Genomic DNA, 72,089 nt, shown 5'->3' on the forward strand with positions numbered 1-72,089 from the left:
CCCAAAAAAAAAAAAAAAAAAAAGAAAAAAAGAAAAGAAAAGAAAAAGAAAAGAAAAGAGAGAGTGAAAAAAACAAGACATGTCTGCTAAAAACATAACTATTAACTATAAGTGTGTTTGTTAACAAATAATAGTAATTTAGTGCCTGCTTGAAAATTTGGCTATTTTAGTATTTTTTTTTTTTTTACTATTTTATAAGATGAAAAAAGTTGTATTTGAGATTATTTGTATTTGTATTTTTTATTTTTTTTTTTGTAGTTAAATACATGGTTGTCAAAGAAAAAATCAATAATTGATATGTACGATATGACATGTTATTTTATTGAATATATATATATATATATTTGTTTTTATTGACTATTTTAATCAAATAACACCTTAGTGTAAAAAAGAATAAGATTCTCTTGTGAATTTCAATCACCTCTTATTCTTTCTCACATCTCATTCTCTCCCCTTTTCTGTTTATATTTCGGTTTTGATTTTTTCATAGAGTGATTCTAAAAATTCTCTAGTATTACTATCAGTAGAATTTTAGGCTTTGTTGTATTTTGGAGATATTTGCTACAAACCTATTAACAAAGTCAGTGAGTAGCGACAAATATCATCTTAAAAAAAGTAATTTATCTCACCGCAAAGCTTTTTTTTTTTTTTCTTTCCTTCCATATAACCATTTTAAAGTGATGTAAGTGGTGTAAAGGTTAGGCCTCAGATTGTGCATATAAAGGGCCCTAAACCACGTGATAAGAACTTGTCAAAAGTAGCATATTGTTGATCCAACAGATCTGTTGCTCTCGACCCTCTATCTACCCCATCACATGGACCTCTTTCAGGCCCACCTTGTTCTTTAGGTACAATACCTAATTGACGGCTGTGATTCATTGTCTGCCACAACACAACTAGTAACAACCATGCACCATTCACATTCACTCCCATCATTGAAGCATGAAAGCTCTACACCGAATTGGTGCACAAAACCATGTACCCAACTAAGAAAAGAGGTGGGTCTTATTATTTTGTTGAGTCCAATTTCTTCTCTTTATTTAGTACTTGGTAGTGTATACATTTTTTCTTAAAGCATTGTTTGTCTTCTAACAAGTATCCCGAATGTTATTTCTTTCCAATTTCAATGTCTTTTTTTCTCATACGATGAGGTATTTTGTATAATCAGTATTTGAGTGACCTATTGATCTGACATGTATTTGAGAGGTCCAGTATATCATATCAGGTGTCATATGAAGAACTTTCTTCTTCGTCATGATATGAGCTAAAGGGAAGCTGAAAATTGACAAAGAAAAATGTAATATACATCACTAATTTTTTATCACCATTTTGTATTATCATTTATATAAATATTTATGATTATTCTATTTATTTAAAAATAAGTATTAAAAAATTAATGAACGTAAATGATATCTTACCTTATAAAAAGGATGAAATTTTTTTTATAGCAGTTGTTATTTAAAAAAAATAAAAAATAAAAAATTGGCAATGACAAACATTGCATGATTGGCATCTTTGATTGGTCTCAATGGGTTGATTGAAGAGCAATGACAGAATAAAAATACGTGGACAGCACCCATGTTGGCACCAAAACTCATATATGCATGATATAGGAATTGGATTTTGTTGAATGATTTTTTTTTTTTTTCTTGAATTTTGTTTTTTGTTTTTTTTTTTTTTTTTGGAGCCACAATTTTCTTTCTATATAATTTTTTATTTTAACTAACCTAAAAGGATATTTTCAAAAATCAAAATATGTGATATTTTGTGTCAACACCATTTCCTGACTTCACTTCATATATAATGGTTAGTTGAAAAATTGGTTAAAAATTGACTTTTCGACTTTTTTTTTTAAAAAAAACGTGTAAAAAAATAGAGAGACAATGTGACTCAAAATACATTAAAAAGCTAAAAAGTAACTTTTTATCCACTTGCCAAAATAAGCCATAGTATAGATAGATAGACATATAGATATAGTTACTGGGTTTTTTTCTTCTCACTGTGATGGAAGAAAATAGGAAAAACTACACATCAGCGCAGTTTTTCAAAACAAATTTCAAATTAATGAAAAACTATATAAGTAATCATAATTAAATTTATGAACTTTTTTCATTAATATGTAAATATTTTGTAAACTTTACATTGATATGTATTTCTTTCCAAGAAAATAAAGCACCTCAACAAAAGGAATAGGCTATATGAAAGTGCTGCATTGTCTGATAGTTGATATACCATTGGAGCAAAAGACCATTACTGAACCAGTAATTCTATGGATTCAGAAAAGTTTCTTAAATTCGTCGTGTAGATTGAATTGGTGTTAAGATCGCTATGAAATAAGATGAAATAAATGGGAACAAAGCTTTAAATGCAAGCAATTTTGCATGTCTCCTGATGTGGTTCAATAAAGGAACCAGTATAAAGAAATCAATGTCCAACTCTGAAAATCATGCATCCAGTGAAGAATGAGGTGTGATGCAATGTGATGTGCCAGCTTATAGAGTTCCATAAATGTAACTAATGCGTAGGTTGAGTTTTGGTACCTATCAAATAAGTTGTTTTTGTCACTTTACTTTTCTATTTTTTTATACGTCTTTTCGTAATAAATAAATAAATAAATTAAAAATAAGCCGTATGCTTTAGTACAATTGAAAATAAGAATACACTCAAAATGTTTTTCTTTGTAGTTGAGCTACTATTACTGTAGGACAATCTTCACCGTATTTAAAATGATTTAATTCTGTTGTGTACAAAACAACAACAAGAATAAAGGAAATAGAGAAAAGAGAGAATATGTTTGATTACAAAAATCAAACTCGAAATAAAAATAAATAAATAAATAACAGATTTTATTTTGTTACAAAAACAAAATTAAAATCCGAATAAAAACAAATAAAAACAACACTGAAAGTAATTAAATAACTTACTTGATTTAATTTCTTCGAATTATTTTTCCTGATCAAGTCCAGTGTTTAACACTGTGTCCTTAAGACAGATTCGTCCTCTCCACGGTGCTTTCAGAATTCGGACGTCTATCTCCCAGGATGAAATGATCTACCACAAACAATAGCAGCACTACTAACTGTTTGCCTTACGAACACACTAAGTGTTTACACTCTTTATTTAGAAAATAAAATGCAGCAAGATGAAGAATAGAAAACAGAAGTGAAATACGAAATTTCTGAATGCAAACATCAAATGAGGGTGGTCCTATTTATAGATGTGAAGGTGGCTCTTCATTTCGAATTAAACAGGTATGTAGCTCTTGGTTTTGAATTGAACAGGTATCATACCTGTTGGGTTTTGAATTCAAACAGATTTGAATCAATTCAAACAGATAGTAAAACGGGAAGGGCCCTGTTTGGGTGTGCATTAATTCCAAAACAGTTTATTTCTGTTTGAAACCGGGAAGGGCCCTGTTTGGGTGTGCACTAATTCCAAAACAGTTTATTTCTGTTTTGAAACCGGGAAGGGCTCTGTTTGGATGAACAAAAAATCCAAACCAATTTAATTTGAATTATGGATTTTATTTTAATAAAAAATAAAATTAAATTCAAATGTTTTTGGCCCAAAAAGATTAGAAGCCCAACCCAACCACACACCACGCACCCGCGCCCAAGCCCAGGCCCAGCCCAGCCCGCCCGACCGGACGGACGGCGGCGGCGGCGCGCGCGTGTGTGGTGATTTTTGGGTCCAATGGGTCTAGCCCATTTTGCCCATAACCTCTCCCTCTAAAACACTTGGGTACCCCTTGGGGCACACCCCAAGTATCTCACCCTAAGCCTTATAAACCCTTTCAAAACTTCCCACCAAATCAATGTGGGACAAGCCAATTTACAACCTTAAGGAATTTCCACCAAAACTCCATTTTCATGGAGCACACTTTGGCTTCAATTTCCCATTCACTCGGTAATGGTTTTGAGCAACCAAATATACCACGTGAATCACAACGCGGCATAGAACGCGTTACCACTTTAACCCGAGTTAATCGACACTCGGGGCCCACCTAAAAAATAGACCTAACTTAGGAAAAAATTAACCATTTCCAACAATCCCCCACATGAATGGAATTTGATGACAACGGAAATGCAACAATATGCAGACTTAACGAAAGAGTATAAGTCGAAAATATCTTGCATCAGGATAGGTAGTTTTCGGCTTTGAACCTTCCCTAGTGATAACCTATCGGACTTACTGGCTAACCAATGGACGCGATGCCTTGAATTGTTCAGCCGTTTGTGTAAGCCAAGACAATAGATTTCACACAAAATATCTTCTAACACATCGTGGTTCTCACTGTTGTGTTCATTTTGGCCTTGAACGCACCTGGTTTTCATAAGTGTTTCTAGAGAATTTAGCCTCTTCATTCTCATAGAACCGGCCCCAGTTCAACACTCATATAGGTGATTCTTATTGTGAGTATCTCTTTATACTCGTCTTGATTTTATGCCTTAATCAAGATATAAGTAATCATTAAAAGCAAAGCTTATCCTTATACCCCTGCAGACAACATATGTTGCAGATATCACTCTCACCATAGGAATGGGTAGGAATTTTAATCCCTTGGTGATTTCTGGCGAGCCATACATAACTTAGTTGTCCCTTTGAACTTAGTTCTTGGGATCTCCAGTCATATAAGTAGGGTTACCATTATGACGGCTCTTATGTAATAGGCTTTAATCCCATCCCCTTCGATGAACTATACACTAGCTCTTTTGTCAAACCTTTTGTTAACGGATCCGCAATATTCTCTTTAGATTTTATATAATCTATTGAGATTATTCCATTTGACAACAATTGCCTTACAGTATTATGTCGACGACGAATATGTCGTGACTTACCATTATACATATGATTCTGTGCCCTGCCTATTGCAGATTGACTATCACAATGAATGCAAATAGCTGGCACAGGTTTTGGCCATATTGGAATGTCTTCTAAGAAGTGACGAAGCCATTCTGCTTCTTCACCTGCTTTGTCTAAAGCAATGAACTCGGATTCCATTGTGGATCGTGCGATGCAAGTTTGTTTCGTGGACTTCCAAGAAACAGCAGCGCCTCCTAGAGTAAAGACATATCCACTAGTGGATTTTGAATCTTTAGTATCCGATATCCAATTGGCATCACAATAACCTTCGAGTACTGCTGGATATCGAGTAAAGTTCAAACCATGATCACGAGTAAATCTTAGATATCTAAGAACTCGAATGATCGCTTTCCAATGGTCTTCTCCAGGGTTACTAGTGTACCTACTCAATTTACTGATAGCATAAGCTATATCAGGACGAGTACAATTCATTAGGTACATTAGGCTTCCAATGATTTGGGAGTATTTTAACTGAGACACTGCATCACCTTTATTTTTCGATAAATAAAGACTGATGTCTACAGGTGTTCTAGCTAAATTCAAATCATCCTTGATAAATTTATCAAGTATTTTCTCAATATAATGAGATTGAGATAATGCATATCCGTCAGATGTTTTAGTAATTTTCATTCCTAATATAACATCTGCGACCCCCATATCTTTCATATCAAATCTTTTGTTAAGCATCTGCTTAGTTGATTTGATCATGTTTTGACTGCTTCCAATGATAAGCATGTCATCCACATAAAGACAAACTATGACATATCCTTGGTCAGTGTTCTTAACATAGACGCATTTGTCACATTCGTTTATCTTAAACCCATTAGTAAGCATTGCATGATCAAATTTTTCATGCCATTGCTTAGGTGCTTGTTTTAATCCATAAAGGGATTTTACAAGTCGACAAACTTTCTTTTCTTGCCCTGATACTACAAACCCTTCGGGTTGTTCCATATAGATCTCTTCATTTAGATCACCGTTTAAGAAAGCTGTCTTAACATCCATTTGATGTATTTCTAAATTAAACAACGCTGCTATAGCAATAAGCATGCGAATGGATGTTTATTCTTGTCACAGGGGAATATGTGTCAAAATAATCCAGACCTTCCTTTTGTCTGTAACCTTTAACAACAAGTCTTGCTTTATACTTGTCAATTGAACCATCTGCTTTCATTTTTCTCTTGAATATCCATTTATATCCAAGAGGTTTAGAACCTGGTGGAAGATCCACCAATTCCCAAGTATGATTTTGCATAATGGATTCAATTTCATTATTAACAGCCTCTTTCCACAAAGGTGCTTCAGGACCTGTCATTGCTGCCTTAAAGCTTTGAGGTTCATTTTCTAACAAGTATGTCAGAAAATCTGGACCAAAGGATTTTGATGTTTTTGCTCTCTTACCCCATCTTGGTTCATCATTAGTTAAATCCTGTTGGTCGAGACTATTACTAGTCTCTTGTGTTTGATTGTCATTAGTCTCTTGACTTTGTGTACAATCATAAGTTCTTTTCTGTGAACTTAATTCCTGTCCTTTTTTGTAAGGAAAGACATGTTCAAAAAACACAGCATTCCTTGACTCTATAATAGTGTTCACATTTATATCAGGTATATCTGATTTATAAGTCAGAAACCGATATGCACTACTATTCTGAGCATAACCAATAAACACACAGTCTATTGTTTTTGGTCCAATCTTAGTCTTTTTAGGAACAGGAACTTCAACTTTTGCCAAACACCCCCACACTTTTAAGTATTTGTAGGAAGGTGGTCGACCTTTCCATAATTCATAAGGAATGCTTTTGGTTTTCTTGTGGGGTATTCTATTAAGAACATAATTAGCAGTCAATATTGCTTCCCCCCACAAGTTCTGTGGTAAGCCTGAACTTAGTAACATGGCATTCATCATTTCTTTTAGGGTTCTATTCTTCCTTTCAGCAATTCCATTTTGCTGTGGAGAATAAGGGGCTGTAGTTTGGTGAATAATGCCATGTTGTGCACAAAATTCATTTAATGGTGCATCATATTCACCACCCCTATCACTTCTAATAAAAATCAATGAATTTTAAAATAAATTCAAGAAAAATCAAAATAATTATGACTACTCAAGTCAGAATTAATGTTTTGACAAAATCATATCCTCATAAAAAAATTTTGCCTAAGAATCAAACAATTCAAAAACCCATTTGATTGTATACATTCTTGCAACTTAATAACAAATAAATGTCACTGTCATAAAAATATTTGTGACAGAAGAAAATTAAATTATCTCAACTAATGCAAGAGATACACCCCCATATTAATAACATGGTTCATGGTTTAACAAATTTTACTACGCAAGTAAAATAATTATTAATGACATCTCATGTCACATAATTCAATAATCAACATAAAAGATTTCTTAAATTACTTCCCAATTAAACAGACCGATATAATTACATACATCTTCATGTTTAAATTTCTTTGGTGTTTAAACACCCATTCAAAATTGATTAGAAATATTCAAATTAACCTGCTTATGTCCTAAGTCGACATAACAATTTATCATTCCAAATCACTTGAAATTATTGTTAAGAAATAACTTGAGTTGATATCATACATGCATATCAAACGCATCAACTAAAAATAAAAATAAATTAATCATGCACGATCCTATCACTTGCACCATGAAATAAAAGAATTCTCAACTCATAAATAAAATCCAACGCATTTAAACATTAAACTTTAAAATGACAAAACATACCTTCATTTAATAAGTTTGATTTGTACATAAATAAACAAATTAAATATGCATTAAAATGTTCTTGTGAATATATATATATATATATATATATATTCCGACTCAAGTGCAGAAACAATCCAAGACTATGAATCCACATTGTAATAAAAATAAAATCATAAGTTACTTACAAAATTAACAGATTGTGACCGAGTCACAAAGGTTACATGATAGATTAACAAAATTAATTTTCTAGTTACTAAAACTAGAAAATAAATTACAATACAAAATAATTTTATTTTCCTTGTTACTAAAACTAGTAAAATAAAATACCGAAATAATATCTGATTACAAAAATCAGAAAACCAAACCATAAATTAATTTTCTAGTTACTTAAACCAGAAAATAAATTATAACACAAAATCATTTTATTTTTCTTGTTACTAAAACTAGAAAATAAAATACCACAAAACTTATCTGATTACAAAAATCAGAACAAACACAAAATAATTTTATTTTCCTTGTTACTCAAACTAGAAAAATAAAATATCATAAGAATTTTCTGTAATACCAAATAATATTCTGAATTGTTAATGACACCAGTATCGTACTACTAGTAGTTGTCAAAGAAAAGAGACAGTATATTACTACTATCTGTCAAATAGCATAAATCACTATTTGTTTTTCCAACCAGAATATTAATTTGAAAACACAGAAAATTAAATACAATGAAGATAGCCAAAAAGGAATCTGTCTTAAGATTGTAGGACAATCTTCACCGTATTTAAAATGATTTAATTCTGTTGTGTACAAAACAACAACAAGAATAAAGGAAATAGAGAAAAGAGAGAATATGTTTGATTACAAAAATCAAACTCGAAATAAAAATAAATAAATAAATAACAGATTTTATTTTGTTACAAAAACAAAATTAAAATCCGAATAAAAACAAATAAAAACAACACTGAAAGTAATTAAATAACTTACTTGATTTAATTTCTTCGAATTATTTTTCCTGATCAAGTCCAGTGTTTAACACTGTGTCCTTAAGACAGATTCGTCCTCTCCACGGTGCTTTCAGAATTCGGACGTCTATCTCCCAGGATGAAATGATCTACCACAAACAATAGCAGCACTACTAACTGTTTGCCTTACGAACACACTAAGTGTTTACACTCTTTCTTTAGAAAATAAAATGCAGCAAGATGAAGAATAGAAAACAGAAGTGAAATACGAAATTTCTGAATGCAAACATCAAATGAGGGTGGTCCTATTTATAGATGTGAAGGTGGCTCTTCATTTCGAATTAAACAGGTATGTAGCTCTTGGTTTTGAATTGAACAGGTATCATACCTGTTGGGTTTTGAATTCAAACAGATTTGAATCAATTCAAACAGATAGTAAAACGGGAAGGGCCCTGTTTGGGTGTGCATTAATTCCAAAACAGTTTATTTCTGTTTGAAACCGGGAAGGGCCCTGTTTGGGTGTGCACTAATTCCAAAACAGTTTATTTCTGTTTTGAAACCGGGAAGGGCTCTGTTTGGATGAACAAAAAATCCAAACCAATTTAATTTGAATTATGGATTTTATTTTAATAAAAAATAAAATTAAATTCAAATGTTTTTGGCCCAAAAAGATTAGAAGCCCAACCCAACCACACACCACGCACCCGCGCCCAGGCCCAGCCCAGCCCGCCCGACCGGACGGACGGCGGCGGCGGCGCGCGCGTGTGTGGTGATTTTTGGGTCCAATGGGTCTAGCCCATTTTGCCCATAACCTCTCCCTCTAAAACACACCCCAAGTATCTCACCCTAAGCCTTATAAACCCTTTCAAAACTTCCCACCAAATCAATGTGGGACAAGCCAATTTACAACCTTAAGGAATTTCCACCAAAACTCCATTTTCATGGAGCACACTTTGGCTTCAATTTCCCATTCACTCGGTAATGGTTTTGAGCAACCAAATATACCACGTGAATCACAACGCGGCATAGAACGCGTTACCACTTTAACCCGAGTTAATCGACACTCGGGGCCCACCTAAAAAATAGACCTAACTTAGGAAAAAATTAACCATTTCCAACAATTACTATCACCCAACTGTTGCCCATCACCACACCAATCTCATCACTAATATTCGTTCAAAAAAAAAAAAAAAACTCATCACGAATATAACCATTAGTATATTAATTTTGAAATTACAAATAAATGTAAAAAAAAAAAAAAAATCTCTACATAAAATATTCTAACAACATTTTTTTTGGGTGTAGAAATACAATTTCTACTAAAACAAATGGACATTAAGGGAGAAATGATGTATGTATATGGATTTATATTCTATTATATAAAGCACACACCTTTCTTAATCTAAATTGGACACGTAATATTTGTCCCCAAAAAACCACTGCAACATCATATTCAATACACTCTTTACTATCACCAATGATATAGACATGTAGTATGCTCTCAACCTTCTAATATACATACATATATATATATATATATATACATATGTGAACTAATTGATAATAAGAAATGCTACGAATACAAAAAACTTTAGAAATTAGGCATAGACACTCCCATAATAAAATGAGTTCACGAATGAATTTTGCATCTAAAAATCAAAACAGTGATACTATAGTAACCACATTTGTATATCATATTTGATTTTTATTTTTATTTTTTTTTTGATAATAAGATGTTCAGGTCATATATCATATTTGATTTACCATTTGAGTTTGTCACCATTACATTAATAGGTCCATCACTTATGTTTAGGTCTCATCATTAGAGCAATACTGAATGTGAAAACATTTATTAAAATAATTCTGCTATTTCATTAAAATTCTTGACAGTTCTAGGTCACTAAAACAGGTAATAGGAATGTGATCAATTTTGTGGTCATTTGTACTTTGTTATTAATTTAATTTTACATTGATTTTAAAGTAAAATTTCCAGATATTAGCAGGTGAGTGAGACTCGATGGGAGCAATGAAAGTAGTCTAGTTAAGCAATCAGAATGTCATTTCCTAGCAGTAATAATCATTTAAAGAAAAAAAGACAAAGAAAAGTGGTTGGGGTGGATTGTCATTTTGATTTTTATGTCTGAATCAAATGGTGATTTTTTTTTTTTTTTTTATTGAGCGGGTGTTCGGATTAGTTTATACGCACTTTGATTAATCATCGAATCTATACAAAGTGCCTCCTCCATGTGGATCAGGCACAAGCAAAACATACAATTATGCTACAAAGTCAAAATTTATTTGCAACTTAAAAAAACTAGCGAAATAAAAAGTTTCTTAAATTCAACTTTAAAAATATTATTTTTTTGGGTTTCTTTTAAATTTGTTTGAGTTGAAAAATTAAATTAGCAGAAAATTAAAAACAATATACCCAAGTGCCTTAAAATTCGAAGTACAGCTGTTTAAGTATAAAATTCCAAATTTTAAAATAAATGATAAATAAACTTTGTTAGACGAAATAAATTCTAGATTTTAGTAAAACAATACTAAGAAAGGAGTGTAAAATGATGCTCATGAATGTCTATACATGTTATCAACTGTAATAATGCAAACAAAGAACTCACAAGATTGAAGGTCTCATTATCATGTTAATTTACTGTCTTAAAAAATCTTAAATCACTTCTATACTAGTATCTTAGTTCTTGTAAAATGATTTTGAGAAAATCCAGAGGCATCAAAATTCTTCCTTTTTTTTATCTCATGCATGATATGACATCTTGCAAATTAAAAATTAATAAGTTCCCAAATTGTTTGGTGAGAAATGAGAACACGACTAGGGACATGGATTTGGGGATATTGATGATGGAATTGTCATCTTCTTGATCCACAAACTAGGAAGAAATTAGTGATGGATCAACTCTTCCAAGAGAGATTGAACCTATAACTTTAAGTATATAGTAAGGTTATATGGGGAGAGGCTTCTCTCCAGTTCATATAGTGCACTGGAGTATACTGTTGGGTTCGTGGGACTCATCACAGGTCCCGCTTCGATAATTCGAACAGTTCAATGTGTAAAGCTTATTGAGTACTTTATGCTTGCAAAAAATCACGTTGATCGGAAATCGGTAGTCCCTTAATCTGAACACATTTTTGTCAATGATAAGTATGATTTTAAAAATATTAACAAAAATGTGTTCCAATCAAAGGGCTACCGATATCTGATCAACGTGATACGTTATAGGCATAAATTACTTGACGAGCTCTATACATTGAACTGTTCGAATTATTGAAATATAACCTGTGATGAATCTCACGAGCCCAACAATACGCTCCAGTCTATTATGTGAACCAAAGAGAAGCTATCTCCGGTTATCTGTATTAAAATCAATTATGTGACAATCAAGGTTGCCAATTTCTATATATGGTAATTTTGGTTGTACAAATTTTCGCCCTTGAACTTGATTAAATGTATTTATGTGCCAATGCACATTCAAAGTATGTCATGATGTTATTCTTGACCCAACTAGCTCTTTAGGAGTTCTCTCTCTCTCTAGAAAAATAAAGGGTTTTTATTTTTATTATCAGGATAAAACATTATGCTTTAACCCATACGCATATCAAAGCACACACAAAGAAAACTTATGGTTGAAATTCACTGTTTCATTCAGATTCAATCGATCCCTTCCAGAGATCTGCATTATTTTTCTTGGGATTCAAGCTAAAATTTAGTGGTAGACCCTAATGCCACTTTATCATTGTAGAGAGAGAGAGAGAGAGGGCTCCTATCCATGCCAAAACCAAGGACAATGCTATACCAAGAAGTTGAACAGGTAAGCCCAAGTACTCTGCATTTCTTCTTTGAGCTTCTCTTTCATGGCTTGGCTTTTCAACAAAAGTGCCTTTTTTTCTTGGGACCGCTTACCAACTTAGGCAACCGAAAAAAAATAAAAAAATAAAAAAAAATTAGAACCATGTACACAAAAAGTTAATGTATGATTAGTAGATTCATTCCAAGTTTAATAGGAGTGGACCCTACCAAGAGATTTGTTTTTATAATCTCGATCGTTCATTTTTTAGAGTATTTTGTGTATATCCTCTTTAAAAAAATTAGATTGATTTGATATCTTATTTGCATAAAAAATTGAATGATAAATATGTTTTTAAAAATAACTAATCAAAAAAAAATATATGCTTTTAAAAATAGATCATTCATTTTTTTAATTTGATGTGTGACAAACACGACAAATAGAAGTTATAATTAGCAGATTGACCTAATTTTGTGTGTGAATGATATACATGAAAGATTTATAAAATGAATAATTCGGATCATCAAAACGGGACTTGTGGTGAGTCTTAAGATTAGGAACAAATCCAAGATTATCACTATGGAATAATTTTAAATTATTTTAAATTTTCTAATATAATATATAATATTTTAAATTTTTTTGAAAGTTTGACCGCTCACTTAGATCCATTCTTACTTGCAGCCTCATAATCTATGCCGGAAAGGAGCCCGATCCCAAAAACATAAATTTAGGTCATGCATGAGTTTTTCTGCACATTATTATTATTATTATTATTGAGCACATAGCAGTATGGGACGCCATTTTTCACATCCATGGTTGCAGACAACACTACAATAAAAGAGAATGGCCAGCCAGCCAGCCTTAGTGAATTCTACGCATATGTTATTAGATAAATGTGCAGAGGTGCCAGGTCCTTGCATAAATGCGCACATAGAAATTGAAATAAAGAGTGGAAATAAATTCGATAATAAATAGTGTTTCTCCTAGAACAATAATATTTGCCACAAAAAGCAAATTAGTATAACATGTTCATGGGTAAAACTTTTTTGTTTTTTTTTTTTTGGGGGGGGTGGTAATATACTAATATGGCATAAATAAAATTAAGAGTTTACAGAAGGAACCCAGGGGGTGTGGTGGAGTGGTAAGGACTCCTCCTCCCTTAACCAAGTGTCGGGGGTTCGATTCCCGCCTTGGGCATGGAGCAGCCTTAAATCTCTGGGCCAGCTGTTCCACCCTTCGAGGTGCCTACAATCAGCGAAGGGATTAGTCTCCGCAGTCGGCGGAGGATACCCTGGGAGACCAAAAAAAAAACAAGAGTTTACAGAAGGCAAGTAGCAAATACCTATAGCATCATCTAAAAGTTGTAAAGACATACAGTTTGGAATTGAAGATAAAAAGTAGTGAATTCTACAGTAATAAATAGTCCTTTGTTTACTAGAATGTCTACACATTTGTTGGCCTCATGGAATATGTGCTCAACTCTAGATGCTATCAATATGTTGAGAAGGAACTTTCAATAAGAAATGATGCTACTAAATGGATAGACTATTAATGAGTTTTGGAATATGTCTCAATGACTCTTGTGAATAAGTTGAGATTGTAGACTATTGTATAAAGCCCAAAATTCTGCCCTGATGCTAGTGGAGTTTTCTTCAAATATGACGTAGGCAATATATCTTCAAAATTCTCAACAAAGATACATATATATATATATATATATATATAGCTTGATTTGAGAGAGATATTTCATGGAGTGATGTGATACCATGAAGTCTGATTTCATAAAGTCCCCAAAATACTTCTATCAAAAAAAAAAAAAAAAGGGAATGAAACTTGTGTAGAATTAAGAAGAAAGAAAGATGGAAAAAGGAAAGGACTGAACCAAAAGTGCATAGTGTGGTAGAAAAGGGGCTAAATAATTCTAGCAGAGATGATGCTGCCAATGAAACTAATGCAACATCAAAACTCAAATTTTGTTTGATGTTATGTTAGGATTTTAAATTTGTGAATGAATTTATGAAAAAATTAAAGGAAAAAAAAAAAAAAGAGGTAGAAGCACGCCTATATTTTTTTTCCCTTTCTAATTTTTTTTGACAAATTTAAAATTTAAATACAATCTAAAAGCTTGTGTCTGTATAATGAGGATTTCAATTGATACGTCATTAACTAAATGAAGGCAAGATATAGTAAATGTTTAATTTTTTTTTTTTTTTTGCTATTAGTTGCCAAAAATCCCAAATATAATAAATGTTTTTTTTTTTTTTTAAATTTTCTATTTGTTGCTAAAAAAGGCCAAAACTAAATAAATAAATGAAAAACTGAGATAGTGGTCAAAGTGCAGCCTAATTGGCCCATTATTAGCCATCTAACCTCACGCACTCTCTCTCCAACGGCCCACATAAATGACTGGACCACATAACTTAATGCAAACTCAATCAATTCCATCAAAAAAAAATAACAATGACAGTTAACCAAGAATGAGAATCGTCGGCCGCTTTTTCCTGCGGCCTTTCCTGTCACACTCCCCAAAACGTTATCGTTTTGGAGAAAATAATGTCGTTTTATTTAGTTTTTTTTTTTATTTTTTTTTATTTTTGTTCCATCTTCGTCCCTGTCTCCTCTGTTTAGCCCTAACCACACAGTTGGATAGAGAGAGAGAGAGGTAAGAGAGGCGCAGCTGGACAAAACCAGACGATCGACGAACGGAGAGACGATCGGCGCCATTTGCGAAGACGGAGAGAGATGGTGGAAGGAGGCGACGGTGATAGAGAGAGGTTGGCGGAGGGATGCGAGTTTGACTGTGACGCGACGCGAGTCCGGCTGTGACCAAAGGAAGAGAAATGGACCTCGTCACCCTCTCTCTTCGTCTCTCGCCGACTCTGTCTGTCACCCTCTCCAGTCGCCTCACCGCCCCCTGTCCTCGCCTCTGTCGCCTCTCCGTTCGTCGCCTCGCCTCGCCTCGCCTCTGTCGCCTCTCCATTCGTCGGCTCAGACTCTCGTCCAGATCGTTGCCTCCATCGGTCTCTCGTCTAGATTCTTCGCCTCCATCGATCTATCTACGGTTCAAAAAATGAAAGGGGAAAGCAAATAAGAAACAGAGGAAAAAAAAAAAAACTACAAAATGGCATCATTTTATAGTGCGGCAGGGAGGGCCGCAGGATTGTGCGGCCGAGGATCCGGACTCCTCAAGGAAAAGGGGCAGAATTCTCTCATTTCAGACGATTGTATTTGGGTTATAAATTTAAATAAAAAATTTTAAAAAAATGGTGAGAGAACTGTGTATTAAATAGAAATGTACATGAAATAAAAGTTGAATTTTTTTCTCTCCTTTCTTTTTTAAATTTATAAATCAAACATAACATAAAAAAATTATTTGGCCATTATTTGAATGATCTGAATTGTTTATTTTTTAATTTTAATATATAAATTCTTTATAAAAAAATCAATATAATTTAATAACCACACCCCTTATTATTTTGATTTGATAATTATAACCAGCTTAATTACGGTGGTTTTAATTTTTAATTTTTAATTTTTAATTTTTTAATAAATTTTATTTGATAACAACTATTTAGATGCAACTATGAATTTACAATATAGATAAAGTACAATTAAAGTAAGCTTTGTCATTTATTTCTTTGTTTCTGCAGGGCCCCACTATCCCCGTGAATGTGAGTTTAGGTGCAGAAGATATGGACAGCTTTGGGGTTTGAGCATCTCCAATCCTGAGCCAAAGTTTTCATTAAATTTGAGTAGAAAAATGACTTTTTCCTCAATCTGATACCGAGTGCTCTAACAGTTAATTTTTATCAAATTTGTGCCGGGATAACCGGTTGATCGACCGGCCGGTCGATAGGGTGGTCGGACCGGTTAAGCCAAAATTTTTTTTTTCTTTTTTTTTTTTTAAACTTTTTGAACCTTTTAGTGATCGACCGGTTAGTCGACCGGCCGGTCAACCGGCTGGTCGACCGGTAAGGCAAAAAATAAATTTTTTTTTTTCAACTGTTTGATCTTTTTTTTGGAACTGTTTGAACCTTTTGGTGGTCGACCGGTTGGTCAACCGGCCGGTCAACCAGCTGGTCGACCGGTTGGTTTCCCCCAACGGTCATGTATAGTGCTTTGATGAAATGCGGAGCCTGTCTTCATTTTGGTGAAATGTTTGGTGAAATCTTGATTTGATATCAATTTGGTGAAATCGTTGGAGCATGAAAAAGAACTTTTTCACCAAATTTTAAATTTGATGCCAAATTTGGTTTAGGGTTGGAGATTGTCTTAGTGGTTTACCACTATTTTGAATTGGGTTGAAAATTATCTAATTAATTCTATAGTTATGTTAATAAGTTTTCAAGCTGTTTTATAGCTAGTTGTAGGGCTTCTTGTTTTACAGTTATTTGTCTATTTATTTGAGAAATTTTCAGACTATAATTTTTTAGAGATCTTCCAGAAACTAATGATAATAGAAATTGATATCACTGGTTCTGATTTTAATCCTAAGTTCTTCTTCTAAAGGCATAAAATTTTAATTTTTAAAATTCTTTTATGGACAATATTTCCTTAATATTTTTACTTGGATTGCTCTCCCTGTATTCTTAAATTCTTTTTCTTTAGCAAAACTATTTTTAGACAATGTTTGTTTTCATTACATGTACTCTCATCTTGAAGCTAAGCTTCATTCAACATAATATATTTTTATTTTCTATTTTTTACCTTTCCCCTTCTGCTTATAATTTGCCCTAAAACGCCTAACCACGGCTCACACGAGCTCTTCAGCTAAGGTTACTCAGTAATAAAATAGAAAACAATAGATACTATGAAGGTGCAAAGTATGTAATATTAATGAGCAAACAAGCATTCCATAAACTTAGTTTTTTCTAAAAAGAAAATAAATTTTTAGAATAGAAGAGTTACCCTTTTGAAATATTTAAGAAAAAATAGAGACTACTCACACATCATATTAATAAGTAGTATACTTACAAAGATTATGTTACAGACTTTGAAATTCTGAAAGATTTGGGACACTTAGGATTTTTTAGAAGGGTTAGAAATTTTTACAAATTAGAGTGAAGGGAAATTTTTCATTATGCTTTCTCCGTTGGCATGAATGCTAATTTATACACATGGTTGATAGATACATGCAAGACTAAAGATTACAAACAATCCTTAAAATCTATACGTCAAAAGTTTGGACTCAAAAGTCTAAAAGATTACTTAAGTCTAGGCCATAGTCTTACAGAAATTTCTATGCCATAAATGCATAGATTTTGACTCAAATTTCTATTCTAGATATGGATAATAACATTTTATCAATAAAAGATTAGGATATGATATCGGGTATTGCTTTGGGCCCCATCGGATATCATTCAATCCTTCTTTTTTTATAAAATTTTGACACTATAATTTATTACAGGACACGTGTAAGGATTTTCACAACTTTTCTTTAACGGAGCAGGGTAGGGGTTATCTGCTCTATTAAAGTAGTGAGTGAAGGAAAAGCCTTACTACTGACAGACAGACACAAATAATTAAAGACATAAATATCTACAATAACTTTTGTCATTTCTGGCGTGCTTTTCTCTGATTGTTGAAGAGATGCTTTATCTTCTACAAATTTTGTATTTTTCTTCTGAGATGCCAATAATTGATGTAGACGCACGGATACTTGGATGTCGGAGTGAATCTCCAAGGTAGACTACAAAATTTCAAATAATACTTCAAAAAGTAAATCTTCTACAAATTGTGTTTTTTTTTTTTTTTTTTTACCCATACATTCTATCCGAGAGATTATCAAGATCTGCAACTGAAGGTTGGTTGTAAAAATCATCCCCCATGGCTGGTTCATTTCCCCATTGGTTATCTTGGTCATCTTCTCCCATTAGTGGTGACTCATGAGAGACGCTATGCTGATAGTTGGGATATCGACTTTCATCGACGAATGTTTCTTTGCTGAAGGGATATCCTGGGATAGCTAGGTTACAATATATCTTCTGATTTCTATTTTCGCAAACTAGATGTCCATAGTTTCCATTATATGCTAATAGGGGATTATTAGCAAATTTCCTCCATTTATTGAGCTGATCTCTGAGTGAAAATTTTCTACATGGCCAGGGTCTCCGATTGAGAAGTCTTGGGTATCCTGAAAATGTTGAGGTTCCTCTGAGGTATATTTTATGTTTAGCTGGAATGCACCTTATTTCTTTCCACTCTGGTAGCTTGCTGTCAATTAACGCTTCTACATATGGATGATGCTCTTCAATTACATAAAATACTGAATGAGCAAGTTTATTCCCAAAACTGTCTATTTGATCTGGATCTAAAAAAATTATTCTAGAGACAAAGCTATAATCTAACAATTGTGACGTTGTTAGATAACGCGGTTTGCCCTTAATCTCTATCTCTATTGGCTCGAACGTTGCTAGATTTATCTGGCAAAGGGAAATGTTGAAATCTAAATTACACTGACATCTACCAAAACATTCTGGCATGTCCATACATCTTTTCTCGTCTAAGTAGGGCTGCTTTTCATCTTTGTAGAGATAAGTCCATTGATAAGTTACACTAAGACAGTGAACTCTTGCTATGGAGAGGTTCTGAAGAAACTGTTGTATTGTGACTAGCTCATCATTTCTGCTATCTTTGGCTAAAGTGTAAATATATGGTTTAAGGCCTTCTATTTCTTGGCTTTTCTCGCAAAAAGATCGAATGATAGAATGCCTGAAGAAATACATTTTAGCACTCAATTGTTCAAATTCCTCACTGGTGAGTTGTCTGATTTCTTAGTCAAAAAATTGAGTGGGTGCTTTTTCTGGAGCTAATTTTTTAAGCTGATTGGTTAGGATTCGAATGGTGGCTCTTAATTGTTTTTCTTCGTCTTGGAGCTGGTTTAGCTCTTCACTTATATGTTTCGTTTGATAGATGTAGCTTTTAAAGAATTTTTTTTTTTAAGATAGTTTTTAAAGTAAGAATTTGAAATTGAGAGTTCCTTTGGTAACAACTTTTTTGGGGTTAAAAAGTTTTTTAAAATAATAATAATTTAAAATATCACATCATACATATCAATTAATTATATTCACTCTCATAAATATTTATTCAATTAAAAAATAAATGAATTACGCTAACTTCTCTTGAGATTTCTGACAATTATAAGGGCCTCCCCTATAATTCTGATAATTACACTAACCTCCTTACTTTTGAAATTATTATCAAAATTCTCTAACTGTTAGGCTATTTAATAGAGTCTATTGATGGCATGCTAAAAATGACGAAATTGCTCATTAATTACTTTATTTATTCAAATGAGAAATTTTACTCATTTTTCCTGAGGTTTTGCATATATATTATAAAATATCCATGCATATTTTACCATTATTTAATAAAATTCTTAAATTTCATGTAATATTAAATAAAATGTTTAAATTGTTAAGATATTATTAAATCATGTTATGGGGAAAAAAAACCTTAATTTTTATTGATAGAATACTAAAAAATAAATAATATCTATAAAATTAATGTTAATAATTTAATATAAGACTTATGTCACATCACATAAATAATCTAAAATTTATTATTTTAAGCAATATATTTATTATTTGAATTTTTTTAAAGTTAAAATAAATAGATTTATTTTTTTCCCCACAATTTGCATTGCTTATTTATTCGTATGTAAAGAAATTATTATTTTATCTTTTCTCAATCATATATTATTCTTGAATTTTAATTTTTATCTTTTAGTCATTAAACTTTTAGTTGATGCATATCTAAGAAGACGCGGGTTAATATTCTTATATGATTAAAAAAAATTAAAAAAATAAAAATAGATGTAAAAAATTTTTATCGCCTCACAATAAATTAAAATTAGTTAATAGGGAATGAAAGATCAAGAAATCATTTGAAAATAATAAACAATTCAAACAATTTGTCATTTCTTATACCTAAAAATTAATCTTTACTTGAATTGAGAAATTATTTGAGAATAATAAAATGCTCAATTAATGTGTTATGTATGATACTTATAATCTATTTCTCCATCTTTATTTATCTCATTTAAACTATTTCTGTTAAATTAAATTTTAAAATTTATTTCTCAGCTTCATTAATATTTGATTTTTTATTTATAAAAGTTCAAAAACTTGTTGTGGAAAATAGAGTCAAAAATTACATTTATATTTTAAAAAAATTACAAAAAATAAATAATAATTTCATATATATTTAATAGGGTAAATTAAATTAAATTACATATATATATATATATATATATATTTAGTTTAGTAAGTGTTTTATTTCATTGTGTATTCAAATTAGTATTAGAGTCTGATTTCTCAGTCTTGTCAATAAAATTATATGGGTATTAGATATACGAAAGAAATAAAATTAGATAATTTAAATAATAATAGAACAAAATAAAGGTAAGAAATTAAAAAATATAGTAAAAATTTAATCATGAAGGTGAGAAATTAATTTTAAAATTTAATTTAATAAAAATAGTTTAAATGAGAAAAATAAAGATGGAGAAATATATTTTAAGTATCATACAACAAATTAATTGAGTATTTTAATATTCTAAAATAATTTCTCCATTCAACTAAAGATTAATTTTATTTTTAGGTGTAAGAAATGAGAAATTGTTTGAATTGTTTATTATTCTCAAATGATTTCTTGATCTTTCGTTCCCTATTAATTAATTTTAATTTATTGTGAAGCGATTAGATTTTTTTTATTTTAATATTTATTTTTCAATTTTTTAATTTTTTAAGAATAACTTGCGTTTTTTTAAATATGTATCGATTATAAATTTAATGACTTAAAGATAAAAATTAAAATTTGTTAATAATATCTTAACAATTTAGGGATAAATAATTTTCTTACATATGAATAAATAATAGGACAATTTGCTTGAAAAAAAAATCCATTTGTTTCAACTTAAAAAAAGAAAATAAAAGAAAATATAAATAATAAATGCATTAATTAAAATTGATAAATATTTCGTTGTTCATATAGTGTGAAATAAGTCTTATAAGTATTGTATTAATTATTAAGATCTTACAATAAGTGAAAATTTCAGGAGAAGTAAGTGAAAATTTTCTTTTAAATAGCTTATTAGTTCAAAAGGGCAATATGATCATTTTGGATAAAAAAGTAACGGCGCTTGTGCTAAATTAACGGATTGGCAAAAAATTGATATTGTTAGTAAAAGTAAGAGAAATTTCTGTAATTATTGAAACTAGAGAGAAGATCTCTATATTTATCAGAAATTTCATGGAAGGTAAGTGTAATTTAAACTTAAAAAAATCATTCCAAACCTTGTTTAGTTTTGATTGATTTTATGAAAATTGAGTTTTTTCTTTTCTATGTTTTTTTTTAATATAGTAATTTTTTAATATTTTAAATATATATATATATATATATTACTTTTTAGATATAGGTTTTTAGTTTAAGCTTTCTGATATTAAGACTATATAAAATAAAAAATATTTAATATTTTCATTATAGTTGGGATCCCTTAACATTTTCGCATAGAAATTTTAGCTTGTCATAGAGAAAATATGAACGAGCTAAAATATTTAGGAACCTTAATTAATAAAAAAAATATATTAAATCTCTCCTATTATTAAAAATTAAAGAGAAGTGTTTCAATAATTTTCCTTTTCAATAACTTCTATGATATTTGGTGTTGTCATAACTAATATTCAAGATGGCGTAAAATATTAAACACACGCAACAAAACTAATCGTTGTGTTTGCTTTTAATTTTTTAGAAATTGAATTTGTTATTTTTCATTTTTTTTTTATTTTTAATGAATATTTTAAAAAATTTAAGTAATATTTTTACTTTTTTTGATACAATTTATTTAGATATATTTAAATAGAAAAATATTTGTGAAAAATTAATAAATATACAAAAATATAAAAAATGTACTAAAATTTTGTTTTATTTATTTTCTTACATTTTTGGTTTCTAGTGAATTTTTTAAATATTATTTTTTTTTTCATAGATATTACACTTTTTAAATATATTTATGTTAAGTGTGTCTAGAAATTAAAAAAAAAATGCTTAAAATATTAAAAAAATTATTAAAAATAAAAATAATAAAATTTTCTAAAAACTAAAATTAAACAAGTTGAATATTTTTATCTAATGAAAATACAATAATGATAAATTATGTACCCTTAAATTTTTGAATAAACAAAAAATGCCGCAATATAATAATAATAATAATAATAATAATTGGGGGGTAAGTAAAGGTGGGCATACGTCACGTCAGGCCAAGTTCAGGTTAGGTCGGGAATTACATAGAATCCGTTTGGGAAGTGGGTTGGTTTTTTAACTTTTTTTAACTTTTTGGTTATTTTAGTCTGGAGTTAAAAAGTCTGGTTTGGGAAGGATTTTTTGACTTTTTGACTTTTTTGATTTTTTTTGTGAGAGATGAGTGTAATGATTATGGGTTAGATTTGATGTTTTGTTTTTTGTGGCTAAAATAGCCTATTTTATTTTTTGTGACTATTTTAGCCCCTAACCCACCAAAACCAACTTCCCAAACTATGCCATAATATGAGATTTTATGTATGTTCAAGTCTGGTTGGATCTTAATGTCATTGGGTCTTTACATTTGCTCATGCTCGATCTAAAAAAAAATTTAAATTCTAAGTTTATTCATCGGATTATATATTAAAAAAAATTAAAATATTTCATAATTATATTCAATCATACATTATATTTCTTAAATAAATATATTGATATCATTATAAATTATTTTATATTAAAAAAATTCAATCATACATTGCTATAAATGTAAGTTTTAATAAAATTAATAAAGATAAATTTTAAATCCCAATAAAAAAATATATATTTTAATATATTATAATTAATTAATTAATTTAATGGCTGATAGGGTCGAGTTGGATTAGGTTGAATGTATAAATTCTAAGTTTAGCCCATTAATATATCGGGATAAAAATATTAATTCAATTAAAACAACCTTTTCAAGCCTTAAAAAAATAGGATTGAACTAGAGGAATTAGGCAGGTCAATGAGCTGGCTGATATCCAACCCAAGGGACAAGTGACAAAATAAGAATATATATATATATATATATATATATTTTAAGTGCATATCATTTACTTAAAGATTGATTTTTTCTCATACTCACATCTTATATTGGGATAATTTAAGGACCCGCAAGGCTTACGAGTTTTGTTTTATTTATCCAAACTGTTTATTTTGTAAGTCTCTTTATGTATACCATCTATGAAAAAAAATTAATTTAATCCAATAATTGTAATAGTTTCATTTTATCGCATTTTTCTTCCAAAAAATAGACGACAAATATATTTGTAAAAATAAAATCATTCATTTTTCTAGAGACAAATAAGATAAAATGATAAGGTTATAATTATTAGACCAACTTAAAATTTTTCAAGACTATATATATTAAGAGCCTTACAAAATAAATTATTAAAATCATTAAAATGATATTTGTAGTCAACTTCACAGACTCTTTCAATTCGAAAGTACTAGAGATTTAAAAGTTCTATTAAAATTTTTACCAAATGTCTTACATGGGTGTGAGACCCATATGAGACTCACATGATATGAGTCTCACACTAATGTGAGACATTTGGTAAAAACTTTGATAGAACTTTTGGGATCTCTAATATTACTCTCTTTCAATTTTCTCATATTAAGATGTCAACATCAATAAAAAGAAGTCATATGGGGCAATTTGGTAACACAGTTAAAAATTAACTTTTAACTCGTTTTGTGTCGCACAATTTCTTATATTTTTTACACATAAAAGAATAAAAAAATTAAAAAAAAAATCAAAGAATTAATTTTTAACTAACTTTTTAAATCACCCCTATATAATATATATATATATATATATATATTTCACTTATCTTATTTTTATAGACATTATTAAGAATTTTGAGTTTTAACATTTTTCTTGTGAAACACTCACCCCCTCCTGCCTTGCTCTACCGCACTCCCAAAAAGTAACCCAAAAAAGCGACTCGAATCCACGAGCTCCATTGTGCTCTCTCCCTCTCGTCTCATATAAAATTTTGTTACAACAAGCAGAATTGTGAATATTTTTTAAAGATTTCAAATATTACAAATTCACGTATAATGATGTGATATAAGAGTTTGATTCATTATCATTAAAGTCTTGTTTGAGGTGTACTAATAAGTATATATTTTTTATCTTTTTATCTTTTTTTCATCATATCATATCTCTATTTTTTTATACATTTTTTCGTAAAAATTTAAAAAATACACTTTTTAATAAATTAAAAATTAACACATATCTTGACGCAACATTATAGGTAGTATTGAAAGTATTTTTTGAACTTCTCAAACATTTTTTTACATATAATATAATAAAGTAATGCTATAGACTCATAATTTTAATCCATAAGCTCATCCACAATGATATGATAAAAGAGTGAAACTTATATTAGTAGATGTATAATTAATCAAAAATTCACACATATAGGCCTGATTTGTCGTTCTTTAAAAAAGTTAAAAAGTCATTATCCTATTTAAGTCACATCATTTTATTTAAGTCACATCACCTCTCTACCACATCACTTCAAATCCAACCCATACCCAGTCCATGTTTTATAAAAAGTAAAAAAGTGCACTTATTTAGAACATCCCAAACAATTATATAATATCATTTACGAATACGATTCAGTGTGTTTGGTTTGAGTTTTCTAGGTTAAGTTTTTTGAAAATTGACTTTTTTGGTTTTCGTATTTTTTTATTTTTAGTGAATATTTTTAAAATTTTAAACATTTTTTTTACTTTTTTAGATGCACCTTACTTAGATGTATCTAAAGGTGCATCTAAAAAGTAAAAAATTTATGAAAAAATATTTTAAAAAATTAATAAATACATAAAAATAAAAAAATATACTGAATTCTTATATTTTTTTGTATTTTTGGTATTTAGTGAATTTTTAAAAGATTTTTTTTACAATTTTTTTTATTTTTTAGGTGTATTTATGTTAGGTGTGTTTAAAAAGTAAAAAAATTGCTTAAAATATTTAAAAAATTCAGTAAAAACAAAAAAACACGTAAAATAAGAAAATAGAATTTTTTGAAAAATATTTTTTAAAAAGTGAAAGGTGATTGTAATTATTTATTCATTTATTTTATTGTTGTTTTTTTTTTTTTTAGGTGTTAAATATTTTCCTATATAATATGCTCATCTAATCCCATTCAATCACCGTTTTTTCACTCAAATGGATCTCGTCACTCTCTTACATCTCTCCCTCCATTGAATTCCTCACTTCATCTTAGGAAGCTTCGTCTTCCTCATGGAGGACAAACCATGGGAATTCAGTTCCATTTCCGTCAAGCTCTTGGCCGATACCATGGACTTTCTCGAGAAAACACTTTCCTATCTCTCCTCTCTCTCCTCTGACCCTCTTTTCTCAACCATTATCACTCTATACACTATACTTCTCCTCTACTTCCCTAAAATTTTCCTGGGAATCGTTTTCTCACCAGTGCTGATCTCAACTGGAATTCTACTACTCACACTTCTCAGATTAGGAGCGATTCAAAGGGTCGAAAAGGAATTCAATTCCACCGAACTAGAACAAACCCATCATCATCATGATTCGACAGTCGAAGATCGCAAATGGGTCTCGATCGAATCAAATTCCGAGTCCAAAACGGAAATGGGTTTGGATCCGAACCCGTTTTACGCCGTATCGTTCGTCGAATGGGACGTGAGAGCACCATTAGAGGTGATATACGAAGTATACGAAGGCGAAGAAGACGAACAAAACGACGACGTCTTAGAGGATAAAGAAGAGAGATACCCATCGCTGTCGCTGTACTACCCGGAGTCCGACTCGGATAGCTCGTCGGACTTCGATTTTCCGGTGATCGGAGAGTGGGAGTCGCCGGAGAGACTGTGCTTCAGGTGGGACGAAGAGGACAGAGATGGGTTGATTGAGATTGAACTGGACGATGGGAAGAGAACAAGTGAATTGTTTCATTTCGAAGAAGACAATCTGATTGAGATTGATATATCTCCGGCGAGAATGATGCGTTTTCCGGCCAAAAATGGTAAATTTTCCGGCGACAATTATAGTAATACTAGGAACACAGAATCAAACACGAATGGGACACAACTCTTTTAGAAGGATAGATCCTACATGAAGTTTTCATAGGACTTATCCTTTGTAAAAATATTATGCGATTTCTGTGCATATAATTTAACTCATTAATTAAAAATGAGATAGGGAATTAATGTCTTTGGAGGATGAGGGGAAAAAAAGACGAGATTTTTAGGGTCTTGGGTGTTTTTTTTTTTTTCGGATTTGGATAAACAGACAAAGAGGGATTACTGTTGTATTACATCGTGGGCATGTACATTAGTCACTAAATCCAAGGATTTGAAGTGGATGAGGGGTGGAGAATGACTACACTTTTATCTTTTGTGAAAGAATTAAACAACTTTTTGGATGTGCCCTTATTGGGAGAAGAGAGTTAAGTAATTATTCAATTCAATTGTATTGGTGAAGAGCTCGATTTTAAGGAAAAGCTGTCACTGTTGTGCTCAAAGTATAGCATGTGTTTTTATTTGAGGTATATTATGATATTATTTTTATGATCTAAATTGTTCATATTGTAGGGTTTGTTGAGTGCTTCATGCATATCAAAAATCATATTAATCAGATATCAACAACTATATGATCGATAACCAAAAAAATAAATAATAAGTTTTTCTTTTGAGAAATAGCATAAACAATATGCGATTCGATCATATAGTTATTGATATCCGATTAATATGATTTTTGGTAGGCATGAAGTACTTAACAAACCCTACAATATTAACGGTTTAGATCATAAAAATAAGACCATAATACACCTCAAACGGAGGCACCACAATCACTGCTGTGCTTTGGGCACAACAGGAACCCTTGTTCCCGATTTTAATAGGAAAACGTTATAGGCGAGTATAAAGGCAAGTCTAATGTTGTGTTTCGTTAGAAAATTTAAGAACAAATTTAAAAAAAAAAGAAGAAATGATAAGAAAAATATGAATAAAATATATTTACATTTCATATAATTTTACATATATATATATATATTTTTTTTCTAAATCTCTTTCCAAATCCATTAATTAAACACAGCGTAAATTATCAGTGGTAGAATAAAATATAAAATAATATAATTACATTAGTTAAGTTATAATAAAGAATTTATATGTAAAATTTGAAAAAATCTAACAGACTTGGTTGTCATATATTTTTAAGTGTGAAATTGAAAAAAAAAACACACATTTTCAAATTGGTTTGAAATAAAGAGGTTTATAAATTTGGATGAGACTAATATACTTTTACCGCCGAGAGACTACTAGTTTAGAGAAATTTTGTAACTCTTGATTGCTGGGGGTTGGTCTTAGAATTTTGTATTGTTAGATTTTTTTTTTGAGTAGTTATTTGCTAAGTTTGATATACTAATTGTATTGATATTTGTAAAAATTGAAAATATTTTTTTAACGATTGACAGAAAAATTAAATTAATATTAACTTAATTCATATCAATTTAATTTTGCGTGGAAATCTGGATATTTGTTTTTATTTTTAATAATATTGTAAAAGAGGTGCATGACACTCGTTATCATTTTCTATTTGAAAGCTGCTGTGCTATTATTAATGGTCAATTTTCAATCAAGGATGAGGCCAGGCCTTTACCAAATGGCTAATTAATTAGATGGTGACTATGAACATTTTCATTTATTCATTTATTATTATTATTATTTTTTTAAGGATAGAAATGTTCTTAATGCACTGCTACCAGTGGCACCAAATATTAGTTTACATCCTAACACCAGGGTTTAGGTTTGGGTTAACTATGGGGAGCCCAATCTACTATTTTCTTATTAAAAAAAATACCATGGATTTTTTATTTCATTTTATTTTATTTTTTTGGGGTGAAGCAAATGGATAATCATTTGTTACAATAATAAAAGGTAGACCTTGAAAGAATGCGAGTTCGAGTATATTGACAATGATTTTATTCAAATAAAAGTAGGTCCAAAATGTTTCACAAATGAAGTTTTATACAGAAAATCATTCAAAATCATAATATTGAAATGAAAAAGATTAAAAAAAGATACATAATTGTAAATAGAAGTTCTTTAAGAAAATCCTGTTTATATAAATTGGTCGCTCTTTATTAAGCCTCCGTTTGGGAAGTGGGTTGGCTTTTTGGCTTTTTTGGCTATTTTAGCCTGAGCTAAAAAGCTTGGTTTGGGAAGGGCTTTTTGGCTTTTTGACTTTTTTGACTTTTTTTGTGAGAGAAGAAAGTAATGATTATAGGTTGGATGTGATGTTTTGTTTGTTATGGCTAAAATAGCCTATTTTGTTTTTTGTGGCTAAAATAGCCAAAAAAGCCTGAAAAAGCCCTTGCCAAACACAGGCTAAGTGTATATCTAATTTGTCATCCAAAATTATCCTTCATTGAACTCCCTCAAAACACTTTAGAGTTTGCAAAGGCACTTGAATTTGCATAAACAATATGAGATTTAGAGTGCGTGCATACCTCTTTAATCACATATTCACCCAATTTGTGACCTTAAAATTAAGTGCTAACACTCGATATTTTCTTTTTGGGTATGGCTTATGTCCAGTCCGGATCGGACCGTGCTGTTAGGCCCGTAGGGGCCCATCACGGGTCCCGTTTTGATAATCTGAACCGTTTAATATGTAGAAATCGTCGAGTACTATATGCCTGTAAAAAATCACGTTGATCGGATATCGATAGCTATGTAATCAAAACAGTTTTTTTGTCAACTGTTAATTTGTTCACCGTCTAATTTTTTTAATACGAAACTGATTTGATCATATAGCTATCGATATCCGATCAACTTGATTTTTTACAGGCATATAGTACTCGACGATTTCTACACATTGACGGTTCAGATTATCAAAACGAGACCCACGGTGGACCCCCACAGGCTCAACAGCACGGTCCAGTCCGATCCCCGACGGGACAGAAGCCATACCCTTTTTTTTTTCCCCTAAAACAAGTTGTCTATCCATTCATCTTTGTGAAGTTATTGGTCTTCTAATATATCATCCAGTCATGTGGTTACATAATAATAAGAGAATTTGACCATTTTTTTAACGAAAAAAAGAAAAGAAAAGAAAATAATAAAGATGGCATACGGCCAAGCTAAAAATCATTACTCAATAATTTTAATTTTTGGTTTGATGAGGGATGAAAAAAAATTGAGATAATAATGACCACATTTATGTGTAAAAAATTACTTGTTATCTCAATTGTCATCACTTTGTTAGTATAATAAGTTTTACCACTTATGACTTATTATTTGACAACCACACTTTCTCTCCCCCCTCCCCCACCCCTCCCAAAAAAAAGGAGAAAAAAGTAGTAACTTCTTTTAAACAATAAATTATGTAAAAGATAACTATAAAAGCAAAATAAATAAATAAAATAATTTTTTTTCGAAATAATGTATTGAAAAACCATTTTACCCTCATTTGTTGCATATTACCACAAAAGAAGTGAAAAAATAATATAGTCATTTTATCTAAAACTCTAAACAATTAAAAAACAAAACCACATTTTCAGAATTAAATAAACATTAAAAAAATAATTAAAGAGTATTTTCCAAACATAATAAGCTTTTCGGAAAGCATCAAAAAAATGAGAAGTATAAAAAATAATTACAAATTCATTAAAGTATAACACTCATTTACACAATCTAGTGCATAAATAACTTGTACTTTCATGATTTTATAATTATTTTTTCAACTTCTCATTTTTTTGATATTTCCTCTGACTGTTTTATTAGCAAATATTTTTTTAAAAAAAGTAAAAAATCAAAGAAAAAACTGTAAAAAAAATATTTTCCATACCAAACCTATGTATATTTTTAAGGGGAAATTACCCGCAAGAGGGAATTTGAAAATTTTATTAGATTTGTATAGAAAAGTATATAATTTTAGTTATTAATAATGATAAATTTATAATTATTTTTTAAGTTTTATATTGATTTGAAATTTTCTCTATTTTTAATTCAATACTTCAACATCACATGATAAATGAAATATAATTATTATAGCACTATTGTTAGGGGTAGTTACGAACTTATTTGTCAAAATGTCCTAAAATAAAATTAACACTATCAAAATATTTTTTTAAAAAATAAAATTTAACTACTTACACTTTGAACATCATATTTCAATGCAAATTAACATAAATAAACTAAAAATTAATCAAAACTCACAAACAAAAGTCAAAATGTCCAAACCATTTATCACTTTGATAAATTTATCAATATCATTACTAGTACTAAATAATCATTCCACAAATACAAAATATATCAAAAAAATTCATTATTAAAACAAGGGGCAAATAGATATAAATAAATAAAAACAAAATTATATAGACTGTGTTTGGTTTATAGATTTGGGAAAAGATTTAAAAATGAAAAGAAAAAACATATATACAAATAAATAAAATATAATTATATTTTATTTATATTTCACATATATTTTACATTTTTTTTTTCTCTTTACAAATATCTCTCTATATCTATAAACCAAATATAACTTTAACACTTATGAGTAAATAAAGTCAAATCAACAGGATATGGTCCCGCTGGTAATTATCCATATTTATATCCCTTTCCTACAGAGTGGACATCCCAGATGATGGGCTACATTAGCCCGATAAGCTCTAGGTTAGTCCAAAGTTTCCAAACTCAGTGCCAATTGATGGGCTAATTTGGGGAGGTTCTATTTACCCCCCAAAAAATCGTTAAATACTCCATATTTCTAAGTACATTTTTTCAATTATTTAAAATTTTATAGAGTACTACTATTAACACTTGTCAAAATTCTTTGGACCCCCTATTTTATAATTTTTTTTATTACAATTATACCTTAAAGTAAAATTACATTAAAAGACATTATTAAATGGAACACCCACCTATCAATAAGAACTAATACTCTATAATATTGGACCCCCACCCCCACCCCCACCCCCACCTCAAACTCCAACTATACGTATTCCATGTTTGTAAATCTTAAACCTATTACTTTTCACAACCAACTCATATAAACCCTAAATTTATTATTTTTCATAATCATCTTAAATCCTGAATGTGTCATCTTCATCACCATCATCAACGCTATTGAACTTGAAAGTCTTGCTTGAAGTATAATGTATACTTCATTACTTATTTCACTGTGTAGAGCAATGGAGGACGATGACAACAATTCTAGTGAGATCGGCGTTCCATTAATAAGTTTATCTGTCTTGTATTAACATTCTCGGTCGTTTTCGGTCGTTATTGTTTCGTTCGAGCTGTTCGGTACTAGTTTGCTAACTGTTAGAATTATGTTCAGTAATACAGTACTGAACATAATCCTTTCGTTCAATGTATAGGTTCCGAACATTAATGCAGATAGTCAGTTATGTAATTTTCTTTGTTAAACTAACATAGAATGAAAAATAGTGAATTGGAATGGATTTAAGTTATGTATTTTGAATGTATTTAATTCATGTTATTTTAAGTTGTGAATTGGAATGGATTCAAGTTACACAGTGATGAACAAATTTTGTTCGAACATACAGTGCTGATAGGATCATTATTGTTCGACAAAACAGTTCTGAACAAAATATATTTTTTCGGCTACACAGTGGTGAACAAATTGTTTTGGGCTACATTCAGAATTCTGATGGTGGTTCAGACGATGATTCTGATGGCGATTCAGACAATGATTCTGTTTTTCCTTATCTCGCAAACAGTTATGCAAATCTCGTAGAAATTAGAGTATCTTCGATCGATCTTAGCGATGACGAAGATACAAAAAGCAACGAAGAAGATGATGATGAGAGGATGAGAGAGGTTACTGATTCAGCGATACGAAGAGTGTTCAGAGAAGATGAGAGTCGTCGGAATGCTCCGTTGACAGCCGAGACGGCGACGAGAGTGATGGAGGGTTGGGGTCCAAGAATTCTATACTGGACCAAAGTTCCAAACTCTGAAGATTGAGTGAGTCAGGGAAGGAAAGGGATGAAAAATTAGGTGTGTGTGCATTTCATTGTGAAAATATTATGAATATGGGTAGATTTGGTAATAAGTGGGGTGTCCAAAAAAATATTATTAAAATTTAGGATTTAGAGTTGGGGTTCAAAGAAATGGGAGGTCCAAAGAATTTTGGTAGGTGCTAATAGCAGCACTCATTTTATATTACTCTGAGTGCACCATATAACTTTTCCGAAGTTACCCTTAATAAACCCAAATAATAAATAATAATCAAATTAAAAAAGAAAAAGTACTTGCAAACCTTTCAAACTGATACACAGGAGGCACCGACAAAAGACTCTATAGTCACAGTCACCATTGACAAACTTCATCTCACTGGCTCTGTTTTTTTGTATCTCTTTCTTCTCTTGCTATTTTGCTATAACAATTTGTTGATTACAGTGTTTGACAATTCTATTGCTAGTTTGCTATTCTAATTTGTTGATTACTGTGTGTTTGGCAAAATGCTTGAATTGGAAAACACTCTGCTACCTTGCTTGGCTTATCTCTTTTATTGAATTTGTTTCTATATTTTTTCACAATTTAAGTGTACGTGCATATAAAGGAGTTTTAAAAATATATATATATATATATATATATATTAAAATATTAAAAAAAAAGGAAAATAAAATTCAATTTTCAAAAGTAATTTAAACTATACTGATGGTGTAATGAGTTTTCTTTTATATTACTATGTATGAGTTTTCTTTGATATTTCTACTTTTCTGAATTTGTTATTTCACTGTTAAAAGTTTGAAACTCTTCCATTTTTTGCCTCGGCTAGATTACAGAGAATAGTTATGTTTGCAATGCTATACTGCTAAGGACAACTCAAATTAGGAAAATTTGTAACTAGAAGTGAGAAAAACTTGGGAATAAAATTAGATTGTACACAGTCTTACTTTCTGTTGACATTGTTTTGAACCTTATTCTTCTCTATTACCTATATATTTTTCTCTTTTTCTTTTCTCAGCTTTCATTCTTGAAAGTTGTTTTGACATCATAGAATACCTTCAGGAAAATACATCATGTATTTCAAGTTCTGAAAAAAAGTATTAATGGAGAGTAAGTATCTCAAATCTCAAATGCCAAATACATTGGTATATAGGAGTTAGAGTGACGGTTATTTGATTCAGTAATTATTGTATGATATACACTTATCTGCAATTAGATGTTTGTTGGCCGTGACTAGGTACATGAAGTCTCTAAAATGAGAAGTATAAAAAATAATTACAAATTCATAAAAGTATAACACTCATTTACACAATCTAGTGCATAAATAACTTGTACTTTCATGATTTTATAATTATTTTTTCAACTTCTCATTTTTTTGATATTTCCTCTAACTTTTTTATTAGCACATATTTTTTAAAAAAAAGTAAAAAATCAAAGAAAAAACTGTAAAAAAAATATTTTCCATACCAAACCTATGTATATTTTTAAGGGGAAATTACCCGCAAGAGGGAATTTGAAAATTTTATTAGATTTGTATAGAAAAGTTTATAATTTTAGTTATTAATAATGATAAATTTATAATTATTTTTTAAGTTTTATAATGATTTGAAATTTCCTCTATTTTTAATTCAATACTTCAACATCACATGATAAATGAAATATAATTATTATAGCACTATTGTTAGGGGTAGTTACGAACTTATTTATCAAAATGTCCTACAATAAAATTAACACTATAAAAATATTTTTTTAAAAAATACAATTTAACTACTTACACTTTGAACATTATATTTCAATGCAAATTAACATAAATAAACTAAGAATTAATCAAAACTCACAAACAAAAGTCAAAATGTCCAAACCATTTATCACTTTGATAAATTTATCAATATCATTACTAGTACCAAATAATCATTTCACAAATACAAAACATATTTAAAATGTATCAAAAAAATTCATTATTAAAACAAGGGGCAAATAGATATAAATAAATAAAAACAAAATCATATAGACTATTTTTGGTTTATAAATTTTGAGAGAGATTTAAAAATGAAAAGAAAAAACATATATAAAAATAAATAAAATATAATTATATTTTATTCATATTTTACATATATTTTACATTTTTTTTTTCTCTTTACAAAAATCTCTCTATATCAATAAACCAAACATAACTTTAACACTTATGAGTGTATAAGTCAAATCAATAGGATATGGTCCCGCTGGTAATTATCCATACAGCAATGATAGAGAGCCCAAATTTTCCAGGTTCGAATGGCTCGAATTGTCCAAAACGACGTCGTTTTGGACACAAAACAACGCAAAACGACGTCGTTTTGGTCAATTCGAACCATTTGAACCGCGAATATTGTGGCACCAAACATTTTTCTTATCCATATTTATATCCCTTTCCTACAGAGTGGACATCCCAGATGATGGGCTGCATTAGCCCAATAATCTCTAGGTTGGTCCAATTTCCAAACTCAGTTCCAATTGATGGGCTAATTTGGGGAGATTCTATTTACCCCCAAAAAAATCGTTAAATACTCCATATTTCTAAGTACATTTTTTCAATTATTTAAAATTTTATGTTACACTAAGTGTACCATATAATTTTTCCAAAGTTACCCTTAATAAACCCAAATAATAAATAATAATCAAATTAAAAAAGAAAAAGTACTAGCAAACCTTTCAAATTGATTTACAGGAGACACCGACAAAAGACTCTATAGTCATAGTCACCATTGACAAGCTTCATCTCACTGGTTTTATTTTTTTGTATTTCTTTCTTCTCTTGCTATTTTGCTATAACAATTTGTTGATTACAGTGTTTGACAATTCTATTGCTAGTTTGCAATTCTAATTTGTTGATTACTATTTGGTAAAATGCTTGAATGGGAAAACACTCTACTACCTTGCTTGGCTTACCTCTTTTATTGAATTTATTTCTATATTTTTTCACAATTTAAGTGTACGTGCATATAAAAGTGTTTTTTTTTTTAAAAAAAAAATTAAAATATTAAAAAGAAAGGGAAAACAAAAAATTTAATTTTCAAAAATAGTTTAAACTACATTGATGGTGTAATGAGTTTTCTTTTATATTACTATGTATGAGTTTTCTTTGATATTTCTACTTTTCTGAATTTGTAATTTCACTGTTAGAAGTTTGAAACTCTTCCATTTTTTGCCACGGCTAGATTACAGAGAATAGTTATGTTTGCAATGCTATACTGCTAAGGACAACTCAAATTAGGAAAATTTGTAACTTGAAGTGAGAATAACTTGGGAATAAAATTGGATTGTACACAGCCTTACTTTCTGTTGACATTGTTTTGAACCTTATTCTTCTCTATTACCTATATATTTTTCTCTTTTTTTTTTCTCTCCTTTCATTCTTGAAAGTTGTTTTGACATCATAGAATACCTTGAGGAAAATGCATCATATATTTCAAGTTCTGAAAAGAAGTATTAATGGAGAGTAAGTATCTCAAATCTCAATTGCCAAATACATTGGAATATAGGAGTTAGAGTGACGGTTACTTGATTCGGTAATTATTGTTTGATATATACTTATATGCAATTAGATGTTTGTTGGCCGTGACTAGGTACATGAAGTCTCTAAAAAACATTTGAGTATTACTCGTGTTCTTAAAGTGGCTCAAGTCTTTTTTATTCAAGTATTAAGAACTGAAAATAGTGTAATTCCACCTATTCAATTGAAAAGAATATATCATTGCATTGCAAAGAATTTGATGTAGTTGATTTATTTTACTTACTGTTTTCATGTTTTTTTTTTTTTTCCTTTTAAATTATATATATGATATATCAATTGTTAATTATTATATAGTTAAAGACCTTTAACTTGTTCCTGATTCATCTAGAACTGATTTTAGTCCTCAATCTGTCTTTACTGCCATGGCAAGTGGGTCAACTCTATACTCTGCTCGCTCAATAAAAATTAAAGAAGACAAAGGTTTCAGGTAAGTTGACATTCAGGTTAACATTGTGGATTGGTATTATGAATGGCCATGTGCCTCAATTTATTTTGGGTGTTGGTGGGTTTGTAAGCGAGAGAGAACATCATAGAGATAAAAAAGATAGAGCTGAAATTAACCATGTTTACAACCAACTTTTGTCATTAGCAATTAATACAATCTATCTTGTCTTAAGGAACTTCAGGGTGCTACCAAATATGCTTGTTTAGAGGTCATTGAGTAAAATCGTCACTTGTCTTGGCAAGCTAAAAGCAACTATCTTGTTTTAAGTAGTTACGAATTGTTTTAATACCATGTTACATTGACTTAGGTTGGGTGTCTGGTGTAGATATGATATTTGTCTAAATATCAAATTTATTTAATTTTCATGTTCAAGGACGCTAGGACATGGCTAGAGTTCATATTCATTAAAAAACTTGCTTTGTTTTTATAGGATAAAATGGTGTTAAAAAAGAATGTATATGTAGAGGCATTTTATGTTTATGTATATATATATATATATATATATATTTTATGACAAACTAGTAATTATCCTTGGTTTGGCTTGCCAAGAGAATACTAATCAATTGTCTAAAACTCACATTTAACAAATTATGACTAGTGAAAAGAAGCGTGCAAATTATATATTGGTGCTGTTTGGGAAGCCGGAAATGAGGCTATTATAGCCTCGTTTGAGAAAAAAGCCCAAAAGCAACACTGTTCACAGGTTTTTAAAAATAAAATAAAATAATAATAATAATAATAGGCTGCAGCCCGGACAGCGTAGGCACAGCCTACATTGTCACAACCTCACATGTCATCATCAACAGCTAAATTACCATTTTACCCCTTCACATCATTTTAAAAAATTATAATTCAGGGACAAATTTGTCATTTTAAATTCAAACATCATTTCAACACACTTTTCAATACAACAACTCAACTAAAAATTCATCTCATCTTCCCAAACACAAAAACTAAAATAGCCTACTAAAATAGTCAAAAAGCCAAATAGCCTACTAAAATAGTCACTTCCCAAACGAGGCCATTACAAATTACTTCTTGATACAACACAATTAGTTGATATCGTCTCTTTTTTAATTTGCTATTTGCTAGTTGCTAGATTACATTTTACAAGTTCAAAGGCAATTTGCTATTTGCTAGACTACATTGTTCTCTTTCGTTGAGAGTAAATTTGAAACAATGTTGTGCAAGTGGAATTATATATAGAATATAGCCTTTGAGTTAATGATAGTATAACCTTCAAGCTGTTTGCCTTCGAGTTAATGATAGTATACCCTTCTAGCCGTTTGCCTTTGAGTTAATGGTAGCACACCCTTCAAACTGTTTGCCTTTGCAAAGATCAAGTAATGCCTAGCTTTCTTTTTAGTCCTTTAGAGTAAGTACCATCGCTTTTGTAATTTGTTTTTTATTACTGGTTTAATTATTGTTGCCTCTATCCTTTGAAGTAGATATATTTTAGCCCTGAAGTGCATCAGAAGGTTTATGGGAAAGCAACTCTAGTTCCAAATAGGGAATCAAGAAGGTGGATCTCTGTCGAAAACAAAATAAGCTTCTTTTAAAAATGGGAGCCCTATTAAGAAGCACAAACAGAAGTCTCCCATTGAACTAGTAAATCTCAATTCATTTTTCTTTCATTTTGGTCTCACTTTTTTTTTTTTTTTTTGACATGACATAGTTGATTTATCATTGTGAAAACTCCATGGATACTTCAAACGGTATATATCTTGTTTTCCATGTTTAAACTAAGATGGTTGATAGGTATCTTAGCAATTATCTCTCCTCTCGTAGGAGTCCTCTCTTGTCACATACAAGGATAGCTTTCCTGGCGTAGGTGGTGTTTCTCTGGTTTCGATTGTAGGCCGGAATCTCTAGTGAGTGCTAATGGCGGATTCTCTTAATGATCTGGCAAGGTGGCACATCTTGACAGATGAGGAGGAAGCAGAGGTGGTGGTGGATGAGGTTCATATTCAATCTATGGAGGCGAAGGCGGGGCTTTGTCTGGTGGGTAAACTTCTCACTACGTGGCCATTCAATTTAGAGGCTTTGCAGTCTACTTTGACTGTGGTTTGGAGAGCCTCAAAAGGGGTCGTGTTCAAGACATTGGGTGATAACTTGTTTTTGATCCAATTTGGCCATATTGTTGATAAGAAAAGGGTGATGCTAAATAGCCCTTGGAATTTTGACAAACAGTTGGTGATGTTGAGAGAGTTTGATGAGGACTTACAGCCGTTGGAGATCACCTTCTCCACTATGGAGTTCTGGGTCCATGCATCAAATCTCCCTCTTATTAGTATGACACGGGCTGTGGGGGTTTTGCTGGGTAATAAACTTGGGAGGTTTGTTGACATGGAATATGGAGATTGTGGTTTTGCTTGGGGACGGACTCTACATATTCGGGTTGAGATCAATATTGACAAACCACTTCAGCGTGGTCTGAAATTGGCATTAAGTGGGCGGGAGTTGGTGTGGATTACGCTCACGTATGAGAAGCTCCCAAACTTCTGTTTTCATTGTGGTCTGCTTGGCCATAGTGTTCGTGATTGTGAGAATAAGATTTTGGGTGACAGTGATGGGGAGGGGGCAAGGTTGCAGTATGGGACCTGGCTCCGGGCTGAGCCAACAAGGGGACGGTATCAAAGGGACCACCAATATACCCAGGGGAGGGAGGTGGGATCTGAGGGAAACTCAAAAGTGAGGCCGGAGGATTTAGATGTGCCATAGGGTGGTCAAGGGGATGGTTCTAATCATTGTTTTGTTTCAGCGACGGCAGAAAAACGGAGAACAGAGAACGGAGAAGGAATCTTTGGGTAAGTACAAATCAAGTAAGGATAACTTTGATCTCCCAAACACCGGGATTGCATGTAACAGGGCGGATTTGGTGGGCTCAATTGTGGGTATAGGGGAGGAGATCTCTCTTTGGCGCCAGGGTCAGATATTCAAATCAAGGAAGGCTAGGTTGGGCTGGACCATGCTCTTGATGGGCCTAATGGGAGGCAGGATATGGAGGTGGGGGCTAATGGGAGGTCGGTGGAAAGGATTCATGGGCAGACGACTTTGGGCTTGGGGGGTCACGGTGGGCCCAAGATTGGTGGGTTCTTAAGTCAAGGGATGGACTTTTCCGTGAGCCCTATGCTTAATATGGTTACACTTTCTATTGGCCCAATAAAGGTGGGGAAAAGTGGAAGAAGTTGGCTCGAAATTTCGCACAACCGGTGGAGCAGAGGAAGCTAACTGCTGGCAGTATGAAGAAGTCTGTTGGCAAGCGGGGGCAGGGGCTCCGTGATGAGTCCTCTGTTTCTTTAGACGAAAATAAAAGGGTTAAGATTTCTGAGGGTGTAATTAATCATGTTTCACCTCTCCAACTAGCGGTAGAGGCTATTGGGCAACCCCGCCGATCACAATGAAATGCCTCAGTTGGAATTGTCGTGGGCTTGGGAACCTGTGCACAGTTCGAAATCTTCAGCTTTTGCTGAAAAAACAAGCGCTTGATGTAGTTTTTCTTATGGAAACAAAGCGTGTATCGATCAAGATGGAGTGGCTTCGCTGTAAACTTGGTTTGGTTAAGGGTTTGTTTGTGGATAGGATTAGCTTGTCTGGGGGGTTAGCACTGTTATGGAGGACTGGAGTGACGGTGTCTGTTCGTAGCTATTCACGTGGGTATGTAGATGTTGTTGTGGAGTCGGCTGTGGGGAATGGGCGATGACAATTTACCGGGTTCTATGGCCATCCGAAAGTAGCAAAAAGACGGGACTCGTGGGAGTTGCTTCGTCGTTTGGCAGGTTTATATGATCTATCTTAGATGGTTGTGGGAGACTTCAATGAAATTTTGTTGCTTTCGGAGAAATTGGGTTTGTGCGACCGAAGTAGAGTCTAGCTTGAAGCCTTCCAACAAGTTCTTTCGGATTGTTCGTTAGCTGACTTGGGATTTTCGGGGCCTCGATTTACTTGGTGTAATAATCGACCATCTGGGTTGGAACGTGAACGGTTAGATCGTGGTGTGGCTAAAGCCGCTTGGTTAGGCATTTTTTCGAAGGCTAGTGTGGTCCATCTCACATGTACGATGTCGGATCACATGCCTATTTTGGTTGATTTGTTGGAGCTGAAACAATGCCAAAGTGGTCAACGGTGGAGACCACGTATTTACTGCTTTAAAGTGATGTGGCTCCATGATGGTAAATGTGAGGAAGTGGTCAAAGCTAATTGGGCCCGTGATCAAAAGGGTAGTATGGATAGATTATGGCACACTGTAGAGAAAATGGGCTCTTGCTTATCCCAGTGGGGTAGAACCATTTTTGGTCATGTTCAACAATTACTTCGTTCTAACCTAAATGAGGTGCGACATTTGGAGGGCCAAACCATGCTCTCTAGTGATGACTACGGAGTACGTATGCAATTATGTCGCGAGATTGATAAACTCCTTGAGAGAGAGGAGACTTTGTGATGCCAACTGAGAGGGTAATTTTTGGTAAAAATTGGGCCGAGCTATGTGATAGGCTTCGTGGCCCAAAGTGCCAAGGACTTGGTGAAAAGGCCGCAAGGTTACTCTGGCCCAGGAGAGACAGGGTTACTCCGGCCGAGGAGAGGCAAAGCTATTCCGGCATAAGAGGGACAAAGTTACTTCGGCACAGTGACTATAAAAGGTACTTCGGTCCGAAAGCAACTTGGAGATGTGCTGGTCTTGGGGTTATACCGGTCGAAAGTCGTTGGTTCGGTCTAAAACCGTACTATGGGTTCTACATGGAAAGCCGAGATAAGAAAGGGAAGACAAAAGAACCGAACTATGAATGAGTTCGGTCCACTCGGTGGCTCAGTATAGCCAAGTTTTATTTCGGTCGAATGGTAGTTCGGCCATGGAGGAAACCATCCCACTTGGTTTAAGCAGTGGGGGAGGGTGTAAAAGGATAAGCATTATCCTTAGGAGAATGAATCTTAGGAGGACTCTGCATGGAGAAATACAAGTCCTACTAGGATTGTGCCACGGGAAACTTATAAAAGCCCATAAACATCACCTTGGAGGAGGTAATTGAACACAATTCTTTCTGAGAGCATAAAACTTTGTCTATTTGTCAAGCTTACTGACTTAGGCATCGGAGAGGTTTCCGGCACACACCCGCCGGCTAGCTCACGTTTGTGTTTTCAGGTGACAAAGCGACGCCGTACGGAGGAGCGTGGACTTGGTCAACAGGATTATACGAGGAGAATTATTTCCTCCCCGTACAATTGGCGCTGTCTGTGGGAAGAACAGACAAGAACAAAAACCTCTTGACTAAGCTTCTCCTTTTTTTCAAATCAATGGCACACATTGAAGAACTACCGCAGTCCGCCGTCGACGGGCTAACTCCAGACGGAGGCGCAAGGCGAGAAGGATTACCCTCTGTCCCTCCTATGGCAGATCTAGAGCCCCAACAACATAATTCCAGGAGGAGTGGCAGGGGAAGGCGGAATAGCAGCCCTCGTCGCTCTCAAAGTCCTGACAGGCAAAGGAGGAGGATTGATCCTCAAGCCCTGGAAGATCCCGTGAAGGAACAAGATGAACTAATTCGAAAGATGGCGGCGGACATGGAGGCTTTGAAACGCCAGATGAAGACTAAAGATGTGGCGACAGGAGAGGGGCGCAAGCACAAGACGCCCCCTCGCCACTCAGAGAATCATAGTAGGAATACTACACCCTCCCAAGGAAGGAGCAGAAGCCTCAGGACAGGCGACACTCATTCCTTATCTTCCAGAACTCGTCACTCCAGGTCTGAGAGGACGAGATCCGAAAGATCATACACTGAAGGAAGCACGTATTGGCCTTCACATTCACACCAAACCAGATCTAGACAAACAGAGCTGCCCAGGTCATCCGACTTACGAACCGTGCTCGAAGAAAAAGCACGATGCAAGGAGGATGCCAGGGCAAGGGATCCACACCGAGTTTCGGCCTTACAACGGTTGGCTCCTCGGACGCATGGAAGCGTCGAGGTTGGAATGCCAATACCGCGACCGGCCTACGAACCAACGGACAAGGCATTGACAAGACTACAGACTTCGCCGTTTGTCCCAGCAATCGAAAACGCGCCCCTACCATCAGGCTTCCTTCAGCCGAAATTCAATACATATGAAGGGAAGACGGACCCGTATTCACACCTGAGCCACTTTCGCCAAGTCATGGCTGTGTACAGGCGAAACGAGGCCTTAATGTGCATACTCTTCCCGTCAAGTCTTGGCGACCTAGGCTTGACTTGGTTCGAAAAGCTCCCAGAGGGCAGCATAGCCTCCTGGGCCCAATTGGCAGAAGCGTTCGTAACGAGGTTTCGGACAAATACTAAAACACCGGTGGAGATAGACCAGTTACTTTCCATCGACATGGGAGAAAAAGAGACCCTCAGATCTTACAACAGTCGCTACTGGGAGACATTCAACCAGATTGGAGACTGCCCCACCAATCTAGCCATTGCGCAATATAAAAGAGGCCTACCAGTAGGGAACAGACTAAGGGATTTGATTACCATGACGCCACCCCTCACCATGGAGGCCCTGATGGAAAGAGTGCATCAGCACATCAGGGTAGAAGAGGATGGCGCACGTGCAAAAGCAAAATCTAGTACAACCACAGTACCAGAAAAGAAGACCTCAGCAAAGGTCAATGCAGTAGATCGGCAAAATAGAAACGGGCTTGGCAGACGAGATAACGGAGAAGACCCAGACAAAAGATGGTTGAGAATCCGCACTGCCATAACAACGGTGTTCAAAAAACCAATATATCGGATTCTGAGAGAAATAAAAGATGAGCCTTTTGTCAAGTGGCCGGCCAAGCTAGGGGAAGCTCAGAAAAATTACGACGACAGATCACGGTGCACCTTCCACAAAGAAAAGGGGCACCGAACTGAGAATTGCACGCCACTGAGACAGCACTTGGAAGAATTGGTGGCAGCAGGCCACTTGGACAAATACATTGAAGGAGGAGCACAACCGGCCCCCCAAGATCATAATGACCATCCCAACAGAATGCCAATCGATGCACCACCTCAAGGCATTATCAATGTAATTCATGGAGTTTTTGAACCTGAGCGCGTATGCGAGCTCAGAGGTTCAATTAAGAAGGCTGAGCACTTTAGGGAAGTATTAAGTGCCCAACCTGCCATCAAGAAGGGGAAAACAGAGGCAACAAATGTCATGTCTTTTTCAGATAAGGACCTGGATCGAATATACTGTCCTCACAATGATGCTCTGGTTGTCACTCTCCGAGTCAAAGATTTTGACATCAAGCGGATTCTGATTGACCAGGGTAGTTCATGTGAGATCATGTACTACAACACATTTAAACAACTGAAACTGCAAGACAAAGACTTGGCGCCTGCAGTTTCTCCCCTGATTGGATTCAACTCCATGCCAGAGTGGCCTGTCGGCAAAATAATTCTTCCAGTCAGAGCAGGGAGTGTAACAAAACAAGTGGAGTTCTGGGTATTGAAGGTCCCCTCCACATACAACATCATCTTGGGCAGAACATGGCTGCATGCCATGCGTTCGGTAGCGTCATCATACCATCAGGTAATGCGGTTCCCCAATGACACCGGCATAATTGAAGAAGTCTGTGGCGATCAGATCATGTCAAAACAATGCTTTGCCACAGCGAATGGAAGCCGAGCTGCCAAAGGATACGTTCATTCGGTGGAAGAACCAGAGAGTAATGAACTATTCGCGGACGTCGGCAAAGAGGCTGATCAGAAAGCGGTGGAGGACTTGGTGGAGGTAAAAATAGATGAGAAGAACCCGGATAAGTTCTTCTTGCTTGGCTCATCGTTGTCCAGCACTGAGAGATTAGAGGTCTTGGAATTCTTGACCTCTAATATCGAAGTGTTTGCCTGGACACCTTACGACATGCCAGGCATTGATCCAAACTTCATCAGTCACCAACTCAATGTCCACCCATCCGCCAGACCTGTCATTCAACGCACACGCAGATCGGCACTCCACCACGCTGAAATAGTGGCAGAAGAGGTAGGCAACCTGCTGGAGGCAGGAGCAATAAGGGAAGTGCACTACCCAAGATGGATCTCCAACACAGTCGTAGTGCCAAAAAAGAATGGTAAATGGCGTGTCTGCGTCGACTACAAAACAGTCAACAAGGCATGCCCAAAAGATAGCTTTCCTCTACCAAGGATAGATCAACTGGTGGACCTAACGGCAGGGCATAACCGACTTAGCTTTCTGGATGCATACAGAGGCTACCACCAGATCGCCATGCATGAACCAGACCAGGAGGTCACATCCTTCACAACACCAAGGGGGTTATATTGCTACAAGGTCATGCCCTTTGGCCTAAAGAACGCAGGGGCAACATTCCAACGGATGGTCACCAAGATGTTTGAACCATTGTTAGGAAAAACAATGGAGGCTTACATCGACGACATGGTGGTCAAAAGCAAGGATGAGAATGACCATCTTAAAGATCTAGGCGAGATGTTCCAGATCCTGAAGAAACACAAGTTGCGCCTCAATGCGTCCAAATGCGCATTCGGAGTTGGATCTGGCAAATTCTTGGGCTTCTTGGTGACCAACCGAGGTATAGAAGCAGATCCCTCTCAGATTAAAGCAATCCAGGAGTTGGAGAGACCAAACTCAGTCAAAGAAGTGCAGCATCTCACTGGTATGGCGGCTGCACTCAACCGGTTTATAAGCAGGTCATCAGACAGACTACGACCATTCTTCCAAGCCTTAAAGGCCAAGTTTGAGTGGGATGAAGAATGCGACCGAGCTCTGGAAAGCTTGAAGGAGTACATGTCTTCCCCACCACTACTTGTTACTCCGGTACCTGGTGAAGAACTCTTTTTGTACCTGGCAGTCTCTCAGCACGCAGTCAGCGCAGTGTTGGTTCGTGCAGAAGGAATACAACACTTGCCCATCTTTTATGTCAGCAAGACATTGTTGGGAGCCGAAACAAGGTACTTGCCCTTGGAGAAACTAGCATTAGCATTAATGATGGCATCCAGAAAATTGGCGCACTACTTTCACGCCCACACCATAGTCGTCCTCACAGCCTTTCCACTAAAAGCTCTGTTTGAAAGGGCGAACTTTAGTGGGCGAAAAAAGCCCAATCTTTGGCAGACTTCGTCGCAGAGTTTACTCCTGGAAGTCATCATATCTGCCCAGTCGACCTAACTGACACAACCGAACTAGGGACGGAAGTTGACGCCGGAATAGCACAACCCCTAGTGGAAGGTAGTCAATCAAGCACCAAGGAAGAGACAAACAAAGGCTCACCAACAGTTCAAACAGAGGACGAAGGACAGACAGCCAACATGGACCTTGAAGAAAACACCATTCTTGACCTCACGACATCATCTGATCCTTCCACTTGCTGGAAACTATTCGTTGGAGAGATGTGGAAGCTCTTTGTGGATGGAGCATCCAACCGACATGGTGCAGGGCTTGGCATAGTCCTCATCTCTCCAGACGGCCTGGTTATAGAGCAAGCAATCAACCTTGGCTTCCCAGCATCCAACAATGAAGCGGAGTATGAGGCGCTTCTCGCAGGACTCAAGTCAGCACACTTCATGAAAGCAACCGAACTAATGGTATACAGTGACTCTCTGCTGGTGGTAAACCAAATTTCTGGCGAATATGAAGCAAAGGACGACAGAATGGCCAAGTACCAAGAGTTAGTCAGAACAGAGATCAAGAAGTTTGATGTGGTAAGGATAGAACAAATTGGCAGGGAGGAAAACTGCCGAGCGGACAAACTGGCAGGCCTGGCCTCAATGGCAGATACATCAATCCCTCATCCATTACTCATCGACTTCTTACCAAGACCAAGCATAGAAGACCCCGAAGCAGAAGAAGTATGTTGCACAGAATTAGGCCCTTCATGGATGGATCCCATCATCCTGTTCCTGAAAGACGGCATCCTACCAGAAGAGAAAAAAGAAGCCAACAAAATAAGGGCAAAGTCGCAGTGATTTTGGCTATCTCCATCCTCAGCATTATACAAGAAGTCATTCTCTGGGCCTTACCTCAAGTGCGTTCATCCCAGCAAAGTAGAAGCATTCTTGTTCGAAATACACGAAGGGGTGTGTAGAAGTCATCAAGGGGGAAGGTCGCTCGCTTACAGGGCTATTTCGCAAGGATATTGGTGGCCCTATATGCAAGCAGATTCAGAAAAATATGTGAAGAGGTGTGAGAAATGCCAAAAATTCGCGCACCAAATACATCAACCAGCAAGAGAACTCCTACCATTAACTAGCCCATGGCCTTTCGCAATGTGGGGCTTGGACATAGTAGGTCCACTTCCAATAGCGCCCGGCGGCAGGAAGTTCTTTCTCGCAGCAACAGACTACTTCACAAAGTGGGTGGAAGCAGAAGCGTTGGCATCAATCAAAGAGAAAGACGTGAAGAAGTTTGTTTGGCAGAATATCATCACTCGGTTTGGCATACCAAAAGCACTAATCTCAGACAATGGTACTCAGTTCGATGGCAGAATCTTCAGAAGCTTTTGTGAAGAGTACAAGATAGAGTTCTACAATTCCACACCGGCATATCCTCAAGCAAATGGGCAAGCTGAAGCATCAAATAAAGTCGTCTTGGATGGACTAAAGAAAAGGCTAGAGAAAGCAAAAGGCAAGTGGGCAGATGAACTTCCTCACATCTTATGGGCTTACCGCACCACGCCCCGGCGATCAACTGGAGAAACACCATTCTCCTTAGCTTATGGAATGGAAGCAGTGATCCCACTAGAAGTTGGCCTCCCCACAATTCGAAGCGAAAATTTTGACCCAAACTTAAATGGAGAAGCCATAGCCTTAGAACTCGACCTTGCAGAAGAAAGAAGAGAAAGAGCACTAGTCCACATCGCCTCATACCAACGAGAGTTAATCCGAAAATACAGCAAAAAGGTTCATCCAAGACAATTCAAGATTGGGGATTGGGTACTACGCAAAGTAATGGGAAACACCTTGATCCCAGGAGACGGCAAGTTAGGCCCAAATTGGGAAGGTCCTTATAAGGTGGTTGGGTTAGCAGGCAAAGGGGCATACCACCTAGAAGACAAGGATGGCAAGGCAATCCCTAGGCCATGGAATACGGCCAATCCCAAGTTATTTTACTTTTAGCTTTTCTTTTTCAAACATATGTAATTTTTTCTTCCTTCAATAAAACAAGCAATTCTTTTCAGCACAAGATGTTCTTTATAAAAGTTAGCCTTAACATTAGGTATAGTGCAAGCATTTTTATTCTAAGTTAGCTGGAAAAACTAACTTAGAGGTTGGCTGGAATAAACCAACACTTGTTACTCTTCAGCCGAAGTAAGTGCATGGCTGAAGAGTGGTTGGCTGGAATAAACCAACTCTTGTTACTCTTCAACCGAAGTAAGTGCATGGCTGAAGAGTGGTTGGCTGGAATAAACCAACACTTGTTACTCTTCAGCCGAAGTAAGTGCATGGCTGAAGAGTGGTTGGCTGGAATAAACCAACACTTGTTACTCTTCAGCCGAAGTAAGTGCATGGCTGAAGAGTGGTTGGCTGGAATAAACCAACTCTTGTTACTCTTCAGCCGAAGTAAGTGCAAGGCTGAAGAGTGGTTGGCTGGAATAAACCAACTCTTGTTACTCTTCAGCCGAAGTAAGTGCAAGGCTGAAGAGTGGTTGGCTAGAATAAACCAACTCTTGTTACTCTTCAGCCGAAGTAAGTGCAAGGCTGAAGAGTGGTTGGCTGGAATAAACCAACACTTGTTACTCTTCAGCCGAAGTAAGTGCATGGCTGAAGAGTGGTTGGCTGGAATAAACCAACTCTTGTTACTCTCCAGCCAAAGTAAGGGTATGACTGAAGCTGGATTGGCTAGATTAAACACTTTGTACTCCTCAGCCGAAGTGATTATATCGGCTAAGGAGTGGTTGGCTAGTAAGCATATTTTAACCAGCCAAAACCGAAATAACAGCTGGAGTAATAGAAGACATTACAAAGTACAGGCATACATATCACAACCGGAATAAGAGTTGAAGCAAATTTTTTCATTCATTGAAACTATTACAAAGAAGATTCATAGTTCGGTTACAACGGCAAAGAACAACAAGGAAAAAATCAATAAAAAAGATCTTCGATTTCGGCGTCGAAGGCAGCATCGGCGTCGACCTGAAGACCGGTTTTAGGCGCAAGGACGTTTTCAGTAGAAAGAATGCTTTCGGCCGGAGCCACGGTTTCACTTGGTTGATCAATAGTTAAATCTTCCACCATGGGCTCCGACCGAACTACTTGATCTGCAGTCACAACCGGAGTATCCTCAGGGGCAGAGTCTTCATCGGAGTCTTCATCGTCTGAGCCCTCAAGAAACTGCTGTTGCATGGCATTGGCGTATTCCATCAGGGAGTTCGGTATAAAGTAGGTTGGAGGGTTGAAAACCTCGGTCTGTGGATCATGACCGAGCTTCTCAACGGCTCCCCTCCAGCCGCACTTAAAGAACAGCTCCTTGGCAGCATTGCATTGTTGGGCATAAGCATCCTCTGCCCTCTTGAAGCCTTGTTTGTCAGCTTCCTTTGCCTTCTCCTTTATTTCGGCATCTTTCTTTCTTTCGAGCTTCACCAGCTCGCGCAGGTATTTGTCCTTAAGAGCTATGGCAGTCTTCTGCCTTTCTGCCTCAGCCGAACTAACTAGTCCGGTCAGCCTGCTATTCTCAGCCTGAAGCTCGGCCATTTGCTTCTTGATTTCTTCTACTTCGGCTGACTTCACTTCGGCTTCTGCAACAGTATCCCTTGCCGTCTTTCTGAGTTCCAGCACCTTCTTGTGAGTATTGTAGTTTTTTTGAATTGCCTGGCAAAAAACGAGGACTCACCATGAGCCGAAATAAAAGTTCACAAAATTAGACAGAGAAATGGACAGAACGGCATACCAAGATCATGGACATCGTTGCAGACCGAATGGACTTTAATTCGGTGTTTAGCTGCTTTTTGTGGTGCTCCATATCCTTGGGGAGGCACACACTCTTGGCCAGACTAAAGGCCAACTCGTGATCTTTTTCGGCGACAACCGAATCAGCATCCACGACATCTCGGTTTTTAAAAGTCAATTTTGGTACCCAACTGGTGGTAGTTCGGTCGGTGGGTTTCGGTTGGGGGCTCGGTGGCAAGATTGGTGGAATAACAGTCTCATCTTCATCAACCAAACTTGGTTCAGACTCGCTGGTTCGGGCGCGCTTGGTTCGGCGCAATGAAGACGGTTGTTGAGAGGGGAGGGCCACAACGGCAGGCTGCGTTTGGCTGGGTGACGGTACTTCGGGCCTGCTTGTTTCGGTCAGAAGCGCCCTTAGTCTGCTCTTCTTGGCCATTTCCTCTTCAGCAGTTAAAGGAATTAATCTTATTTGCGGTAAGTTTGGGTCCGGCTCTGGGGCTTCTTCAAGAAGAAAGTCAGTTACTCTTGCTTTTCGGCGACCGCTGTACCGGTAGGTCGGCTCAAAGTTTAGAAGCTTAGCCCAGCTCCTTTCTTTACACCGTAGTGCGGCTCGCAAGATCGCAAGGTTGGGATGGCTGTACAAGGAATGGAGGTGGGCGAAATCTGCGAAACAAGAACTGTTAGTTCGGTTAATAGACTAAAAAAAAAACCGAAATAAAATACAAGGAAGAAGGCCGAAGTCAAATTACCGGGCTCTCCCTTTTTCCAATTTATAGGTCGGCCAGGAATTTGGGCTTGAAAGTCCTCAAAGTTCCCAGAGACCCAGAAAAAATCGTCGTCATTAAGATCTTTGTCCGGTGTGTGTTTAACTATCTTCTCTCGGCGGCGGCGAATCCTAAGGTAATAGACCCACCCAGCATCTTTTGAGCCGATGGAGTATTGATGGAATATTTCGGTCAGGCCAAGGTTTAATCCGTTTTGGTGGTTCAGTGCGGCTATCCCCATTATAATGCGGTATGTATTGGTGGACAGTTGGGTGGGGCATAATCTAGTCTGCCTAAGAAATTCGCAGATCAACGGTTGGACAGGAAACCATAGTCCGGTTTCTATTATGGATTGAAGGGTAAAAGGGACGAAGCCTTCATTTTCCCAAGGAATAACATCTTTTTTGGCCAACGTCAGATGGACGTCATCAGGAATTTGGTAATCCTTCCTAAATTCGGCCATGCCACCGGGGGTCTCAACTAGATACCTATACTTACCCATCTGATGTATAATTTACTTATAATTTATATCGGTGCAAAAATCGTGCTCAGTAGCTCGGTTGAGCGCACGCAGGAGTGCCTGGGTAACCTAAGTCTGCAAAGTAAAAAACAGAGGGGGTTAAAGCACTGATCAATGGACCGTGCTACAATTTAAAAGCAAGGTATAAGAGCCCTACTTCGGCCTCAAAAAACTGGTTCTATCTCGGTTCATCAAAAGGTTTGGTAGCTCGGTTTGAGCAGTTTGCTCGGTAGACCGGTTTAACGTCTAGGGGCAGCTTTCTGAGTTCGGTCTAAAAAACTAAGAAAGTTGGTTTAGCCCCAAGGCCTAAATCGGTTGTAGTGTGAATAAAGTTACTTCGGTTAAGCCCTCTAAGGGTAGCTTTCTGAGTTCGGTTTAGGAATTAAGAAAGCTGGCTTGGCCCCAAAGGCTTAGCTCGGTTGAAGACTAAGGTTCTTAGGTCAATGTATTCAGACTTCGTTCGGTGATCTTATTTCGGCTAAAGTGAATCAGAAGGTTATTTTTTGAAGCTACTGTCATCTCTACAAGTTCTAGTTCGGCTATTGACTGAAGTAATTTGCCTATTTGGACAAACAGTACCCTAGATCGGTCGCTACATTATTCTGGATCTAAGGCTAGTTTTTTACAGAAGTTCATACACACATGAACTCTGCTACTATTTCTTCGTGAAAATACAAAAGCAAAGCAACAAATGGAGAAAAGTGTTTGCAAAAAGCATACAAAACAAAAACAGATGATAAAACAGGCAAAAGAGCAAGAAGGATAGGCTTGCTTACCCGAGTAAGAGAGAAGCTAAGAGATGGAGGCAATGGTAGCAATGGAGGCACGAACACAGCAAGCTCAAAACTCAGGGGCTCAGGAAACAAGGGAGAAGAGAAGGTGAAGAGAATGGGTGAATGGTTCAAAAAAGAAAAGAGTGTTTTGTGAAATAAGAGAGAGAGAAAAGGCGGGAACTGTACAAAATTTCTGTAGGGCGGCGTGACAGTTGGCCACAGCTTATCAGAGCTTGCCACGTGTCACTGGAATGGGAAGCGTTACAAACGCTATGATTGAAGAGACGTTTTTGACCGGACAAAACGGAGCCCGGAGTAAAATTAGCTCGGCTTAAAAGTTTGAGAGTTTTTAGCTTGGCTGGAGAGGCTAAAGTATTTTTAGCTCGGCTGGAAAAGCTTAAAACGACGCCAGCTCGGCTGGTGGACTAGTAATCCCAATCATGCTATGCAGATGGAATTAAGGGGCAATTGAGAGGGTAATTTTTGGTAAAAATTGGGCCGAGCTATGTGATAGGCTTCGTGGCCCAAAGTGCCAAGGACTTGGTGAAAAGGCCGCAAGGTTACTCCGGCCCAGGAGAGGCAGGGTTACTCCGGCCGAGGAGAGGCAAAGCTATTCCGGCATAAGAGGGACAAAGTTACTTCGGCACAGTGACTATAAAAGGTACTTCGGTCCGAAAGCAACTTGGAGTTGTGCCGGTCTTGCGGTTATACCGGTCGAAAGTCGTTGGTTTGGTCTAAAACCGTACTATGGGTTCTACATGGAAAGCCGAGATAAGAAAGGGAAGACAAAAGAACCGAACTATGAATGAGTTCGGTCCACTCGGTGGCTCAGTATAGCCAAGTTTTATTTTGGTCGAATGGTAGTTCGGCTATGGAGGAAACCATCCCACTTGGTTTAAGCAGTGGGGGAGGGTGTAAAAGGATAAGCATTATCCTTAGGAGAATGAATCCTAGGAGGACTCTGCATGGAGAAATACAAGTCCTACTAGGATTGTGCCACGGGAAACTTATAAAAGCCCATAAACATCACCTTAGAGGAGGTAATTGAACACAATTCTTTCTGAGAGCATAAAACTTTGTCTATTTGTCAAGCTTACTGACTTAGGCATCAGAGAGGTTTCCGGCACACACCCGCCGGCTAGCTCACGTTTGTGTTTTCAGGTGACAAAGCGACGTCGTACGGAGGAGCGTGGACTTGGTCAACAGGATTATACGAGGAGAATTATTTCCTCCCCGTACACCAACGAACGAGAGCCAATTGGCTGAAAGATGGCGATAAAAATACTTCTTTTTTTCCATTCCAAAGCATCACAGCGGCATAAGAAAAGAGGATTGATGGGCTTGAATATGGTGATGGTGGATGGTGCTCTACACCAGATGATTTGGAGAGAATTGTAATGAGTTATTTTGAGGAGTTGTTTTTGTTGGGGAAACAGCGAGATAATGGGGCAGTTTTGGATACCTTTCAATCGGTTGTTTCTCCAGGGATGAATGTGGAGTTAGCTAGAGCATACACAGTAGATGAGGTGTCACAAGCCTTATTTTAGATGCATCCTACGAAAGCATCGGGCCTAGATGGTAAACCAGCTCTGTTCTACCAACGATTCTGGCCGATAGTGGATGAACAAGTTACACAGGCAATTTTGGGTGTCCTTAATGACTGCAAGAAGGTGACGACTGTGAATGATACATTTATTGTGCTAATTCCAAAAGTACAGAACCCAAAATATATGTCTCAATTTCGACCAGTTAGCCTTTGTAACGTGGTCTACAAGATTCTGAGCAAGGTGTTAGCCAATAAGATGAGGAAAATCTTACCCGAGATCATATCTATCAATCAAAGTGCTTTTGTGGCCAGGAGGCTTATTAGTGATAATGTGCTTGCCTCATTTGAGATATTCCATTTTTTGAAGAATAAACGGCATGGAAAAGATGGACATTTCGCTTTAAAACTTGATATGAGTAAAGCATACGATCGAGTTGAATGGAGGTTCTTGCGTGGTGTATTGGAGCGGATGGGTTTCAACCAACAATTTGTGGATACAATTTTACATTGTATTTCTTCTGTGTCATATTTCGTCCTTATGAATGGTGACGAAGAAATTTGCTCCAAAAAGGGGGCTGCGGCAAGGGGACCCGTTGTCACCTTATTTGTTTGTGTTGTGTGCAGAAGGTCTTTCTTCTTTAATTAAACGAGCTGAATGAGAGGGTAAGCTCACTGGTGTGGCGGTGTGTCAAGGAAGCCCGCGTGTGTCTCATCTTTTTGTTGCGAATGATAGCTTGATTTTTGGAGCTGCAAACCTACGAGAATTATTGGTGGTTAAAGATATTTTGGAAAAATATGAGATAGCATTAAGCCAAAAAATCAATCTTGAGAAATCGGCTATTTGTTTTAGTAAGAGTGTTGGGGTGGATACTTAGGCAGTGTTGCGGACCGCGATGGGGGTTGGCAATTTAGTGGACTCTGGAAAATATCTAGGCATGCATACATGGTTGGCCGATCTAAACGAGGAATATTCAATTATGTTAAAGACCATGTTTGGACACGGCTGAATGGGTGGAAGAAAAAATACTTATCTGCAGCTGGTAGAGAGATCTTGATTAAATCGGTTGCACAATCTATTCCAACATACATTATGTCCTCTTTCCAGTTGCTTGATATTCTTTGTGAGGAAATTGATTCTATGGTGCTGTAGACACCCCATTTTTGACCGCCCTTAAGACTTGGACGCGACTGATGGTTTACTTGATGAAGAAAGATGTGCAGGGCAAAGGTTTAGTTTCTTCGGCAAGGAGAGAGTCAAATCTCAACTTCATACCCCTTTTTTGGACCGAAAAAATCTTGATCAAAAGATTTTAGACTTGAAACCCTCTCTTTCAAAACGTTTTGAAAATAAAGTTCCTACGATGTTCCGACGCTCGCATTTCGTTAAATGTTGCGCTTTTCGATAAACCGAGCAAGGACAAAGTGGAAATGAATGAAAGAGAGATGAAATATTTGAAAAATATTTCAAAAACACCTTACTTAGGGGTTTGGAGTTGAAGAAAAGAAGAGAAGAGGGAAGAAACTAGTTTGGGAGAAGTTCGGCATGAATCCGGGTAGGAGAGAGTCGAACAGCCCTCGCTGAATCAGGCCTATTCATTTGCATACTTGGATTTTAGCTATGAGGCCACCACCATTGGAAATATTACTTCCGGAGCTTCATTTTTCACTCAAGAATCTCCTAAATCCATGTCCGGACGGAGGAGATATGGTTGGTTGAAGTAGGGCATCACTCCGGTTGGACCGAATCTGCGTGGCTTCACCAAAACAGGCATAACTTTTTGCACAGGAGACATTTTGATGCAAGGTTGGTGCCATTGGAAAGATAACTTCTGGGGCTTCAATGTGGCCACATGGCTGACCAGAAAATCAGATGGCCGACCACTTAGGTGGTCTAAAGAAAGTTTGGCATGAATCCGGTTGAACCGAATCTGCGCGGCTTCACCAAAACAGGCATAACTTTTTTCACAGGAGGAATTTTGATACAAGGTTGACTCTATTGGAAAGAGAACTTCCAGGGCTTCAATGTGGACACAAGAATGACCTAAAAAGGGGTTCAGAAGGAGGAGTTATGGCTATTTGGAGTTGGACCTAGAAAGCAGAATTTTCCTAAAGTAGCAGGCCGACCAGAAAAGGTGGCTGGCTGACCACCCTCTCCTGAAAAAGTGGTCGGCCGACCAGGAAAAGTAGCAGGCCGACCAGGAAAGGTGGCCGGCCTACCACTTATGCCCAGAAAGCTCAGAATTGATAGATATTTTCCCTCCAGCTGTCTTCTACAACCTCCAGCTGTCCTTAAATGAGATATTTTCGAGCCAACTCTGAGGTTGGCCATATATGATAATATATCTCCCTTTTTTCAAAGGAGAACTTCTTGGAGAAGCATTGGAGCTTCTCACTCTAAAAAAAGTCTCTCTCTCTCTACAACTTCCAGAGCCAAATCTCAGCCTCTCTCTCATTCTCTTGCCTTGGTGTGCATAGCAAGAGCTACACTTGGAGATATACCTCTTATTTGCCTAAGCACCCTTGATCAAACTCAACTACCATTGGGCTGAGGTTCTTTGAGGATCATTTTGAGCTCCAAAATCTGGTTTTAGCTCAGAGTTTGGACCCCTTTTGCTGCTGGAGTTCTTGGCTACAAGAGTAACATACTCTTTCCCTCTTTTGGTCTTCATTTTGCTCCTTATTTTTTCCATACTTGAAAGCATTTTTGGACTTTGTCATAAACTGTAAAGTGACTTATTTTGAGCCCCTCTTCAACTTTTTTTTAAGGGTACTTTACTGTTTGAAGTCATTTACTTCCTTGTTTGTTCAATCTCTCTTTTAGGGCTATTTTTGCATCATATTTTAGCCTTACTTGTGAGCATTTTCGAGATTTTATATAAACTGGAAAAAGTCTTGTTTTGACATCCTCTTCAAGTTTGGTTAAGGTCCCATTTCTGTTTGGGGTCATCTTCCCCCTATGCATGCTTCATCTCTTCATGATTAAGGCTATGCATTAGAGCACTTGCATTGACCATGGTTTGGCCTCTTAGCCACTAAAATCCAGTGGATTTTTAGTGGCTTAGATGTATTTTTGAGGGCCAAAATTAGAGGGGGGTGACGCCCTCTCTCCTTGTCTTGTTTGGTGGTCTTTTGGGCCTTCCAAAGGGACCCCATTTTGCATGCATCGAAGTCATGTTTCAGGCCTCATTCGGCGAGTCTTGGGGTCTGCCTTGACTATGTACAAGGCCCTTTTGGCCATATTTTATGTCTACAATGCATGTGTAGAGTAATTCCATCCAAGGCCTTTCAAAGGAGCCTTTCTTTGCATGTTTCCTAGACCCAATTTAGAGCCAATTTGGTGAGTTTTAGGGCTGTCATATTTGATTTCCAGAGTTGGTTTTGCCATGCTAAGTGTCTATCTTGTATGTGCTTAACAACCCCTTGCAAGGCCCTCTAAAGAAGCCCCTCATTTTTACATGCATTGGCTGCATTTTAGTGATTATTTGGGCATATTTGGGCATGTTTTATTCACAATTTTTGGCTGGTTTGATGAGTTCTCATTTGCTTCGTATACATGCCATGTAAACCATGCTTACTAGCCAATGTTGCATGCTATTTTAGTCCATCATGTTAGCATCTTTTGGCCATGCTCTAAACTAGAAATGTGCATGTTTTGGGACTGCCTTGGCTCTGTCTTTTGACTTCATGATCAAATAATGCTTGCTTTGTATACTTGTGGTTCAATACATGTGCCTAGTTTTGAGTTTCGCGGCTTATTCCATGCATCGGGTGCCATATTTCCATGTTTCGAGACCATTTAGCATCATGTTTTAGTGCTGGAAATTACATATTCATAGGCCATCTTTCATCCCTTGCCATGCTTTGGTAGAGTGGCATTTGATGCCTTAGGTTCGGTCCTCGGTATGCGTGCATGTGTGCACGCATTTCGGTCGTCTCATTTTCATCTAATGGCTACTGATGTGAGTGTGGCTGAGGTCCACTCATGTTGGTGTAAGTCCATTATGCATTGTGTATGCCTTTTCAATTTATAGCATTGCGTATGCTAGGTTGCGTGTTAGAGCATTGTGTATACCATGTTACATCGAGCATTGTGTATGCCATTTCATAGCATTGCGTATGCTAGATTGTATGTTAGTCGCATTGTGTATGCCATCTCATTTGCATTGTGTTTAGGATAGGAGTTAGCCCAAGCACGGGAAACGAGGGACGTTTCGTACTCTGAGTGACGGAACGTATCTCAATTCCCGGTCGCCGACACTCTGGATTACCCATGATGGAGTTTAGGTCTTGTTGTGTTTTCATGTGCATTCATTTCACATTGAGTCGTACAATTCGACTCCTCGGCCATCATGCATCGAGATGCGTGATTGGTGGCACGAGGATCGAAGACTACACTCCTTGAAGAGTAGTCATGCATACATATGTGAAAATACTTTGCCATGCCCCTTTGTTGCTCTTTGTTGCAGCAAATCAGAAATCAGTAGCCTTCTGGAGCTTTGCACAATATTCCGAAAACAATTGCAAACAGAGGCAAATCGGGGCATCGTAAAGAATTTCCCGACGAAGGCAACCCGAGCATGCATCATTCATCATTCGGAACAGAGCCGAGGCGGTCAATAGCTTGCATGCTAATTTATTCACTTTCCTAGTTAATTTGTTAATTAATTAGGATTTTGTACTTATTCGGACTGTATTATTTATTCAGACCCTCCGAGCGAGGGCAATGCTGTAATAAGTGTGCGTGTGTGTGATGTATGTCTTCCAACCCCACGTCAACCCGAGCATGCATCATTCATCATTCGGAACAGAGCCGAGGCGGTCAATAGCTTGCATGCTAATTTATTCACTTTCCTAGTTAATTTGTTAATTAATTAGGATTTTGTACTTATTCGGACTGTATTATTTATTCGGACCCTCCGAGCGAGGGCAATGCTGTAATAAGTGTGCGTGTGTGTGATGTATGTCTTCCAACCCCACGTCTTTCTCCCTTTTATTTACCAACTTATGATGGTTAGATTAGGGCATGTTTCAATTAGCATACTTATGCTCGCATGTTTGCATTCATTCATCTGTCTTGCATGCACCGGGCTCGACACACCATACTAACTGCATTTGTATTTTAATTCCAAATTGAATACGTGTTAGCTGTAGCATCATCATATGCCATGTTTAGAATAGTCGAGCCTATTATAGTTTCATTTTCGCATGTGTTGCATTAGGCATTTCTGTATAGTTAGGATCATGCATGGATTTCTAACATAACTTCTATTTTGGCTTGGAGTACTCGGTAAGTTTTATGCTTTAGCATCCTTGCATGCGTGTGAGTGACTGCCATGACAGCATGCTTACCATGAGGCTATGTGCTTATGTGATATAATTGCCTGAATGCCTGTGGGTGAAGGTTGGGTTATTTGAACTAGAATAATTCATTAATTGTGAGTTTAAGCCCACTAGATAGTGGCAAAATCATGTTTTCTAAGCCCACCCGAGGGTGGCAAATCCACGTCTTAGCCTACTTGCGGGTAGCACCATCAAACCATTTTCAAATAAACAAATATGAAATGTTTTGTTCCAATTCAGGCGATCCAGTCTATACTTGTATGCTGTGCGCATCACATAGTAAATCTAGGCTAATAACCGGAATAAGAACGCATAATGTTTTCAAAACTAGATATCATGGTTAGTAGAGGCCGATCTTTGATCGGGCGAGCGGGGGTGCTCACGAAGTGACCTTCCCCAATCATACCCAAGTTCCCGAGTCGAGGCAACTTTGGTGATGACGGACACGTGGCCTTAGGCAACGAGTCAGGGTTTTCTAAATTTTCCCAAAATAAAATATTTAGGTGGCGACTCTGTATCTGGCAAAGCAGTCCATGCTTGGTACTTCTTTCAAAAAATCTATTTTCAAAAACGATTTGTCAGATTTGGACTCTTTGATGATTTCATCGGTATTGCATTGCACTTTGCGAGATTAGATACAGGACCGTGACACAAGTCGAGTCTGAACTGTAGTGAGGCCCCGAGGGCGCGTCTACAGGTGCGTAACTATTGGTGGGGTTCGTGGGAGAACAAGCGAAAAATTCATTGGAAAAATTGGAGAGCTCTGTGTGAACCAAAATGGTTGAGTGGGATGGGGTTTCGGGGTGTGAAGGCCTTTAACAAAGCTTTGTTGGCCAAACAAGGGTGGAGGTTGATTTCGTCGCTCGATTCTTTGTTGGCCAGAATTTGAAGGCAAAGTATTATCCTCATGCAAGTTTTCTTCAAGCTGGTGCTGGGTCGAATCCATCATTTACATGGCGGAGTATTTTTAATGCAATGCTGCTTTTGAAAGCTGGGTTGAGGTGGCGAGTGGGGGATGGGCGTTTGATACAGATATGGGGCAAAAAATGGGTACCGCGGCCTGACTCTTTTCATGTTTGTTCGTCATCAACAACACATTTAGAGGGTGCATTTGTCAGTGATCTTATCGATTTGGAAAGGCACTGCTGGGACGTCACTATATTGCATGAGAATTTTTTGGAGATGGATGTGGATACAATCCAGCAAATCCCTCTTAGCTGTCACGGCATACCAGACATGTTAATTTGGTACTATATGAGAAGTGGGTTGTTTTCGGTTCGCTCGACTTATCATTTGCAATTGAATCTTAGCTTGCAGGAGGTGCGCGGGTCTGGGTCAGACGTGCAACACGTTACCTAGTTTTGGAAGAGAGTATGGAGCCTCCGCATTCCTAATAAGATTAAGGCTTTTGCGTGGAAATGTAGTGCTAATATTCTGCTGGTTAAATCAGTTCTTCGGAATCAACATTTATTGATGGAGGATACGTGTGCTTGTTATGGGGTTGAGGCAGAAACGTTAATGCACTGTTTTTGGGGTTGTTTGAGGGCGAGGGAGGTATATCAACAAAGCCCGATACCGTTTGTGCTTGCCAAGGTGCTGGTGGTGACTTTATGAGCTGGGCATATGGCATTGGGCGTAGGTTTGATAAAGCTACACCGGGTTTGTTTTTCGCTGTTTGTTGGGGTTTCTGGTCATCTTGGAATCAAGCTTTATTCAATAATGTCATTCACTCAGCTATTGCAACCATTCAATAGTGCGTGATTTCGGCAGGGCACAATCCGCATTGTGTGGGGTTTCAGTGGATCATGGAAATGAGAAGTGGAAACCACCGGATGGGGCGATCCTTAAAGTGAACTTCGACGGGCTATGTTCACGAGGCAGAAGGCATGTGGTGTGGGGGTCATGATTCGTGATCATAATAGAATGCTGATAGCAGCTTTATCGGAGCAAATTCCGACATGGATGGAGGTAGATTGTATTGAAGCTATTGTGGCTGTCAAGGCACTGGATTTCGCAGCTGAACTGGGGTTAACAAACATTCAATTGGAAGGTGATTCTCTTACTGTGGTGAAGGCAATACGAGAGGATGGACATCTTAGTGCTTCGTTTGGTCATTTTTTACAATGTGCCATCTATCGTAGCAGGCAATTTTCGAGTTTCTGTGTTTTGCACATGCGGCGGAGTGGCAACATTATGGCTCATCATTTGGCACAAATGGCCAAGAAAGTTCCAGACAAGTGAGTTTGGATGGCTGAGGTCCCTGATCATTTAGTGCATGTTTTGTTGAGTGAAGTTCCCATTTTGTAAGGGGTCTAACCCTCCAGCTTCTAAAAAAAAAAAAAAACAAAGATGGTTGATGATGTAGGAGAGACAATGATGAATTCTTATTGAAAGGAACTTCGATCCCAATCAGCAGCTAGGAAATTTAGCCCCAAAGGCAACTTCGAACTCCAGCATCATCATGTTTTTTGGATCTTGAAACCAAACACTTTAGGAACATAACTAACATTACTTGTTGGCATGTCAACACTGTATTGTAATACTTTCAAATAATGTCTTTAGATATTTTAATTCTTATCTTTTATATTAATACCTTAATATATATATATATATATATATTGTTCCTTTATATATTAGTTTTTTCCTAATCAAGCAGAAGTTACAATGGAAAAAATAACCCCACAAAATATATCTAGTAAGTGTTTGAAAATAAAGAGCCGAACAATTACTGGATATAACACAAACAAAAATTGGATGCCACAACAATGCAGTAAATCAAATAAGTAATAAAATAAATTATTTCCTTCCAAATAACTTAAAGAAACACTATCACTCAAGTACTATGACGAAAAAAGGCCAATCAATGAAGTTGAAACTAACATTAACTGAACATGGACAAACTTCTCAATCAATGTCAATGGTCTCAAATGTTTCTTTTGTAGCAACATTTTCATTCACGATTTCCTTGAAATGAGTAATTCGTTTATCATATGGAGTCTCCCATCCCACAACACTACTGTAGCAATACCTTCACCAATTACTCGCTATTGGAGGAATAGGGTGGTCCCATTCACACAACAACAACAAAACAAAGTTATACATTATTGTTGGTCAAAAACAACATAGGAATTGAATTATGGGTATACCTCAACAAAGTGGTTTCTGTTCATAAAACCAATGGATATCTCTCTGCGATCAAGTGGTGGCAATGGGTATGATCTTAGTGGTAGAAATGAAAGGCACTGTTACATTGAGAAATGGTAAAGGACAATATTATAGGATGATGCAATTAGATGCCCCATATCTGGCATTGTCATCCAATATTCTGTTCATGCTGGTTTTGCATCAAAGTATGTCAAACTATAGGCAAGCTCTTCAATCCTTTTAAACGATTCGTAAAGCTTTGTATATAAATCATTGTAAGTGTGTAACTCCTGTAACAAGTCATGTCTTACTTCAACCCAATGATCTTCACCACGACCAATCAAACCAGCAATCGATCTAAATCCACAATGTCCATCAGGACTTACATCCTTCACATGCTTAATGTATGGCCTTATACACTGTGGGAATGCATCAATGTATGAAAAATATTGTACTTGTCTTGTTTGGTACACCTACAGAAAAATGTCATTAATTACATTTGACCAAGTAAATAATATTGAACTTAGATTGTATTACAATACCACAAATTCATATACCTTTTCTTTGGTAGCTCATTTTTTTTCTTCATTGACAGATTCTTGTGTACTTTTCTGTGAATGTAATTGTGTGAAGGCACTACCATGTCTAGATTCAGCCAATTCAAAAGCACATGGGTTACATCTAGTGGATGCATTAATCTTCCGATGATCACGAGATCTTGGATTGGGCTTTAACTTTGGTTTAGTGAGAAATGTGCTATCCGGACTCACAATCTCTCTCAATTTCTTCAATATCTCAAGTCTTGCACTAGTTTCACTAGAAAAAAAAACTTCTTAAAATACAAGTTAACTCCAATTTATCTTTGTTAGGTAATTTGACAACATCAAGTGTCCTCTAATGTGCATGTACTATCTCAAGTGGAATAGGAAGTAATTGTCTGATGTAATAAGCAATCTCATGTGCATAAGGCAAACCATGGGTACGTCGAATGACACAACCACATGCTGAAGAATCAATTCCAATGGATTCTGCTCACTCTGTCTCTGCTAATATGTGTTCCAAAGCACATATAGATACATTACCCCGAAACTAGACAAATTCACAAGGAGTAAAATTATGTTGGACAACTGTCATACTCTTATGGAATGAAGCCTTGATGGTAGTATGTTGCAACTCAAGCAAATTATGTATCTTACTCCAACAAGTTTCAAAACTCCCTTGATTGGATTCAAGTTGTTTCTTCAGTGATAAATGTGCACTCTCAGCCCTAATCAAATAACAGTTTTAAAAATCATCAAGTTCATATACAAATAAGTACAAATTGAATTTATGTAATTGCTAAATTATTTACCTATTCATTGTAGCATTCCCATAGTGTATAGCAGCAAATTTCTCCTTGTATTGCTTCTCCCATGTGTTTGGTTCAAATTTCTCCTTGTATTGTTTCAATCATCAAGTGCCTTTGGATATGCACTAAACTCTTTGTGCAGTGTGCTAAGGTGTTCATGGTGTTCATCTTCAGACAAAAAGAAGATTAACAAATTCCATGAAGAGTTAAACTTTTCCCACGTGTCTTTACTCTCAAACATTTTCTTGCACTTAGCAAACACATTCTTATTTATATGACATCGACACAACAAGTGTTTGGAACTAGGAAATACCACATCAATGGCATTCATCAATGCAAGCTCTCTATCTGTGACAATAACTTCAGGAAAAATATTCTCATCCATGAGACCACGTAATATATTCAAAGCCCATACATAGTTATCGGTACGCTCGAACTGTAAATATGTTGAAGCTGTTAAAATGTCATATCTGTGGAAGTCACACCTACAATCTCAAGCAAGGGACGACCATTGATCTTATACGTACAGTCCATAATCAAGACAAGTGGAAACGCATGAAACAAATCCAAACTGAATGGATGAGCCCAAAGGAGGTCAATGACAACCATGGTATTCTGTTCACATCTATGCCATTCAATGTATTTATGTTCTGCTAACTTCCCCAACAGTTGTTTCATTTGTGATCTTCCGACCTTCTTTTTCACTTTAAATCTATGACACACATTATAAATTGTCTTCATTATCGTTACATTCAACGAATTCCTCTGTTTCAATGTAACTAAAATATCTTTTGGTCTCACCATACTCTTAGACATATTCACCAGTAGTGTACAACCGAACAAATTGAATTTGTTTGGACTTTCAAAACCGAACAATAATGACCAAAAATAAGTTGAATATTCACTTTTATGTAAAAAAAAATTGATAAAATGAAACCAAATATTAAAATAATAAATTACGAACTAATATATAAATTTGAATGCAACGAAAACTGATAGATAAACTTAATCTCAATGGAATTGCGAGAAAATAGATGTACATATTTTTTTTAACCTCAACCATTGAAATCCAAAAGGTTGGCAGAGTCAAAAGTAATAAATAATAAATGTATCTAATATGGTAGGCCAAAAGTTCCATTTAGTGGGGTTCATTCAATAAATTATCATCAAAATTACTATGTCAAAATTTTAATTACGTACGAACTTATCGAATTCAACTTTCATACGATAATTAAACACAAGAATGCTTGTAGAAAAACAAAAACCAAACTTATAAGCACATAACCATCATGTACTAACAAGAAAGAGTAATTTTGAAATAATGTACTATTTAAATGACAATTTTATAATAATTCCAATAATATGTTATTTTGTTAATCTAACTACTGAGCCCTTTAATTTTTGTCAAAAAACGATATAGAAAATAATTGATGGTATAGTACAAAAATTGTGAAACCTTTTTATGTTTTCCAGTAACCTCACAGTTGTAATCACAATTGTCAATTCATAAAATATCTTAATCTGTTAATCTTTGGGTTGAACAATATTGCAAAGCTTTGGTGAATAGAAACATGGCCACAAAATAAAATAATTAAGGAATACACAAGAAGAAAATAAATGAAACAATAAAAGTTTTTTTTTTTCCTAGAACAAACATAAAGTTCAACAAAAAGAAAGAGTAAAAGGACAGAAAAAAATAATTTTTTATTAAAAGGTGGCACAGGATATCGTTCCTTTGTGTGTGTGTGAAGGATACTAACATGGTCATTGAGTTCAAAGATTATCTCAAAGAATTTTTTATTAAAAGCTGTAATGTTATTTATATGATTGTGAAAATTGAAAGATTTAACATTGTAATGGGACATGTGAAAAAATACAGAAATTAATAATTATATTTTGATTTTTATATGAATATTTACCTCATCTCTGATGGGTTGCTTCAAAAAATTATCTTGATTATCACTTTCATTCATTGTTTGATTGTTCAAACTTTCTTTCAGGGTTTAGGGTTTCAAAATAATAAAAAAAACAATGATATTAATGATAATGGTGAGTTTTGATAGGGTGGATTGGAGTTTTGGAGTGAGAAAGAAGAAGAAGAAGAAGAAGAAGACAAAATAACTTTGATCTCTTAGGGAAGAAGATGCAGAGATTTGAATAGGAATAATGGCTTAGGGTGTACCATGAGAAAAAAAAAATTTATTTTAGGACTTAATGTGTTGTCCTTATTAGTAAATTCACATTAGGATATAATAGGAATTAAAATTTATAAATTCAAATTGGGCATACTGAGATATTTTTTGAGTTCAAATAGAATGCCCCGCTAATTTGGCAGGCCTCGATTTTCAAAAAATAATAGTCACCAATACAATTGGACTAAGTTACCCAGTCCAGTTGACTGTTGACCGATTTGAATCCATTACCAAAATTCCTTATTGATATGCTAGAAAATAGAAATTGAAGTCCTTGAAGTCCTAATTTCTTGGTAAATTACAAAATTCTTATTAGGACAAGCCAAGCCTATTGGTTGAGTATTATAGAATTTAAGTTAGTTAAACTAGTTATTGAAAAAAATATAGTGAATGTTATTAGTGAATACGCCTCCTAAGTAGGATTAGATGATCAGACTAATAGAGTTTTTTGAGACCAAATGGATTATGTATTACAAGAGATACCCGTAGGAGAGAATCTAGTTATAGGTGGTGATTTCAATGGTCATGTAAGAGTAGGTAAATTAGGGTATGAGAGGGTGCATGGTAGGCATGGTCTTGGTGATAGAAATGAGGCTGGAGAGAGTATTTTAGATTTTGCGTTGGCTTCTAACCTAGTGGTGACCAATATTATGTATAAGAAGAGAGAAGAGTATTTGATAGCCTTTAAGAGTAGGTCAATTATGAGCCAAATAAATTACTTTTTAGTAAGAAAATGGGACCATCTAAATTATAGCAACTATAAGGTAATTCTGGGAGAGAGCTTGACGTCTCAACATAGGATTTTGGTACTAGATTTATACTTTAAAGGACAATACCAAACTCGAAAAGATAGCGGGTGTCGCAGGACTAGATGGTGGAACCTAAAAATGGATAAACTAGACACATTTTGGAATAGAATGGTTAAAGAAGGTACTTGAGACTTGGAAGATGATGCTAACACTATGTGGAACTTGATGGCCAATTGTATGAGGAGAATCTCAAGGGAAGTTCTTAGAGAGTCGAAAGGAAATGGGCCTAACTTCAGGGAAACTTGGTGGTGGATGGAGGAGGTGCAAGTGGTAATAAAGACGAAAAAAGAGAGCTTTAAAAAGTGGCAGAATGATAGAACTGAAGAAAACCTCAAGTGCTACACAATGGCCAATAAGGAGCTCAAAAAGTAGCGAGAAAAACTAAGTTGAAAGCCTATGATAACCTATACACTATACTAGATAGTAAGGATAGAGAGAAGATGATATACAAACTTACTAAGATAAGAGAGAGGAAACCAAGAGATTTTAATCAGGTTAAGTGCATCAAGGGTGAGGACTTTAAGGTGTTAGTGAAGGATGAAGAGATTAAGGACAGGTGGAAGAACTATTTTGAGAAGTTGTTAAATGAGGAACATGGAGGTAGATCAAAAGGGGAGCAAGTAGGCGATAATAAGGAAAATCAAGACTAAAGGTTCTATCATAGGATTAGGGACTTTGAAGTGGAGTTTACATTTTAAGAAGATGAAATTGAATAAGACTTTAGGACCCGATGATATACCTATTAAAGCATGGAAATGTTTGGATAAGAAAGGGGTTGTTTGGTTGACTAGGTTATCTAGCAATATTTTGTTGACTAGGAAAATGCACGAAGAGTGGTGGAAGAGTATTTTAGTGCCAATATCTAAGAATAAAGGAGATATCTAGAATTGTAACAACTATAGAGGAATTAAGTTAATGTGTCACACATTGAAAGTGTGGGAAAAGTTAACGGAACGTCGATTGCGAGATATAACAGATGTGTCAGAGAATCAATTTAGGTTTATGCCTGGTAGGTCAATAATGGAAGCGATCTATCTTTTGAGGAGGGTAATAGAAAAGTATAGAGAAAAGAAAAGAGACATTCATATGGTTTTTATCGATCTTAAGAAAGCATATGATAAAGTGCCTCAGGATATAATCTGGGGGGTATTAAAGACGAAAGGGATGACAAAAGGTTACATTGATGTGATTAGGGATATATATGAAGGTGTGGTGACCACTATTAGATCGCTTGCTAGAGAGACGAGTAAATTTCCAATTTCTGTAAGGTTACACCAAGGATCAACCTTAAGTCCTTATCTTTTTGCTTTAGTTATGGATGAGTTAACGCGCAATATTCAAGATGATGTGCCATGATGTATACTCTTTGCACTAAGTTGGAGATTTGGAGCAAAACACTTGAATCTAAAAGATTTAGGATAAGCAGAACTAAGACAAAGTATATGGAGTGTAATTTTAGTAACAATCACAATGGAAGCAGAAGAGAAGTGAAGATTGAGAACCAAAAACTACCTAAGAGTGAACATTTTCGTTATTTTAGGATCGATTATCATAACGATTGGGGAGATTGGAGCGGATGTGGTCCACAAAATTAAGGCAGAGTGGCTTAAGTGGAGGAGTGCATCTGAAGTAATGTGCGATAAACGAGTACTCACTAGATTAAAAGGGAAGTTCTATAAACAATTATTAGACCGACAATGTTGTATAGGACGGAATGTTAGGCAACTAAAAAACAACATGTAGATAAGATGAGTATTGCTGAGATGAGGATGCTAATGTGGATGTGTGGCAAGACTAGAAAAGGCAGAGTTAAGAATGAATATATTCGAGAATAGGTAGGAGTAGTACCGATAGAAGATAAATTGAGAGAGAATAGATTGAGATGGTTTGGTCATATACAACAGAGATCAACAGAGGCAGTAGTGAAGAGATACGATACAGTAACGGTAGATGGTAGTATTAGGGGAAGGGGTTGACCTAGATTAACATGGACTAGCGTAGTAAATAGAGATATGAATCTCCTTAATTTGACTAACAAAATGGCTTTGGATAGAGTTGAGTGAAGAAGAAGGATTTATGCAACTGACCCCATTTGATAGGACTTAAGACTTGGTTTGGTTTGGTTTGAATGAGAACATGAAACCAAATCAAAGTTGTGAATCCTAATGTACTGTTTTTTTTCATTAATCCTTAGTTGTTTTATTTTATTTTATTTTATAATATATGTTGAAGTTCCAAATTTAAGTCTCTGTCTAATTGTAATTTAGATCCCAACCAAACTCTAAACTTAATTTATTATTATTATTTGTTCAAAGCTGAATTCATGTCCAACTATTAGTAATCTTTGTTAAAAATATAAATAATATTCATCTTTTCAATAGCTTAAACCAGTATCCAGTACCTCCAAGCATGGAGATTCCCAGCCTCTAGTATTGTGTTGGATTTATTTCACTTATATTATGTTTTATTTATTAGAATAAAAGTGAAATTAAATGGAATGTCATTCTTTAACTTTCTTGCAAAATGACCATTTACTTATAATAAATAGAGAGGCTGGGGATGTAGAATTGAGGCCGTGGTGAGAGAGGAAGGAGGAGGGGGGTGACACTGCCACTGGTGTTGGAAGAGTTTATTGTAATCTTATTAGGAGAGGGGTATTTTTGTCATTGAAAAGTCGCTCACTCTCCACATAGGCATGTAGAGACCAAAGCTTGATACTTTGGACAAAAAAGATGACAGTGCATTTTTGTTAATAAAGCACTATATCTATGTAGTTATTTTCAAATAACACGAGCATCTTCCGTATATAAATTGAACTAAAATGAAATTTTCCCCTTAAACTTTTCAAATAATTGATGATCAACAATTAATTATAGTGTTTAAATCTCATTCCTTTCAAATAAGGATGGTGTTCTGACCATATTTTATTTTTCTGTCGGTTGTGGCCTATTAATTATAGCCAAGTTCGATTATGATTTGTTAATTGAAATCATAAATTATTTTTAAAGAATAACCTTGACCACATTTGTTTTTATTATTATTTTTTCTATTGACAGACATGCTAATGTGGCATGATATATGTGTTAAGGACGTGACATGATGACATATTAAATGGAGGGCCAAAATGTTAGCCATTGCAGCAATTTGATAGTTAGTTGCTGAGATCAAGGAGCCAAGATCAAATTAAGTACCAAATCTGCAAAGTGGTTCCTATCAAACATGGAATATGGATAATGTTGAGAAAATCATGGGCTTCGATTATCTCTTTCTCTCATGTAACTGAGCCTAAAAATAGGCCAAGAGAGATACAAAGAAAATCATCTACAACCATTCACAAAACGTGATATTCATCTAGGAGTAGTTTAATTTAGCAGTTGTTAGGAGTAGATTAAGTGATAGTTTTCTAACTCCCATTTCTTTCCTTCTGTCGATTGTTGTATTTATTCTTTTCTTTATTCTTGTTACTTGTGGCAAGTACAATCCAATTGAATAAATACATATTATATTATGTTCCGTTCTGCTTTGTTTCTTCTTGATTTATTTACCTCCAAGGAAATTCTTAATCTATTTAAGATATAGAACTCAACTACAAAGCCAATTTATTGTGTTTATTTGATTTATTTAAGTCTGTTGATCATTCACTGCCGATTGGGCTTAAACCAAATTTTTGCAAATATAAATTGACATGCCTGATGGGACAATTCTAAGTTAGAGTGATGATGATGATGAAGAAGCAGACTTATCTTTATGGAATCATGTCTTCAATAGGTATTTTTGCATATTATGAATCCATGGATGCAAACTGCCAATAGAGTGACAGTGTTCCCATGGGTACATATTATCAATGGAATGCCTCGTTTTCTAAAAATTGTCAGTGCTATGGTGGTTACCGCTTATTGTCAATTTAATGGCATGGCAAATGATGTGAAAAGAATGATTTGGTATTGTGATGATGAAATTTATTAGTGCATGAGTGAAATTTTAGCCCTAAAAGAAGAAACTAAATTCTCTTTATAGGTAAAGATTTCAAATAATTTCATCATCTTCGTATTATTTGACGCAAAGAGATTTAAATTACCGTGATAGAAAAATTCATCAACTTAAGACCAAATTTTTCTAATTGATGAAGAAATTCTATATTGGAAGCAAAAATTAGAAGGCGCAATGGCCGATGAAAAATTAAGATATAAAAATAATATGGCTCATACGATTAATACACATATTTTTAAAGAGCCAATCATTCATGAAGAGTCAAGGTATATGGCTCGAAGGGTTTGCACACCAAGTCATGAAGATAATAATACACATATTTTTAAAGAGTCAATCATTCATGAAGAGCCAATGTATGTGGCTCGAAGAATTAGCACACCAAGTCATAAAGATAGTCAATCATTCATGAAGAGCCAACCGTTTTTCGCAAAAAATGTTTAAAAATATCACAAAATGATAGTGAAAATTCATTTAGGGGGCATGATATTAAGCCAGCGATGGCTGAAAGTTTTTAACGTGGGAGGCATGATTTTAAGCCAAAGATGGCTAGAAATTATGAAAGCACGTTTATTGAATGTGAATTTTTTGACATTGTTCAAAGTGTCAAATTTTATGAATTTTTTATAACGTTCAATTATGTGAATTTTGGGATCCAACATTCACTTTGGATTTGTAGATCATACCAAAAATTAATTTTCATGATATGGTTTGAAAAACAACAATGGTTAAAAAATGTATATGTAGTGAATTCTCAATTTAATTAGTCAAAATGTGGCTAACAGAGATTATTGGTTATGTCACTTGATAGAGCCAAATGAGTGTTCTCCAATCGATAGTTGATTAAGGCCGAACTGTACAACATTGAGGCCGTTAATTAGGATCTCTTAACTTTACTTGCTTGTCAAACTGTATACTTTATGTGTGTTTAATGTCAATCAGGTTGTACATAGTTGGAGCATAAAAATGGGCAAAAAGACAGACTTTGGAGGAAAAACAGATTCCCGCACGTACGTTGACTTTCCCGTACATGCGTTGACTTTTTCTGAGAAAACGTGCCCGATGTTTTCAACCTGTTTGAAAGACAGCAGAAGTATAAATAGGCAAGAAAAATGGTGGATTAGGGTTCGGAAATTGTTTTTGTAAGGAAAGAGAGGCTAGGGTTCCAAGAGGTGATTTTCTCCAAAGAGCTTGAAGGACACTACCATGGGGTCTTCTTCCTTTTCTTACTCCTCCATGAGTGGTTAGTCTTCTTTTCTAGGGTTTTGATGAAACCCTAGCCATGTAATTAGTTTTTCTTTTTGATTTTCAATTATGTAAATGTTTGAACAATTGTATGGTGTTTTAGAAGTTTTATATATATATCTTCCATTATTTTCTCAAGTATTCGGCTTTCTGTGATTGTTGAATGTTTTCCATACAAGAGTTTTCTATTCTTTCACATTCAAGGTATGAGACAAACCATACTACGAGGGACGAGTCGTGTTACTACCCTAGTTTAGAGTGAACGATTCGTACTACTTAAGATGGTTCGTGCTCGTACATTGAATGTGATGATTTTCTTGTTAAATGCTTTGAACTTGTAGTTGCAAAGCATTATCCCATTCGAACCATAACATAAGTGATTTCAATTGGAAACCCTATTTACGTGACTAGTGGTGGACTCTTTGCCCTAGGTTTTTCTCCAAATCAGTAAATGTAATTTTATTTATAATTGATAATTTAATTACTTAGTTTAATTTATTTGTTATTAAATCTGGTTATGAACAATCAATCTTTTGATCAAAATTAATTTAGGAATTTAACAATTAAATTAGTTTAATTTCACGCGTAAGGATCCTCTAGAGTTAATCCCTGCAGTGATCTCCTCAAGTGTTTAATCTGACGGCTCAAAATAAAACTCACCAAAACGACGTCGTTTTGGTGAGTAGTTTGAACAAAAAAAAAAAAAAAAAAAAAATCAGATTCAGGGATTTCAAAACATCGAAGGTTCTTGGAAATGCAAATATGAAATTGGAGAGAGAGAGAAGGGCGGGGAGTTTCCCATGTCCGACGCGCCACCGTCGCCGTTGTCGCTGCCACACCGCTAGGTCGCCATACTCCAACAGATTGAAAGAAAAAGCCACAGGTTCGTTCATCCTCCAAACTTCAAATATTAGGGCTTTGATTCCAAAAATTAGGGAAGAAATTCAAAAATATGTTCTTACAATTTTGATTTGGGATTTTTTACATGATTTATTTCAAATCTATGCTTAGAGGAGTCGAACTGTAGATGATTGGAATCATCAAAGAAATTTATGAATGTATATATATATATATATATATGCATCTGTGTGTAACTAGTTATTTGTATTTAGGTATATAAGATAGTGATGGAGAGAGAGATGGTGTTGAAATCAAGTTTTCTCTAGTTGATCATAAAATGGGCATTTT

At 35.4% G+C, this 72,089-nt stretch overlaps 3 protein-coding genes across 3 annotated transcripts; all 3 read left to right on the top strand.

Annotated features, from left to right (window-relative positions):
* Positions 1-25,558: 25,558 nt before the first annotated feature.
* LOC114261600 (uncharacterized) lies at positions 25,559-26,818 on the top strand. The gene has a single exon (XM_028201882.2). The coding sequence runs from the start codon at positions 25,660-25,662 to the stop codon at positions 26,491-26,493; it is 834 nt and encodes a 277-aa protein (XP_028057683.2). The 5' UTR covers positions 25,559-25,659; the 3' UTR covers positions 26,494-26,818.
* Positions 26,819-38,254: 11,436 nt separating this feature from the next.
* On the top strand, positions 38,255-39,094 carry LOC145799407 (uncharacterized). Its single transcript, XM_082888983.1, has one exon. It carries the CDS (start codon positions 38,255-38,257, stop codon positions 39,092-39,094), a length of 840 nt encoding a protein of 279 aa, XP_082745109.1.
* Positions 39,095-60,042: 20,948 nt separating this feature from the next.
* On the top strand, positions 60,043-60,417 carry LOC145799408 (uncharacterized). The gene has a single exon (XM_082888984.1). The coding sequence runs from the start codon at positions 60,043-60,045 to the stop codon at positions 60,415-60,417; it is 375 nt and encodes a 124-aa protein (XP_082745110.1).
* The last annotated feature ends 11,672 nt before the right edge of the window (positions 60,418-72,089 follow it).

The sequence above is a fragment of the Camellia sinensis genome, chromosome 9, assembly GCF_055761805.1.
Source record: "Camellia sinensis isolate YWXY chromosome 9, ASM5576180v1, whole genome shotgun sequence".
NCBI lineage: Eukaryota > Viridiplantae > Streptophyta > Magnoliopsida > Ericales > Theaceae > Camellia > Camellia sinensis.

Coding starts and splice junctions, on each gene's coding strand:
- LOC145799408 (XM_082888984.1), top strand. CDS start 60,043: ATGTTCACGAGGCAGAAGGCATGTGGTGTGGGGGTCATGATTCGTGAT.
- LOC145799407 (XM_082888983.1), top strand. CDS start 38,255: ATGGCGGATTCTCTTAATGATCTGGCAAGGTGGCACATCTTGACAGAT.
- LOC114261600 (XM_028201882.2), top strand. CDS start 25,660: ATGGAGGACAAACCATGGGAATTCAGTTCCATTTCCGTCAAGCTCTTG.